This window comes from Dermacentor silvarum, chromosome 4 (genome assembly GCF_013339745.2).
Source record: "Dermacentor silvarum isolate Dsil-2018 chromosome 4, BIME_Dsil_1.4, whole genome shotgun sequence".
Classification (NCBI taxonomy): Eukaryota; Metazoa; Arthropoda; class Arachnida; order Ixodida; family Ixodidae; genus Dermacentor; species Dermacentor silvarum.
Window position 1 is genome coordinate 94,959,633 of NC_051157.2, and position 72,089 is coordinate 95,031,721.

Genomic DNA, 72,089 nt, shown 5'->3' on the forward strand with positions numbered 1-72,089 from the left:
TTTCAAGAGTAAACTTTAATAAAAAATTATCCTTCCTTGTTTTACCGTAGAAAGGCAGATGGTTCTCGTCGGTGTCGAAATGCGCTTGCGTCGCCATCGATGTCTCTATAGATTGCAAAAATTCTGTGAGCACGAACAGAGGTTAAGAGAATTATTAATGCTTCTTACTGAGGTTTGTGTGCTAAGAAAACTGGAATGTCTGCTAGCGATAATAAAGTCTGAAAAAGACCAATGCACCACAAGAGCAATGATGACTTTGTCTCTATGATGTTCAAAAAAGAACGGAAGAGAAATTGCAACAGTGGTTGACATAATGATGCATTGTCCAGAAAGTGATGTATGGCCTAAGCACGGCGTCGTTTTCTACAGAAAACTGAAGTTCGCGCACGAGTTTCCGAAACCTGAAAGCAATGCGAAACCAGCTAGATTCCGGACGGCGCGGCGATCGAACGACTCTTCGACCGCTTCGACGAGGCCGCCTTTTAAGCTCCAAACATTGTTGGTCATCGTTCTATGGTGTCACACTAGTGATCAGTGTGCAATGACGCTTCTGGTGTCTTGGTGACCGGAGATAGCTTTCTCGATCGCCTTGTTCACCTCCCGCCTCCCCCTCTATTCTGCGTTCCCATTGCATGGGCCATCTATCTCAACTCTTCCGACGCGAATGGTAGCGGTCGCCACTTTTTGACGGGACGACTTCGCCGCCTTCTTTCGCCCTGCTCATTGTCTTCTAATTCAACTAGAGTGATGCAAACACTAACTCGAGGACACTGCCATAGTGAAATGAACCAGAATTCTCAAAAAAAATCTGTCGAAGTTCAATGGTCCCTCACGGTTACCCGCATTGCCATCCTTACATTTGTTGACTAAGCGCCCCGGGTGCAGTATTAGACCACTGCTGTGGATATCAGAATGTAACATGAAAAGCGCAACATATATATCGCAAGTTATTACCGAATTGCTTTTTCTTTTTATCGACCTACACTTTCAAAACACTCGCGTCCTTCTTTCCTGGGCTCTGGCGCTGAATTTTCGACCTTGTTGCTGTGAGGAGATCGCTTCAGTGTCGGACATTCTAGAAAAATGCCACCACGTCATGATCCTTCACAAAAATATTTTATCAATGTTTCTATTACTTTACTTTTTTTCCGCTAAATCATATCATGTCATCCCGAATAAGAACTCAACGATCATGCTTATCCTTCTTACATTGACAAACCGCTTCATCTTGTTCAACTGTAAGGGCCAGAAATTATGCTACATCTCGAAAGGCTGCAATTGTTTCACCTGATTTGTTTTCCCATTCTTATCCCCAGTTCTGTTTCATCGTCGTCTTTGGTTAGATGAGAATATATGGCTTTAACTAGGGCAGGTATCCTTCTTTTACGCAGTGCTGTTTGACGGGGTACATTCGTAGTCGGAGTGTTCAAGCTCATTCTGCCACTTTGTGCAATCGGAATGGAACCATATTTATTTATTTAGATTGACAGCATGAAGCAATAAATAGATTAGTCCAATAAATAGATTAGTCTGTTCATGCGTATGCATGAACAGGCAATGGGATAGGTGATATGAAGCGTATGTAATGGTTCCGTATGGCAGTTTTTATGGGAGAGGTGGTGGCTTTTGAAGCGACAAACTTGGGGTAACAGAGGAAAACGGTAGTTTTGGGGGCGATAAAGAAATATTGCAAAATGGTGCAGCTGTTTGAAACTATTACATTGGGCTGGAGATGGCTGCATTAGTAAATGAATCATAGCTGGAGGATTATGTACGCAGGAAGGACAAAGGCAGCCTTGCAGTTATACTCTTTTTCCGTGCGCACTGGAAGTACTCGAAGACACTAACAGGGACGAAACGAACATTGGTTGTAAAAAGGACACGAATTTGCACCGCGGAGTCTTTACAACCAGTGTTCGTTTTGTCCTTGTTCGTGTCTTCCAGTACATCGCACAAGGAAAATGAATGCACGTCAACTATCTAGCCGAATTCATCGCTCTTCTTATTGAAGGGATACATTTTCCAAAACAGGCAAATACTATAGAGGCACGATGAAATTATGAAGCGTCATGTGTAGATATAAACCTAAATTCATTTAGGTTGTGTATGAAAACGCATAGGACGAAACGCACGCATTGATGGCCGGAGGCCCTCATGACCTAAGAGAGAGTGATCGGTTTGCCTTCATTAGCATTTTAATTCGTTAACGAGCGATCACACCGAGAGGAAATGTTAGGATCACACTGACGAATGTAATGATCAATATAAGTATTTTGTTATAGGAAAGCGGTCTTCAGCAAAAATTTCCTGTATAAAATGGTATCAGGAAATTCACAAAATGTAGCAAGCGAAATGTGCTAGCGCTGAAGTTTCCAAGGACTGGGAATGGATTTTGGAAAGACATATAAAGCAGCTTATTTTACCGTTCCAGAGACAGCTGCGGGTAACGTCATCTTCTGCAGGAGACGATAACCGAAAGTTTTGAAAAAAGAGCTTTTCCGCATGAACTGAAACGGTGATAGCACATCCATTACGAAAATTCCACGAGCTGTAACATTGCAGATTTTAAAAATAACATGACGCTTAGGAGTGCGTGAGGTGAATGTTTAGGCATTAGCTGTAGTTACAGGCCAATGAATATCTCGCCGACATGTTCAGTCTCGCAGTTTCATTTTTTTCATGTCATCAATGCCGGCTTTTTGGTCGCTAAAGTGAGTCGTTATAAGCTGAATGTGTTTGATTAAATGTTTGTTTTGCAAAATGGAGTTTGATACACTTCCTCTAGATATGAACAATATGTATGTTAGTCGACAGGTTCTCCGTCATAATTTAGCATCGAAAAAAAGAACACGATCCACAAGTGCCTGCTAAATTCGAGAAAGAATTTCAACGACAATGCACTTTAGAGAGAGACAGAAGAAAGGGGAAAGGCAAGGAGGTTAACCAGATGGGAAGACCCGGTTTGCTACCCTACGCTGGGGAGAGAGGGGAGGGGGAGGTAAAGTGACAGGAAAGTAGAGATAGAGAAAAAAAGGAGCACAGATACACAATCACAATCGGTCACAGGTGGCACAGCACAGCACAGGTGGCACAATGCACTTTAAGGTATTAAATCACCATGCACAAAGCCACGTTTATTATGAGAACCACTTACGTACTGCATGCGTAACATCTGCCGCTGCACCCAGCGCCCTACAAGGTACGACGGGTATTAAATGGGCAGCTGGAAGCGTTTTGTGGGCAGTGACACGGAATGAAGTTGCACAAAGCGGTGTGTCTTGGACAATGCTGCTCATGTTTAAATTATTAAATCCAAGTCCACAATGACTTCCTTCGCACCATGAGATAACAGCAGCTTTCAACTTAAGATTGCCAATTTTGTATACGTTGAGATCCAAATGCGCTTGACAAGTTCTTAACGCCACGGGAGACGATGCTAGCAAACTGCGCTATATGAAGTTTCCTGGCCCGCGAGTCTAAAGGCTCATGTCCCGGGCTCTTCCCCGCTTTTCCAGGCGTCTGTGGAAACAATTGAACTTCAACAGACAATTCGCGCCTTGTTTTACATAGAGAGCATTACTTAACAGATCTTTGTTCTTTCACTATATTGGCAACTCTTGCTTATGTCCCCATCAGGGCTAGCAGTACTTCCGAAATAAATGAAGTAAATAAATAAATAAATAAATAAATAAATAAATAAATAAATAAATAAATAAATAAATAAATAAATAAATAAATAAATAAATAAATAAATAAATAACACTTCTTGTGCTGCCTAATTCTCTGAGTGAGCCTTGTTCGCTTCTAGTGTGCACAGATACTTGCTTTTTGTTCCGTATAGATATAGGCACCGATTGGCAATGCGTGAAACCCTGCCTCATGAATAGACTGATTTTGAAGATACGTTATCCCTGCATTCCCTCTATCCCTGATACATTTTCGTCGTTTATTTTCCCACAGCTATATTGAAGATTGAAACTGCAGAGATAACCAGGACGTCCGTATACTCCAGAAACAACTATGTAGGTTTTATTTGGTAGAGTGTCATGTATGAAGCGCGCGATGCAGCCGGGTTCCTTTCTCGCGTTTGCCTCTGGACGGGCTATGCTTCTAGGGAGGCCTCTCAGAAGTCCGCGCACGTGGCCTCCCAGAAATGTGGAGTGCCAACGCATATGAACGTTGAGAAGCGTGCCATGTCTGAGGCCTATACTTGAGCCGAGCTGCTCTCTAGCACTTCTTCCTGGACCCGCTACATCATCTAGATGCGCTGTCACAAAGTTCGTGCCTGGCCTCCCACAATTGTGGCGCGCCAACGGGTGCGAACGCTTGGAATTGTTTTCTCGCTGCCCATACACAGCCGTGGCGCAGCGCTTAAGAGGTGGGTAAGGTCGCCAGATAGTGTTCAAGGTAGTGCCATCTTCCTTTTTCCAATTCTCTTCTCGTCTAATTCTACTCCTACATGGAGCTCCACCAGCGCCCCCCAAAAGTTCCAAATTTCTCAACACGCGTGCAAGAACAAATAGCTTCTAGTTTGTATCGTATTTCTATTTATTATCAATACTTCTTTTTAAACAGTATACCATGCAGGAAATCCTCATTCACTGGTATGTTTGCGTAAAACATGCTTTGGGATCTTTTGTGAAGAATAGACTCTACAGCGAACCGGCCGAAATGCTACGTGACCACGCTAAGTTAATCAAGCATGGGCAATGTCGGGAGATCGCGGGTACGAGGAGGACGGTGTCTAAATGACTGATTGGTGCTACCTCGAAACTTATCTAGAGCCTTTAGCGTCAAGCTGCTGTACTTGAGGAACCCCTGTGAAGTGGGTTTGATTCCGCCCGGAGAGGTAAAGTTTTAAAGAACATTACTTTTTTTTTCACCGAAGAGTGGCGTAAGAGAGGTTGGTGCAAAAGTTATTGTGGTACGAGCGCCCCAGAACTATTGAAGCGAAGCTTTCTTTGACTCTGTACATGGCAGGAGCGCCGGAGACCTTTCCAACTAACTTCGGGGGCGTCGCAACAATGTCGTTTGAAACTCCCTGGCCGTCGCCACAATGTTCTCGGGAATTCCCAAGCCCTCGATACAATGGCCTCTGAAAGGCCGTAATTTCGCGTAAGCCTCACGCAAAAGCATTGCACAAGCTGCAGCTCTTACCTTTGCACTCACGCGCAACAGTCCAGAAGAGACGCAGAATGGCAGACGGAGGAGACAGATAATGCGTAAAGCCAAGGTCTTGACGAAACGGGTGAATAAGCACCTTTAGCTCATGGCCGCTTGCGTACATAGGATGATCGCGGGAAAAGAGAAAGGCACCGTCGGAAACCATGCTTCGGTTGGGGTCTAAAAAGAAACTTTACTACTAGACATAGGGACAGTTCCAGTCAAAGTGTAAAAATGTGAATAATAACACTAATAATAATAATAATAATAATAATAATAATAATAATAATAATAATAATAATAATAATAATAATAATAATAATAATAATTCAAGGTATACTAAGGCACGTTTATGCTATTTCTGAAAAGTAAACACCACGAATGTTTGTCCATGCTGACAACTGAAGCAGGGCGCGCCGACGTAAAGTCGCGGTAAAGCACGGCGGCGTCAAAACGGAAATACGCAAGTTGTGGTCCAGCGTAATCAACACTTCAGCCGCAATGTCCCCGCCCTGCAACACTGGGAGGCCGTGCTCCGTGACGGAAGCCCGGTTGGCCAGCGGGCGCTTGTCCATCGGGCACTGGGCGTGGCAACAGCTATTTCTCCTTCGGCTTCATTAAAAAAATTACACCATCTTTCCGTAGGGGAACCCTGAGTAGTATGCGAAGCAGCCGTGGGGTCGACCACGGCGCTGACACTGGCGTTGACGCTGGCGCTGTCCGTGGCACTCATCGCGGTGTTGCGTAGGTAAGATTTCCGACGCTGCTCGACGAGTAATCGCTGATCTCGTCGAAAACCTCCGAGCCGCCCCCAGAAGCGCCGGCAACAGTCACCAACGCCACGCGCGTTCGTTGCGAACGCGGCTAAAACGCCGACGGCGTCGACAACAGTTCTGTAGGGTGCCTCGATGCCAGCGCCGCGGCGCTGGGCATCGAGGCACCCTACAGTTCTGTGCGTTGTGGCGCCCCTCAGCGGAGTATGCAGCGCCTACCGTCGCGCCTCTAACCTAAGCTGCTTCGCATTATCGCGCGGAACCGCAGGTGTTGCCATTCGTTGCGCAATCCGGAGAGGCGAGGATGAATGCCGAGAGGAGAGGAGATGAGACAAAAAGAGGGGGGGGAGGAGGATGCGCATGCGCAGTGCGGGTGTGGACGCCGCACGGCGGATGGAGGGAGGGAGTGACATAGCCACGATCATAAGCTGCTTCGCATTCAATAATTTCTGTATCTCACCCAACATAATATGCGTCGTGTGCAAGGACAGCGCTAACGATCTCGCAGGCTATGGACAATGCCGCATAACAACACCTCGAGCAAACACGCCTCGCTGTGCTCTCTATCCATTACTTATAGAAATGCATGTGGGGCACGCAAGATAACATTTAACACAACTTCATTGCTGTCGTATGCCGTCAAAAGCACCGCAAAATATCGTCAATGAACACAAACAGCACAGAACGATTCGCTTACATCGGTTTCCGCAGTGCATGGGACCTGCATATTTTTGATCGCTCCTGACATTTCTTAAGTACATGTTTACTTTCTTTTTAAACTTTACACTAGTTACTGTTTGTTTCAGCAGGTGGCTATACGCTGGCACTGTCATTCGCGGAACTAAAGCAAACATTCCTCCACAGCTTTCTCTCCCACCCATGTCTCTTTTTTTTTCAAAAATGGAAAAGTTATACACTCTCCTATTCAGCTTGTGTCACCTTCGCTGCACGACAGATACATACATACATACATACATACATACATACATACATATATATATATATATATATATATATAGATTTATACACACACACACACACATATATATATATATATATATATATATATATATATATTACTTTACAAGCTTCCCATGCAAGCAGCAAAATCGACGACCCAGGTCTACGTTGGTGCACCGCATTGAAATTCAGCACCGGTCTCTGCACCTACATATTTTTGAACTCGGATTGAGAGGGCAGGCCATATCGCTTCTATACAGGAATAAAGAATTTTGCGCTAAGGTATTGTATAAAGGTAAACGAATGCGACGTACCGAGAATGCAGAATGAATACAACAGGGCGCACGAAAGCAGCGTTGGCGTCCGTTGAATGTCATGTGCTTACGGTTGCAGTGAACGCATAGAGAACAGGAAGACACAAGAAACTGATCCATCATGTGGCGCGCACTGCTGACTCATCATCCTAGGCTTTGATATAAAAGCAAGATTTTACCCTTTTTTTCTGACTAGAAATATACTGAAGCTGGCAAGATCACGCAAGAAGTATAGACTCACCTTCAGCACTGCACGCTTTGAAAGACGATAAAAGAAGTCGTGCTCCATTCAGCTGCTCCCGGTCACTGAATACCCTACGCTATCGATACGTGCGCGTTTTGTGGCGAAGACAATAGCTGGACAAAATAGCGATCCACACAAAAGGACGCATCATCTGCAAAAGAGACTGCAGGAATAGAAACGACAAAGCACTCGTCAGACAGCGAACAGGTCAATCATCCACAAATTCACTTTCGCCTAAGGTCGACAGCCTTTTAAACTGAAGACAACGGATTCATGGATCTTGAAAACACAGCCAATAAGGATGAAGGTATATTTTTCGCGCAATGAGGAAATATATCGCTATTTCTGTTCAGTTATCCTAAAGGCGCCCGATGTCATGCTCTACGACCTCTAAGCAGAAATTCTAAGGCCTGCATTTCTCTGTGGCCTATTTCAATGCTATAAGCATTCTTTGGAAGAAGAAGAAGAACGTAAACTTTATTATCAAATCGATAAGAGTTGAGCCCGGCGTATTTTTAGTTGGTCTGGGCACCCGCCGCGGACGCGGTTCCGAGACCTTGTCTCGAAGCGGCTTCCTCGGCTCGCTGGACGGCCCAGAGCTGTACTGTCAGGTTCGAGCTGAGCCGTGCGGTCTTCCAACGCGAGCGGAGGCTGGCGCTGGAAGAGACGGAGGTGTCGACACTGCCCGAATTGTTTGTTATGTCCCGACATTCCCATAACATGTGATTAAGTGTGGCAACCTCGCCACAGGATGTGCATCTGTTTGTTGTGTACATGTCTGGATACATGGCGTGCATGAATCTTGGGTTTATGTAAGAATCAGTTTGTAATTGCCTGTAGTGTACTGCTTGCGCCCTGTATAACCTAGCGTGAGGGAATGGGTATACGCGTCTCTGTAACTGGTGGCTTCCTCGAATTTCCTGTAGAGTGGAGGTATGCGTATATGCGCGTATGTATGTAAGTATGTATGTATGTACGTATGTACGTATGTACGTATGTATGCGTATGTATGTATGTATGTAGTTGTATGTATGTATGTATGTATGTATGTATGTATGTATGTATGTATGTATGTACGTATGTATGTACAGCGGCAGCGGAAAAATATTCGCACAAGTGACAGATGACCAGAGCCGGTAAATTGCGGTACGCGGTGATATTGTTCCTGTGCTCACTGGTTTCTAAAGTGCCACATGCTTCATGTTTCAAAGAGGGGGTGCTTGGCACTTTCGTTTTCGGCGTGCTAGGGAACAACAGTGTCGCGTGCCACAATTTATCTGATCGGGTGATCTGTCACTTGCGCTATTTTTTTTGCCGCTGCAGCTGTACGTATGTTCGCACCTATTCCTTTCCCACCAACTTTGGTCAGCGGGTAGTCCTTGGTCAAACTAGTCGAGCATCGGGATGCTGTGCTGAGGGCCGTTGGACCAACTTGTGTCACTGGATATTGGCCACGGCGTACATGCCGCTCATCAATGACCCTCGTTCTCGCTAACTTTGGTCATTTGGTACGTGACTCTGTGTATGTTATGCTCTTTAACTTCTTTGGCAGCCGCTTTGGTCAGTAGCACAGAGTAAGATATACAGGAGCGCCGACTCGGCTCTTCTGGAAGGGACAGATCCTGAAATACCGGCTGCCAGTGCACAACGCGTTCGCCAGACGGTGCTACGCATGGAAAAAAGTAAGCAAGAGATGTTTAGATCATTGGTGGAAAACGAGTAGGGAAGAGATTGACGTGACTGGATCCGTTACAGACATAGCTAGGTGGCGGTACGAAACATATGTTTTGAGGAAGAGAAATAAGATTAAGGAGATGTATACAAAAATGCTATACTGAAAAGCATGCATGGCATACCGGATTAACTCAAGCAGTCTAGGGGACCATTTGCCACCACCACGTTTCTTGGGGATGCCAATAAATCATCTTCATCCTCGTTATCAAATTTGGACGTGGAGAGTGGCTTTTCCAATTATACGATAGATTGAGCATGCGGCTATGCTATCGTGTAATATAGATAGGGGGAGTTGGCCCAGCGCGGGCTCCCTGCTGAGGCGCTTTTTTGTTGAAATCTGGGGGGTGCCACTGTCGCTTTCACTTGAAATAGCGGCTCCGTGCGCCGACCGGACGCGTGTCGCGTCGGAAACCCTACCCGCAGCTGCATGGAGCTTGGACAGGCGTTTCACATGGATGTATATAGTTTTGTTTCTCGGGGGCGGAAGCAGCGATTGTATTCAACTCCGGCATGCTGTAGAGAAAATGGAGAAAGAGCGAAGGAAACGGCGCAAGCGAAGCAAGAACGAGGGTGCGTTGAGCCGACGACAGCGACTCGACCCGTGATCTCGCCGCAGCGTAAACAGTCGAAACTTCAGAATAACACGATGGCAGTGGCACCGCAATTTGAGAGTTTAAAATGTGTAAGCATTTCGATGCCTGCCCAACGAAGTAACCTGTCCGTCCGTATAATAAATTAATGTATAAAACGAAATAAATTTGAAAGGAAAAACTTTGGCGGTGGTGAGTTTCGAACGTATACAACTGCACGCTCAGATGCCGAGTGTCTTACCCACTGGACTAAACACAAACGCTTGCTGAATGTGAACGCATCTGATCCTTATGAATGTACTGTACCGGTGGTACAAAACAAATGTCAAAGGAGAACAGTTTTCATGAAGACTTTGTTGAAAGATTTGGTGATGATGGCATGAAAGCCATCTCTAGGAACACATTTAGAGCTGACATAAGCATTTTAGACTTCAGGAAAATTCCGATTTTGCGAAAATGTAATGCCAAACACGCCACACCCTCGATGTGTTTCGGTGGTCGCGGGATGCGCCTTCTGTTGGGGCGTTTTTTCACCGCCCGAAATGACATAGATCTCGGAGGCCTCATGCGCTTCACGTCGCGCAACACGATAAGCAGTCAATGAGTTGATAACGGCGATAAGGATTGATGAGGGGTTATATATATCTCATCACGGTTGATAATGACTCGGCGCGGATGGATAAGTTGCTAAAGAGCAATAAGGTCTCATAGTAGTCGAAACAATTCTGATAACGTTAGTAAGCACTGATAAGAGTCAGATGAAGTCCCATAAGGTTTATCAGTGCCGATAGCAGTTGATAAGGGACGGATATAGTTCATAAGGTTAATAACGACGGAAAAAGTTTGATAAGGATCGGATCGATTGCGGTAAGGTTGATACCGACCGATAAGGGTTGATAAGGCTTGGATCGAGTTCTATAAGGTTGATAACCGATAAGGGTTAATAAGGGTTGGATCTAGTCCAATAAGGTTGATAATGACTGATAACGGTTGATAAGAATTTATATTCGAGGGATCAAGTTTCAAAAGATTGATAATGATACCGGGCTGGAATGAAAAGCAGTCTGTCGAATGGCGGCAATTACAGACCAGAACTTATCCGAACCCGACGATCTCACATCTCATTTACAAAGACATGTGCAAGACAGATAAATGCAAAAACTGTGGTTCTAGAGCCAATCTGCAACATATGCTATGGGAATGTCGAGGCATAGCAAACAATAATGGGGATGCAGCCTCTCGCGATCGCCTCCGCGTGCGCTGGGAGACTGTGTTGCTCAGCTCTGCCCTTGACGATCAACTTTGGGCTGTCCAGCGGGCCGAGGAAGCCGCCAGGGCTCAAGAGCTCCTGGCCGTCACCTAGGCGGGACCATCTGCCCGTCCCACAAACTCGCAGGGCCTTTAAATAAAGTTATTTGACTGACTGACTGACTGACTGGAATGAGATCAGCGACTGGCACAATGCTTACGCATCCTTCGACATCTCCCAGTGGAGTTTCTGCGTCAATTGTTTTGCATCACCCTCGGCGCTTGCAGCGGCGTCCACTTTATGTCCACTGGACCTCCTCCCCAATTCTAGTACACTCAAGCTGCGCCCAGCTCGGCTCTCTCTACCGATGCAATTGCGACGGCGCACGGCCATGATCAGCAATGACACCGCAACCTCCTTGCATTTTCGTTGTGCCGTCTACTTGGTGCATGCCCTGAAGCTAGTAGCGCGGAAAGGTATTTCGGTTCGCGAAGAGACGTTAACAGACGAAACATGTCTTCATTTTATTTTGATTCATTTACTCGTACTATACCTCACAGGCTCCATGCGGGGCCTTTATTAAGAGAGAATACATAGAAACTTGCTAGACATAAAAAAATCATGAGCCATTCCACTCTGCAAAGGTGAATGACCAGCGAAGCTGTTTATCAGACGACGCAGAGCACACTACTTGCGTCGTCTTGCATGGCGAGCCGCTTGCGGCTGTCATCTCGGGAATCATCTTCATCGGGGTTGGGCGCCCACCACCGCCGATTATATTCTCGCATTTGTTCTTGCCGTCACTCTTCGTAGGCACGCTGCTCCTCGGGAGTGCGTACTACACGCCGCCTCCCCAATACGACGAGAGAAGTGAAACTCAAAATAGAGAGCGGCAGCTTTTCTTGCCGACAACACACGATGGTGTCGCCACCCTGGGAGAGCGGAAGGAAACTAGGACGCACGAGCTTGGAGCAGCGTCAAAGAGTTGTTGTTGTTAGAACGTTTATTAAAATATTCATAAAAAGTTTCCGCCCCCGGGAAGTGAATCCATCAGGGCGAAAGAGGAGTAAAAGAGGAGGTTCAAATATTATTCATAATTTTTTACTCTTGTAAAAATTGAAATAATGACTGGAATATGAGCCGCCGTCTCTCGGGGGACGAGTGGGAAGGCACCAGGCGTCCAAATCCTGAGGCCTCATAGTAGGGGGCAGGGTGGCTATCGCTCTTCTCCGGTGCTCGGCGAGATCCGAGCAGCCCTAGAGTATATGATTCTGATCCAGCAACTGATTCCTTGGACAGGAGCGGCAAGTGGCTGATTTCCAGGTCTGGAGGCGCATCATGGCGCGGCGGGCTGGTGTCACTGCTGTCTCCGTGACGATGCGTCGCAGGCGTGTGGCTTCAGCACGGGTAAACCTCCCCGGCAGAGGCGTAGGATTTAAGGGGAGGATGTTCCGGAGCGCGGCCCTTCGAGCCGCCTTCGCCTCTGCCAGAACTGTGTCCGGGTCGATGGGGCATGGGTCGTCAGGCACTTGTGGAGGCGTCTGTGAGGGGCAGGAAAGAAGCTCCCTTGCCAGAGAGTCGGCCATTCGGTTGCCAGCGACCCCAGCGTGACGTGGTACGCATGCGAGGCTTGCAGTGTGGCCAGGCTCGTCGGCGATTCGGATCGCCCGGTGTATTAAGTGAACAGCACCATTGCACGAGTTCAGCCGGGCGCAGGTCTTTATGGAGGCCTGCGAGTCTGTGTACAAAGTGTGATCAGTGAAGGCTGCAAAAGGAGGTTTGAGGACGCCGTCGCATACAGCGGATATCGCAGCCAGTTCAGTCGTTAATGGGTCGTTGCAGGCAGGACGACAGGAGGAGTAGGCCGTGGCGGTGCGTGGGCAATAGTAGGCTATAGCTGAAGCTTCGTCACTGAGGGCGGCGTAGGTGTAGACAGTGTGGTGATAGGGAGGAGCGTCGCGAACTTTCGCCTCATGCCGCCCTGCGTAAGACAACTGCCTCTCTGCGTGATCGGCATTCAGGTTTTGGGGCATCGGTGCAAATTCCCCGGTCAGAGAGAAGGTGGTGTGAACGTCGACGAGGCCATCGCGGGTCGCACAGCGGTAAATCTTTCAGAAACCTTTATTATCTACCAGAGAGCCTAGTGATATAGAAAATAGAGCCTATCGATAACTAATTTACTCAAAGTGCATGTCCAAGTGATCAGACGTATAAGGTATTGCTTAGAATAAAGTCATCTTACATCAAACTGTAAAAATGGAACATAAACGAACAACATCAACAAAGTATTTTTCAACTATGAGGCTTTTCTTACGAGGAAGCCGTGTGAGTTTGCTTTGTAGCAATGGCTACGATTGGGTGGATGTCTCATTTTCCATTTAATTACTTCTCCCCACTTCGCAGGCTTCCGCTGAACTATTACGCCAAACACTTTCTTTTGCTTCGAGTTGTTGATAAATTCGACTTCGCCCTGCCATCTGCTAGCCGCCTGGTTAGCTCAGATGGTAGAGCGGCTGCCCCAGAAACGCGGTGGCTACGGACTCGAGTCGCGGGCCAGGACGAGTTTTTCTTCAACTATGAGGCTTTTCTTTCGAAGAACCCGCATGGGTTCCCTTTGTAGCAATTGCTACGATTTAGGTGGATGTCTCATTTTCATTTAATAAACAAAGTACGAAAAAATTTCTAGGGAATAGGGAACAGAGATTACACGAAGAAGAGGTGCTCCTTAGTTTGACGACCAACATACCGAGAAAGCAAAAGGGTGGCGAGTGAGCTCGTGCAAGAGAAAATTAAATGCGCAAGTGAACGTTGGGTGCATAACATTCACAAAAATGTGGTTGATCCCTCTTATATAGGAATCGTTATAGAACACGAAAGTGAAACGTGTCTTCACAGAAGTAGTGTAATGTTTATTGCACATTGATATATAATGTCTATTGGTGTTTTGTGGCTAAAGCGCCCTTAGGCGTTGATGCACCCACGCTGACGCCTGGTGGCACGTCTCCTCCATCACGACTACCAACGTCGATGACCATGAGCAACCGTCGTGCATATGGAAGCTGCACTACGCTGCACACGCTAGCACAACGCGAAAGACGAAGCACGTAACTGACACACTAATACAACGCGCAAGACAAAGCACGTAACTGAATCGTCACCGAGTCAAATCAGCGCGTACAGCGCGTCGTAATTGCAGCCTCCGCGATCAACTTCAGAAACATTTTCAGAGCTAATTGCGGAGGCCACGCTCCGCTGTGCTGAGTACGGTGAACGCCACCTAGGTGGCGTTGGTAGTGCTTCTTGATGCCAGCGTCCCTTCGAATGCTGGCATCGAGGCGTCGAAGTGCTGAGACCACCGAAGCGTTCACTGTCAGTGCGCGTTAGTGTCATAATGCAGTACTTCTCTTTTCTGCTCGTAGGCGGCGGCACCGCCCCGAGCAAGAGCGCGGGTACACGGAGGAGTGTTAGATATATAAGGCGCGTCTGTGTAGCTCTCTGCAAATGCGTTTGTGGCGCAATGGGTTAAACGCTCGGCGATCTATCGTCGCGGACCGAGAGGTCGTGGGTTCGATTCCCAAATTTTGCATGTTTGTGGAACTTTTTCTTCTGGTTTCTTTCTTTGTATTATGTTCTATGACGTATTTCCGTGACGGAAATACGTCAGTGAAGTCTTGGTGGACCCCGGCATAAAACACTTTCGTGTTAAAAAGTTCCACAAACATGCAAAATTTGGAAATCGAACCCACGACCTCTCGGTCCGCGACGATAGATCGCCGAGCGTTTAACCCATTGCGCCACAAACGCATTTGCAGAGAGCTACACAGACGCGCCTTATATATCTAACACTCCTCCGTGTACCCGCGCTCTTGCTCGGGGCGGTGCCGCCGCCTACGAGCAGAAAAGAGAAGTACTGCATTATGACACTGACGCGCACCGACAGTGAACGCTTCGGTGGTCTCAGCACTACGACGCCTCGATGCCAGCATTCGAAGGGACGCTGGCATCAAGAAGCACTACCAACGCCACCTAGGTGGCGTTGGTAGTGGCGTTCACCGTACTCGGCACAGCGGAGCGTGGCCTCCGCAATTAGCTCTGAAAATGTTTCTGAAGTTGATCGCGGAGGCTGCAATTACGACGCGCTGGACGCGCTGATTTGACTCGGTGACGATTCAGTTACGTGCTTTGTCTTGCGCGTTGTATTAGTGTGTCAGTTACGTGCTTCGTCTTTCGCGTTGTGCTAGCGTGTGCAGCGTAGTGCAGCTTCCATATGCACGACGGTTGCTCATGGTCATCGACGTTGGTAGTCGTGATGGAGGAGACGTGCCACCAGGCGTCAGCGTGGGTGCATCAACGCCTAAGGGCGCTTTAGCCACAAAACACCAATAGACATTATATATCAATGTGCAATAAACATTACACTACTTCTGTGAAGACACGTTTCACTTTCGTGTTCTATTCCGATTCCTATATAAGAGGGATCAACCACGTGGTTTCCGAAGAAGTGTAACTTTTCTTCTGGTTTCTTTCTTTGTATTATGTTCTATGACGTATTTCCGTGACGGAAATACGTCAGTGAAGTCTTGGTGGACCCCGGCATAAAACACTTTCGTGTTAAAAGAGACAAAGGCGCCCCAGAAAGATTCTGGAACCATATAAAAGCGCTCGGAGCTTCAACTAAAAACTCACAAACGGCTATAAGCATGGAGGAAGGAAACCCAGGAGAGGCCCCGGCCAGCACGGACGTATTGGAGAAGGTGTGGCGGAAGTCACGTGCTGTTTTTCGAAAAGGAGCACTGGGACGGATACCCCAAATGTCAAAGTTGCCATAGCAACCGCGCTCCTGAAGCTTTCGCTGCTGCTCTCGGTCTCTGAAAAGTGAGATAAGATTTTTCCGCCGGTGTCTTTCTCGCAGCACCTTTTGTTCGCGAGAAATGCTGACTTTGCGGTGCGATGCCTAAGCTTGAAAGTTGGGTTTTGGGTTTGTGAGTGTGAGTGTCAGCCAGCAACCGATACACTCAAGCAATCACGGAGCGGGTCTTCGTCGTCTTCTTCAACGTACCACGGAAAAGCACAGGAGCGCGTCTGCTTCACGAAAACTGCAGAAGTTTCGTAGGCTTTGTTTTGACGCGCGTCGGCAGCACACACTTCCGGCCGCTCGTAACAATGCAAGTTCAGAATTCGCGCCCATCTGCTCCGGCGAGCTGCAGAACCCCTGATTGGAGGTGCAAAGGGAGATGTCACACCAACATGTCTGCACTTCCGGCTTCAAAAACGTGACGTCAGGGCCTCTCCTGTTTTGTTTTTTTCCTCCATGGCTATAAGGGATGAAGACGGTAACATCTACGAAGGAGACGATGCGCTGCGGTACATCACAGACGTTATTAGGGATAACTTTCGGCACGAGAAAAAGCGTAGTTGAGACCGCAGATCCAGCAACAACAGAGAGGCCTGAGCGATCAAAATTTAGCATAGAAATATTTTATTGGAAAAAGGCAGCAGAAAATGCCCCTAATAACATTGCAGCAGGACCGATGAAATCTCAATACATCTAATCAAAAGCCTCGGTCCAAAGAGCAAGGTACTGCTGACTAATGCCATAGAGCAAGTGATGAGAACAAAGAAAATTCCCGTTGGATGGCGTGAAAGCAATATGAACCTCATTTAAAAAGGCAAAGGAAATAAGGATAAGACGAGCTCGTACAGGCCAGTTACAGTAACATCGGTGATATATAGAATGGCAATGCAAGCCACAAAATTAGAACTGTCGAAGTGGGTGGAGAAAAACGATGTATTGGGGGAGCTACAGAATGGGTTCAGGCCAGGCAGACACTTAGAGGATAATATGTTTGCACTAACTCAGTGCATAGAGATTTCAGTAGCTCAGAAAAGACCTTTATCGATAGCATTTCTAGATATTAAAGGAGCTTATTACAACGTAGACAGGGAATTGTTATGGGATATTCTTAAACACGAAGGCACAGATGACGATTTCGTGGAGCTGTTGAGCGAGATATATAGGGACAACCAAGTACACGTTGTATGGGAAGGTCGAAAAGTTAATGAAATGGTGGGAATTCACCAAGGATTGAAGCAATGATGTATTATGTCTCCATTTTTCTTCACGCTTTAGGTTAAGGGTATAGAAAGAGGACTGGACAACAGCGAATTAGGTTTTGATTTATCCTACATGCGTAATGGACAAATGGTGCAACACAAGGTCCCTCGACTGATGTACGCAGACGACATTGTGCTACTAGCGGACAATAAAAAATGTGGTTGATCCCTCTTATATAGGAATCGGTATAGAACACGAAAGTGAAACGTGTCTTCACAGAAGTAGTGTAATGTTTATTGCACATTGATATATAATGTCTATTGGTGTTTTGTGGCTAAAGCGCCCTTAGGCGTTGATGCACCCACGCTGACGCCTGGTGGCACGTCTCCTCCATCACGACTACCAACGTCGATGACCATGAGCAACCGTCGTGCATATGGAAGCTGCACTACGCTGCACACGCTAGCACAACGCGAAAGACGAAGCACGTAACTGACACACTAATACAACGCGCAAGACAAAGCACGTAACTGAATCGTCACCGAGTCAAATCAGCGCGTACAGCGCGTCGTAATTGCAGCCTCCGCGATCAACTTCAGAAACATTTTCAGAGCTAATTGCGGAGGCCACGCTCCGCTGTGCTGAGTACGGTGAACGCCACCTAGGTGGCATTGGTAGTGCTTCTTGATGCCAGCGTCCCTTCGAATGCTGGCATCGAGGCGTCGTAGTGCTGAGACCACCGAAGCGTTCACTGTCAGTGCGCGTTAGTGTCATAATGCAGTACTTCTCTTTTCTGCTCGTAGGCGGCGGCACCGCCCCGAGCAAGAGCGCGGGTACACGGAGGAGTGTTAGATATATAAGGCGCGTCTGTGTAGCTCTCTGCAAATGCGTTTGTGGCGCAATGGGTTAAACGCTCGGCGATCTATCGTCGCGGACCGAGAGGTCGTGGGTTCGATTTCCAAATTTTGCATGTTTGTGGAACTTTTTCTTCTGGTTTCTTTCTTTGTATTATGTTCTATGACGTATTTCCGTGACGGAAATACGTCAGTGAAGTCTTGGTGGACCCCGGCATAAAACACTTTCGTGTTAAAAAATTTACAGATACTTGCGAATATCTGTGGCAACGCAGCGACAAATCTAGGCCTTAAGTTTAGCACACAGAAGTCAGGAATTATGATCTTTAATGAAGCGACGAGTAACTTCGTGGTATCAATTCAACAGCATTGAATTAAATTATAGGGTTTTACGTGCCAAAACCACGATCTGATTATGAGGCACGCGTTAGGGGGGGACTCCGGAAATTTGGACCACCTGGGGTTCTTTAACGTCCACCTAAATCTAAGTACACGGGTGTTTTCGCATTTCGCCCCCATCGAAATGCGGTCAATTCAACAGCAAGTAATACCCATAGTGAAGCAATATAAGTACCTCGGCGTACACATAAACGAAGGAAAGAATTACTCAAGCAACCACCAAGATAATCTGAAAATAAAGGGGAAGCGGAATGCAGCAATAATGAAGCACAGAACACTGTGGGGCCACAATTAGTATGAGGTGGTGCGTGGAATCTGGAAAGGAGTAATGGTGCCAGCGCTAACGTTCGCAAATGCCGTTCTATGCATAAAATCAGATATCTTGTCGGGGTTGGACTTTAACCAAAGATCAGTAGGCCGGTTGGCTTTGAGAGCCCATGGTAATACCACAAATGAGGCAGTGCAGGGTGACATGGGTTGGGCGTCTTTTGAAGTCAGAGAAGCACAGAGCTAAATTAGGTTTGAAGAGAGGCTCAGGAACATGGATAAAAAATAAATGGGCAGCTAAAGTGCACAAGTATCTTGGAGAATGGAGGAAGAGGTCAGGGAAGTTGGCAACAAAGTACAGGATAATCGAAACTGTAAATAGACAACCAGGAGTCATCAGAAAGAAAGTGAGAGAAACAGAGACAGTGAATTGGATGCAAAGAATGGAAACAAAAAGGTCCATGCAGATTTACAAGAAAGAATGAGAAGAAAGAAATTAGAAGGGAAAATCTGTACGATAACCCAAAGGGCCTTGCTATTTGAAGATCGAGCTGGTTGCCTAAGGATGAAAACATACCGGAACAAATATTCGGAACTAGACGGGGCATGTATATGCTGCAGAAAAGATCCAGAGACCACTCAGCACATTCTAATGGAATGCGACGGGATTTACCCAGCAAGAACCGTGGGTAACGTACAACTTCCACAAGCGCTTGGGTATCAAGTGGATGGAAACATCAACAGATCAGCTGTAGAGATAAGTAAGAGACGATTAGAGTACTGGTCGAAAAAAAAGCAGGGAAAAGATTGATACGACCTGATCTCTTAAAATTGGCACACGGTAAATTTTGAAAAAAAGAAAAAGATATTAGAGCTATACAAAAATAGTGGACAAAGAACATGTACAGTATACCTGATTAAATCAAGCAGGCTAGGTCACTATTTGTCGCCGCCCCGTTTCAAAGCGGGATGCCATTAAATCATCATCATCATCATTGGTGGGACTCGGAATGAGAGGGCAAAGCACGCATGAATGCTCGAATGTGGAGGGGACGGAGAAAGCAAACAAGTGAACTAGACGCTCGGCCTCCGCGTTTCGCGATGTGTCCCGAGCGAAAGCGTTGCATAGCGGTGGAGTCGGCGCTCCTGTCTATCTTACCCTGTGGTATATGTGTCACAGGGCATGTGTCGCTCTTCAATAAACATTTTTCACGCCGATTTGGGTCACATGTTATTTGCCAATAGGCATTCCTCACACTTCAATAAACTTCTTTGATGCCAACTTATGTCAAAGGGTATGTGATCTGGGTATGTGCCGCCTTCCATAATAATCACTATATCAAACAAATCATCCAAGATTGCGCACTAACCATGAAAGCTATTGCGAATAGCTATGAAGTCGCCAATCATGTTGAAATAATGAATGCAGCGCCAATGTTTTGAGTTGTGAGAGCGCGAGCGTCGAGAACAGTGCCAAAAGAACAATATGAAACCTGGTTTTGATAATTCGCACAGTGACATTTCCAGGTATACACAGCACGTAACAAACGATTTTAACTTGTGCTCCATGCAGTTGCCGCGTTAAAACACATCACCTATGGAGTGATGTAGCCTCTTATTGATGCTCTTGGCCTGGCTGCAGCATCTGGTGATAAAAGTACTAATTATGCATCACTGCAGATTTGATAAATAATCGATTTCCGAATTGATTTCCGACTTTTGAACGCTGAGAGTGCTGTGGAAGCTTTTCACGAATCAAGCATCAATTATTGAATGGCACCAAAGACGAAAAACTGAACAGCAATAAATGTAGTAGCTTTAATGATACTTTTATAAAGCATAATACAGGAGGGGAGGGGGGGATTCTTTCGGCACAATTCAATGTAATCACAAGTAATTTAATAACGTAAATTACGTAGTACTGTTGCTGCTGTAAAACATTCTGCGCGTCGTTACTTCCTCTTTTTTTTCAAAACACTAAAGCCAATGTCTCGGAGAAGGTATCGACAAATGCGACCTAAGAATAGAACTTGTACGTCTATTGATTTCACCTTGTGGAATAATTAACTACTTGCGAGCACTAATGATTTCTGCTCGGTCGAGCTTCGATCCTCTGAGGGAAAATATTGCTTTGTTCACGTCGATTCTTCTTAAAGTTGTAAAGGGTATCTTTAAGAAACAGCGTACGCCACTGTACAGCCGCCTAAAAGCATTGCGAATGTACAAACGATGAAAGAAAGAAACCGTTTCTAACATAATGCGCAACAATGAAGAGCGCAACAGCACACTGACAAAAGGACCTGCGAATATGCCGTGTATGGGTCTTTCTGATGAACATGGCAGCGCACGACCCGACAACGCATTAACTAAATGGTGCACGGCGCACGCAGGTTGTTGATATGAATAAAAAGACAGGACGCTGTGTGCCTTTACACGATAATATAAAGCAGAAGTGACTGGCTGGCATGCAAGCATCAAGTCTCCCTAATAACCTTAGAGACATAAACAATCACGGAATCTATATCGGATTTCGCTATCAGCCATAACGGATGAAATATCACCTCGAGTGGATAGTTGACCAAGATAAACAGTGCGTCTGCTCGAGAGCACTCACCAGAGTGTAGACAAAACGCATAAAACTTTATCTAAGAGCACTTTTACCTGCGAAAGGCAACCTCTAGAAAACATGTTATTTAAAAATGCAGCGCGAAATATCCTACATCCCAACTCAATTGAGGTTTGTCTTTCTGAAGGTTGCACTAATTCCCAAAGAAAAATGCCCTGAAGGCAACTAATACGCGAAGGAAATCAAGCCGGAAAGTAGCTGCTCCGTCTATACTCTTTCAGACGCTGTGTACACAATTGTGTACACCTAGATAGTGCATCAACAGCAAAAGCACAGATGAAAGTAATAATATTTAAATGTGTCGCTTATTTATATTAGATAACATGTGCAAAATGTTTTAGTAAAATGAGCGGGAAGGTAGATGGCTGGGTGTGCTTGCTCGGTTTCAGCATGTTGTTGTATGTAGCAGGTTCACTTCTTCATTCTTTTTGACTTCATTCACTAGGCATAATTTCCAAGCGGCTGGACAAGTGTTTTTCAAGCTTTTCAATACACGAAATAGTTGATCTCATATTTCATGTTCCTGTAGTGAGTTCTCGCGTGGAGTCCACATTGTGTAAACTTCACAAAACTCACTAAAGAATTCAAATTTCTTAACCTTTTCTGCAGCTGTAAACTTTCTCTGACTCCGAAGATGCAATAAATGTGGTGAAAGTAGGTTTTCATTCAACAGGATAAAGCGGCGCCTGAAAGGTATAACATTGAAAACATTGGCGTTGAGCCAAGGATTATTACTTGTTGCTTTGTGGCTTGAAGGGTAGTCGAGGCCTTACGGACACTTCTAAAGAATGACCTGGGAGCAGTCCATATCCCTGTTATTTGGTCATGAGTGCAAATACGAAGAACTGGCAAGTTGCTGCATACACTTGTCAAGCTGTAATCTTAATCTGGAAAAAAGAGTGGGTCAGTATTAAGTGGTCAGTATGATTGATGCACATTGCAATCTGATCGTAATAAATTATCCTTCGCAACCTTAATATAAATTTGAACACACCAGATTCCTCCTAATATGTTTTAGTAATTGATCAACAGCTTTTATTTTGTGTTTCATACTAAGCGATGTTGTTTAGTAGTCATTATGATAAACGCTTATAGAACATTCAATACACCACCAAAACGCTACAAATTTGCAAATAATCTTAGAGAATGCCAATTTTTCGATGTCAGAAATTGAGCGATAGCCCCTTACAACACTTACACAACTTGGAGACTAATTACCTGGCTTTGTCCTGTCTGCACTCGCTAATGAGTTATAGTTCGGTAAAGTAATTTGGCATAAGGAACCAGTGTACCACTTGTCAGAGTGTCTCGAACAGCCCTATTTGATTAATAACCTTTGCCATCTGTTCACAGTAATCTCTCCACAACGCTGTCGCTTTAGACTATGTAGATCATGATTAATCGGCTCGAACTTTCATGAGGAAACACATAACAGGGAAAATGTGAAACACAAATATAATTGCAGCAGTTTACTTTCATTTCCATTGACGAAAGGTGTTTGTGACTAGAGGAGTGTTACTGTTCTTTAGTTGCTGAAATGTGCTTTCTTGTGCGAAGCTACTCTTATATGAAGTCTTAGCTTTTACCATATGGAATATATAGATACCGGATAAAAAACTATTGCGAACGCGTGTTACTCTATTATAGGGGAAAAATTAAGGCTTCTCGTTAATGTGGCGCTTCAAAGATTAGAAACTGCCTGCCAAACATACATTCCTCTTCCCTCACCCGGCAATAATATATCGAGTTATTTTCGGCACAATTACGTTGAAGCCTGCAGTAATACTTCTGAGTTTAATATCCTCATTCATTATCTTTATCAGCCTATTATTATGCTTACTGCAGGACGAAGGTCTCTCCCCGCGACCTCCAATTACTCCTCTCTTGCGCTAATTCCAACTTGCGCCTGAAAATTGGCTAACTTCTAACCCCACCTAATTTCCTGTCATCCTCGACTGCGCTTTCCCTTCCTTGACACCCGTTCTGTAACCATAGTGCTCTACCGGTTATCTGCCCTACCCATTACGTGGCTTGCAATTCTCCATGTGTTTCTCTTAACGTCTACTACAATATCGGCTATCGCCCTTTTCTCGGTGATCCAGACCGCTGTCTTCCTGACAGTTCAGGTGAGGCCTAAAATTTTTCCTTCCATCGCCCCTTTGCGCGGTCCCTAACTTGCTCTCGAGCTTCATTGTTCATCCCAAAACTTATGCTAGCACCGGTACAATGCAACAGTTGTACACTTATATTTTTGACGACAGTGGTAAGTTCCCAGTCTGAATTTGGTAACGCTTGTCGTAGGCACTCACACCCCTGCTTATTATTCTCTGGCACATATACGCAGTGCAATTGTGGCGCAGCCTGCTAATCGTCAGAGTTGCGGTCCTTGAGGAACCCTTGTGACGTCAGTTCTATTCCGCTCAGCATCGGATACAATTAAGCAATATTTCTCGTCATGTTAGAGCGGCACATTCCCAGTGGCACATACCTATAGTTACCCAAGTTGGCGTCAAAGGCGTTCATTGAAGAGCGGCACACACCTACTGACAAATGCTCAATGTGACCCAAGTTAGAATCAAAGAGGTTCATTGGAGACCAGCACAGACCGAATGGCACATACCCAATACTCCAAGTCAGCGTCAGAGAGTGTTTTCGAAGAGTGGTATCTACCCATTCCCGCATCTACATTAACCAATTTTCGACGTGAAAGAGGTTCGTTCAAGAGTAGCATGTATGTACACATTGCCGCATACTCGGTGACCCAAGTTGGTCCGATGTTTGGTCTTGAACCCTGTTACCTCAATACAGCAGCCCAATGCACTACCCATTCGACAACGGAATACCCAGTGACCTAGGTAGATGGCGAGATAGTTGGCTACAAACAAACATACATAGGACACATACATAGCTATACAACCCACGGAAACTACGTGAAGTACTCTAAATATGCTAGCGCATTAAAAGCAGCCCTAAACTTATCCTATGCTTATAATATGGGTCAAACTCACGCCACAAGTGTTCCTCAAGTACAGCAAGGTACGCTTCACTAGGCTGCGCCACAAATGCACTGGGTATGTGCCGCTTTTCAATAAACGTCTTTCACGCCAACGCTTTAGCGAGTTGCGCACTGAATGCACTGGATATCTCTCGCTTTGCGATAAACCTCTAGCGAACACTGGATAACTGAGTATGGGTCACTGAGTGTGCGACAAGTGAGGTAAGAATTTGGTCCACCTGGGTTCTTTAACGTGCACCTAAATCTAAGTACACGGGTGTTTTCGCATTTCGCCCCCATCGAAATGCGGCCGCCGTGGCCGGGATTCGGTCCCGCGACCTCGTGCTCAGCAGCCCAACGCCATAGCCACTGAGCAACCACGGCGGGTTCGCAGGCACCAGCGCTCCTCGTTTTCCGCCTCAGACGCCACGAGCGAACATCTCGGTAGCGCCACCAGAGGGCGCCGCATGTCCAGAAGAAAGGGCGCAAGCGGACCTCGGCTGCCGCTTGACGCCTTTCTCAGCGTTAAGCGTTCGCACGCACCGCCGCGCCTGCGTTTTCGAAGCCGCGCGCAGGCTTCGCTGTTGCAGCACTAGATGGCGCCGAGTTGTCTTAAGGAAGCGCGAAAGACTAACCCCGCTGCAGTCAACGCCTCATACATATCTCATTTAGACAATGGCCATACATTGTCACTATGTCGACTTAATGCTAAACGCATTACTGTCGCCCGTCATCGTGAGTTTGATTCTGCTGCATCTTTAGTAACGCGCGAAGGACGGGTCCCGTTGCAACACACGCGTCATACATAGCTCCTTTCGATGGTAGCAATACGTTGTGACGCTATATTTATTCAATGCTAAATGCAATACCACTTTTGGCATCCTTGTCTGGGGTTCGTTGTTCACACTCGCGCGTCACACACAGTCGCTGGCCTACGCCGCCGAAGTGCCTAAAACGTGGTAGATGGCCTGCGCTATAGCGGGGCGTTGCACGAGGCTGGTCAAGTGGAGCCATGCCATCGTCCGTCTCTATTGCTGAGAATTGCTTGTTGAAGAGGAGCTGAGGTCGGGAGGTTCAAAGAAATGCACAGGTTTGTCTTAGATATTTAGAACTCACAGTTGAGGGAGTTCTACACATGGAGTTTGCTCCTATAAGCATTGGGATCAATGGAAAAAGGAGCACACTCCATGTCGGAGCAGACTACTGTCTGATCACACTACATCCGTGAGCACAGACAGCGCACAGCAGCCATGTTTTTTACGTTTTTTTCAGCCGCAGTTTTCCCTGCCACTATAGACGAGGGAATTCGATTACTCTCTGTCCAAGCCAATCAGATGGGTCGAAGTGTTCGCAGCACTCCGTCTACAATGTCGCAAGTACTTGCTGCGCTATGGCCCGGATGTTGCGCAATTGCCGCCACCTATAATGCAATGACGAGGTAGCCGGGAAGCCGGTGTAAACGATGTTCCCCCGTGAGTCCTCGTCGTTCGCTTCTTGCATCAATTTGTGGGCTCTTCGTGAGGGTCAGCTTGTAGTGATTTGCGGAGCCTGGTCCTGACGGTCGTAACCGCTTTCAGAGAATGCGGCAGTTGCTGTCTCCCCGAAGGTAACGTCTTTGTTTGCCCTTCAATAGTCAGCGCCGGGCGCCGTCGTCGTCTAGGCGGGCGCTGTGAAGTGGTCGTTTCGTGGTAAGCGCACCAAGAGCGCATTTGCTGTTTTGAGACGCCACACCGTCGACAGCCATCGTGAGATGGGTTCTGCCGAATGCGTTTTCCGTAAGCATTACAAACACTTCCTGCAGAGTTGGTGCCACCTGTTCCCTTTCATTATGAAAAGTCAACATGGCCACCGCTGCCACTGGTAAAATTCATGGTGCGGAAAGCGCGGATATGACCACCCTGGAAAGGCGTTGGTTCCTAGTTCTATCCCCGGACCAGGACAAACTTTTCTGCAGCTACGGGTTATTTTATGCTCTTAGATATTTGGATGTGGTTTTTTTGTAGCTTCTTGTTTCATTCGGGTGCATGACATCTTGTTTTTCATTGCATAAGAACAAGTAGAGTATTGAGAGGTAATGGCACCGTATGATGAGGCACCGTCTGAGAATGATCTACGAGCTGCCGCTGCGTCTTTCTGTGTCCGGAGAAAACAAATTCGGAAGGAGATTTACAAAAAAGAGGAAGTGCTGTGATGTGGCGTGACAAAGGACAGTGCGACGATCGACCTGCGAGAATTCGACCACCCTAAGACAGATGCCGTTGGAGTTCTGAACGTCGATCGAAGATGTCCGGCCCAGCGTGTCATTCGACGACAATCAATCGTGGTATGCGGGTGTAGTTGAGAAAGGAGGTGAGCCCGGGGGAGGGGGTGGCGCTTCTCCCGATTCAAGTGGCTTTGCAGCGTTAGGCGCAGCACGCTGGTCGCTCATCTATTTGGATCTCGCAGCCATGTGTGATTGAACTCGGTGCTTTTCGCGGCGGCGACTGAACCACGTTCGGATGTCGTGGCTTCATTACTCTTTTCTCTTATCGAGATGTCCGAGGCCTGCATACTACGTCATCACCACTATAGCAAAAATACCTCACACTATTCGCTTCTTTCTTCCTCCCCACGTGGACAGTTACGCTCATCCATGGTACTCAATATGCACCCTGTTTAAGCAACACTAAAATTGTGCAGATACAACGCGCATATTGGAATGCATGTGAAGCGAAGGTTTAGTGAGGCAGTTGACGAAATGCTAATCAGCTAAATGCGATGCGTACAACTCTGCTTAACGTTGACACAGCGAGGTCATGAGGTCTCAGGTGATGTATGATGTATGTGGATAGAAGGACGGTGATAAGAGGCGCATGCTTCTTATCACCGTCCTTCTTCCCGCTTCCATTGTTTCACTCGTAAATATGCACGAATTCAAACAAGCCCTTGTTAACCACTTTTTGTAACCTCACTACGCTGCTAAAATGTGTTTATTTTGTGTGTGTGTTTATACTACCCACTCCTCTCTGTAATGCCTCGGCCTTGAGAGAAAATAAATGAAATGAAATGAAATGCCCAGAGAACGAGGCCTCTTCAAATACATTTAAACATTCGATAAGGCTTTTGTGACAGTGGCGAGCGCCCATTACTGAGCACCGGTCGTGAATGGGTGCTTACCCAGTGGCACAAACTCAGTGAACCTAGACTGAGTAATCTAAATATAAAAAATGAACAAAATCAAGCGCGCATTTGAACATTATGCACAATGCCATTATCAAATGCTAATACAGTATCCCTGCTTTAGAATTACCTTTCAGCCTAAACAATGTGTGCAGATTTTTTGAACTGATTTGTTTTATAATTCAGATTATAAGTTCGTACGCGCACTGACATTATTTTGTCCATCAAGATTTAGTGATACACAAGCCAGAGCATATCGTGGCACACTTTGAACATACCAGTAGTGGTGTTGGCCAAATATGAGAAACTTGAGAAAAATACAGGACTCGTTAAATATTTAGCGCTCAAGCGTTAAGAATCTGCGGACATACGTGTGCTGTAGATAACTGAATAAGCTTAGGCTATATAAACAGGATTTTTGTTGTGATTGAAATTTACATTACGCAAAACACAGGTGCACTCATTTTGCCGGTCCGCGAGCAATGCTATATGCGTTGGCTGAATCGGCGAGACAGCACTGAAAAGTGTGATACCATGGGATAGTAGGTAAATAGAGCTTCGCTGTAAAACAATACATAAGCGAATATAGCCAGATGATATATACGAGCAACAGTCCTAATTACACTTATCTATCCCGAGCAATACTCTGAATATCATGGCATCCACCGACACACATTTCTTTCGCAACGTGACGCAACCCTTGTACAAAATGACATGCCTACCCTTTTGTAATTTACTAGGAATACGTTGATATACAGTTGGTTGACAAATAGCCATGGGCTCTAACCACTCGAAGAAACTAAACTATTGTTCCATTCGGACTGCGGTTATTGCGTGTTCAATATTCCGGCTAATTATCCATTGATAAAATAGTGTTCCTATCGATATTGAGAAATTCCCGCCTTGCACATCTTTTTTACCTGCACTTAAACGCTGCTTGTGTTCGGCACGGTAAACTTTTCAGGTGCTATAATCATTTTCACAGCCTACTGTTGTTTTTCAAGTTTTTATTTGTGTTTTCTGTTGTAAAACAGGTATATGTTATCTATGGAGTTTTGATTGAATGATAGCATGTTGGGCTCTCTGCGAAGCACCAGTTGGTGTTAAATCAAACCGGATCCAGGTTTTCTCCACGGTGCAGACACGCGAGATCTTCGCCGCCTTTGCCCGATGCTTATGCGCAAGTGCGAGTCGTGAGAGAGCCATCTGAGGACTGCGCTTAGGTACTACGGAGGATTAAGCGCTTTGTTCCGTTCGTCCCTAGCTGATGCCAATTTGCACTACGCGAGAACCGACGCTTACCTTCTGCTGAAACTGGATTACAGCAGCCGATACAGAGTCCGTAACAGGAAAGTATACAAAACAGCAAATTCGCTGTAACAACGCGCCATTATTCATTGTTCTGCGGCCGGTAAATCGGCATCTACCTAAACCCCCACACTAACGCATAGCTTAGCAGGAAGCATAAGCGTAAAGGCAGCTCATAAAGCATGCATAAAAAAAACTACCACAGAAGTGAACATGGAGTAATGGTATAATAATGCAAATTAAACAAAAGCATTTTAACACCCATTCAAACGACTGCCCTCTACATCACGAGCGTGTGAGGCTGTGACCGCTACGCCACGAAAGACGAACGGAGATAGAGCTTATTCTGCAGTATTTATTCGCTGTCGCGTTGCGCAGCTTGGCTAGGGACAAAGGGGGCGAGAGCGTGTCAGGCGTCCGTAGTATCTAGGCTCACTCCCCACATTTAATTGCGATAGCAATTAATGGACACTCTACGCAAATTTCCGTCGTCGACGTAGTCTCCGTCGCCGTGATGTTCCGTCTAAAGTCCACGGACTTTATCGGACTTTAGACAGCATATCGTCTCCGCGCGCCGTATGCTGTATGTGCGAGTGAAAGCATGCGACGCTGAGCCGGCAATCGCGGCTCACGCACGCAAGGGCGGGAAGCGGGAAGGGAGCACAGTCTTCCAGTCGCGCACAGCGCTCCGGAGGGAGGGTAGGGAGGTGGAGGGGCGGCGCCTAACTGCGGCCGCGCGCTCCCGCTGCGCCGGAAGTGCTCCAGGGGAATTGTGGTCTCGGGGAGGGGCCACGCTTTACTACGGCCACGCGCTCCCGCAGGGCCGGGAGGCTTCGGGGGGAGCGTGGTGGGGGGCATGGGAGCCCGAGGCGTTTGGCGCCGCGAGTGCCATGCCCGCGCTGCTGTACCTTGAAAGCAATCTGCGGCGGGGACAGAGTCCGCCCTGCTCCAGGGCGGACTCTGTCCCCGCCGCAGCTAAGATCGCAGCTAAGATAGCAGCTAAGATCGCAGCTAAGATCGCAGCTAAGATCGCGTTGATGCGAGCGCAGTGTTGCCAGGTTTGGTTATATATAGCAAAATCGGGCTACAGAAAAAAATTTGGCTACTGAAAATATGCGACTTGGCTTTGTTTGGGCCATAAGTGGCGCCCTAATCCATGCTCCAGAGGTGGCTCTGATCGAGTAGAAAGAAATCTCGAAGGCTACGGTTTAGCTGGCAGAGCCGGCAGCGCGGCTGTGCCTGTGTGCGAGCGCGAGATGCACGCCGTCCCCCCCCCCCCCCCCCCCGTTCTCGGCGCCGTAGTCCGAGCCGGTGGCTTTGACATTTGATGCACTTACACTTACGCCGCGCTACATCGTCAGACACCCGATCCCCATGCATCGGGATGAGCCTGGGAGTTGCGGATTTTTCACAGTGCACTGTACTAACATGGCTATGCTTAGAAAGGCAGATCAACAAAATAGGGTCGGGCCACCGTGGCGCCTGCATGAAAGCAGGGAAGCACGGGTAAAACACATGCTCCAGTGTGTCCACGTTTGTCCACGGGCCTCTGCTCCACGTTTTTCACGCTCAGCTTTACTGCCATTTTCTTTCTGCTGCGAGATGATTATTTGTTCGTGCTTACATTCGAAATTCATTTCGAAAGGTTGGACTTAAGATCGGATCCTTCTCGGAGAGGAGAATCGAACAATGGGGAAGTCGGTCAAGTATGCGAGAAACTATAAAGAAGAATGGGAGCAAGACCCCGAGCTCAAAGGTGGGTCCTGGCGCTTTTACTTATAGATTGCTTGGCCGTAACGTCACAGACTCATTGCAGGTACTCATTGTGCTAATATCAAAACATGTTTGCCACGATGACATCAGTGCACCACGTCACGTGAACATCACCCACCATGTTATCTTAGCAGGTGGTGTGTCACGCTGCTGGCTCGAAGACGGGGGTTTGATTCCCGGCTGCGGCGGCCGCATTACGATCGAGGCGTAATGGAGGAACACCCGTGTACTTAGATTTAGGTGGACGTTAAAGAACCCCAGATTGTCAAAATTAATTCGGAGTCCCCCAATGCGTCATGCTTCCCAATCTTATCATGGTTTTGGAACGTAAAACCCCAGCACTTATTATTAGCACATCAGTATCGTTTGCTTTTTGACAGTAACCGATTTTCATCGGATTACCCCTGTTATCAATTTGTCGTTTACCTTTGCTCTTTGTGCCCCGTCGCGCCTCTTATCATTTCGAGCGAGTTACGTTCGGGACGTGCTCGTCTCCGAGAACGACTGCCTGCTTCTTAGACTGGTGTGCCGTTTTGCGCAGTAATCTTCTCAAGCTTCGCTTAAACCGATTCAGACAGCGAGTGGCATCTGCTGACTGACACTTGTCTTTAACGCATGTTCTAGACATGCTACAGACCTAAAATGGCGGCTAGGTTGATGTAAATGGACACTATACAGAGTGTTCCAGCTAACCTGGGCCAAGCTAACTAAAAAGAAAAAAAAGTATACGAGCAAACAAGATCGGACTATCAGACACAAAACGCGAGATATTGATACGGAACAGCCGCGAATATCATAGCGCGAAAGACTCGTTTTGGCTCATAAAAAAGAAGCCATGGGCGCGTCGCCGTCGCAGACTGCTGGACAGCTGAGCTTTTTCTACGGCTTAGGCAGAGGTCACTTGACAAATGCTTGACAAGAGTTCGATGATGCTGAACATGATTTTGCGTTCAGGACAGCTATAGTAGGATACAACTTAAATAAACAGCAGTTGGCAACAAATGCACACGTACCGCGCAGGGTTGTTACTCCACCAGCCAATCACAGAAGCAAACAAAATCGTCGTCATGCAACCTTTTCAAATTGGCGTCGTACTTGATATGACGGTACTTGTCGTACTTGTATGTTGCACTATAATAGACGGATGAAAACGTATAAAATTACGTGCTTATAATTTTATTTTTGTGGTTACCGCCTTATTTAGGTGACACGGAAAGTTTGAAGTACGAACTATTTGCAGCCTTGCGGAGGAACAGTGGCTGGCGGTTATGAGGGCATGGGCGGGGCTTCACTGCTGACTTAAGTTGTATGCGACTATAAACGCAGAATTCGTAGGTAATATTACTCTATATAACTCAAAATAATAAGTTCGTACTATCTGTCATAAAATAAAATCACTGATTTCGCCCTCTGGAGCTATTCGCTTGAACTTGAGAGCTTCCGGGGACAACCAAAATGTGCTCTGTGTGCCCACATGATGTCACTGTTGTTGAGGTCAAGAGTCGATCACCACGGCAGCACGGAGATTTTGTTGCGACGGGTTGTGCAAAAAAGGACTGCCCTAGTCGAATGTGAAAATGTTTACACCGACAAAACTGCAAATAAAAAATGGTTAAGCAATTTTTTGCCCTTTTTTTGTGTTTGGCTCCATTTGGGCTACAATATATCTAGCGGCGTCGGTGCTTCGCCTTTCGGGTGAAACTGCGACTTTTTCTCCCAACTCACGCATGCGTACGAGCGTTAGGAAAACGTGGCCTTATCGCCCTCATGTCTGCACCGCCTCGTCGGACCTGCCAACACTGTGCGAGTGCCAGCACGAAGCTCAATTCGGTAGCTGCTGCAGCTGCGCCGATTCACTCCAGCGTTACGACAGGGAGTTCCCGCGGTCATCGAGTGAGATGCGTTCATCTTTGCTTATGCGTGCGTGACACCATGCTTGTCAATTTTGTTAGCATGCCTGTGTTTACAAGCTTACACAGTCGATGAAACACTATTCTTCCTTTGTATAGCTGTCCACTAATTTCATATCGCAATCGGTGCTTCGCCTTTCGGATGAAACTGCGACTTTTTTCTCCCAACTCACGCATGCGTACGAGCGTTAGGAAAACGTGGCCTTATCGCCCTCATGTCTGCACCATTAACGAAAAGGAAACACCCATTTATGACTTCTGTTGATAGCGCTGTCTAAGGGTAGCCATATTGTACAATTAAATAAGTAAATATAGCACGTATATAGATAACGAGTGCAGCACTCCACCCAGTTCAAGAGGCTGCATGCTCATGCCCGAGGAAAATTGTTTATGACTTTTAAATAAAATTGTTATGACTGTTTAAAATTGAATTTCAATGCGAAGTGTTACCGACTGTTTCTGCGAACACTTTCAAAAATTGTAATGTTGCCTGTGGCACATAGCACAATTCTTGTTCATGAGCTGGTCTACTCGGACAGGCTTGCACAAAAAATTGAAATGCATAATCGACTAAGCAACAAATAATAAATAATTCAGTTTTTAACTAAAAACCTTATGGCCCACAATGCTATTTACAAATTCTAGCCGTCGAGTTCACAAGGCACACATATCCACATTCTCAGGATGACACCAGTTTCGTGATATTAATTCCCGAACTGTGCGGCGAAATGCATTGGCGTTCCTGTTACTTTTGTGTTTCAATGTATAAAACGACCTTTTATGGCGATAGCGTTAAACGTCCGTGTCGCAGAAAATCTGGCGTCGGTGCGGCGTCAACGTTGGTGTCGGCGTCCGGGGCCGAGAAAATCGTCCCGAACGACCCCGACCACGCAGGCCCTCCGCGTGGCGTAGAGGCTTTAGTGAATTAATTGAATTTTCAAAGTAAAATGCGTCAGGAAAATCGTAAAGTAAGACTTAACCACAACCTACAGACGTGATAGCGTCGGATTGTAATTTCAATAAAGGAAAATACATAATTCTCTTAAGAGGAAAACTCGAACACAAACCCCTTTTCCAGCATTTCTACAATTCCCACAGCAGCGCGCCCCGGTTGGTTCCTGCAATAAACACCATTCAGATGGCTCTCGACTCCTCGGCAGCCGCATGCGGAGGCGTGCTTGAGGAAAAAAGTTCAGAGCCCTTCTGCTACTGTGAAGATGGAATCCAGCGAAGCTGTGACTATGGTGGGTGTGCTATAGTGAATATTGCTATTGTGAATTTATATGTTATCTTTATTGACTATATTGAGCGTCTTCCGCATGTTCGTCAAAGAGCAAGGACAGCGGCGTCTTGTTCATTTCGTGATTAGTGTGAATAGCCAATCTGTATAATCTGTGTATAAGTAGGTTTCATTTAGGGCAAATCACGTGACCATGCGATAGCTTGAGGGACAGGTGTTTCTTGGGCGTGAAGGCCACTTAAGCCGCAACAAAGTTGCTAAGCTCCGCCCCCTTCACGTGGCAGAGGCGCATCTACCGTACAACAGGTGCGCACCTGTACGTCACCGAGGCGCGCGCTCATTGTTGCAACAATCGGAGCCCGGGCCCAGCTCACCACACTCCACGGATACTTCTGCTCTCGCGAAGACTCCAAACGTGGCTCGACCAAACAAGGCGAGCGTTGCCTGTACGTCATGCGACAGAACATCCAGGGATATTCATTGTTACCCTAATATGACTAAATAACAGAAGCAAGAACGTATAGCTCGCAAACGAGCCAATAAAGGCCTACTATGTAATCCTTCGCGGTAATTCACGTTAAGTAAGTTTCGGTCGTATTTTATGCTTACCACAAGCCAAATTCTGCACAGAAATTATAAAGGTAGAGAATCGTTACTTTACTACGTGGCACTTTGAGAGGGTAAAACTTTTCTTAGCCGTCTTACATGAACGTGGATATCGAGGAGTAAAGCTCCACGATTTACCTCTAATACGAGAAACCGTTTCCGTCCCTTAATTATATGTCCGTAGTTTTCGTAAGATTCGGATGTAATTCAACGTAACGCAATTCCCTTCACCTGATGAAGCGATTCGTAACGGAGGAATATAATAAACAGAGTACATTTTGCAATAACTGATCATGCGACATCCTACTGCTCACCAAACGGGAACACATACTCCGGTAATTGGGACAGCTTCGTCATGAATACAGCCTGCTTCTATGCAGAGCTGAATGTGATGTTGTCAAATAATCACAAGAGGCTCACTTATTCCTGTGGAACTTGCTGGACTAGACCTATGGACATTTCTTTTGGCTCACGATTACGATAATGCATCAAAAGTTTGTGAAACTGGTTTCATGAGGATATTTAACTTTGCTCATACGTGGAAAGAAACTGAAATCCACCACTCCTGCGCTTGCAAGGCAGGTGATTTACTTCAGACAAATATTTGCGCATCGTGCGGTCACCCTTGAGCTACAAACGTGAAGCTATAGTGAAAAAAAGAAAACACCGCTAAAAACGCTCTTCGAAGTCGTCACATTGCAACTCAGGCCCTGAAGTCCAATGAGCATGTGGTCTGCACACAAGCTTAGTATTTCGTGGCGTGGCTGCGGATGGCATTCATCGGGTGGCCCGGTTCCTTTTTTGAGGGATTTGCCGGTCACCGTCACTTGTGCGTTGCCGCACCACACACAGCCGTTCGCGACACCTTTGCTTCAGCACCGATCAGCAAAGGGCAGCAGCCCAGGTGTCTCAGCCGTGGGAGGACTGAGAAATGCTTGCTGCCCTTACTTCGGCCCGCCTCATCCACCCTTGCTCGGGGCACCACCGTCATCATCTGCAGAAAAATCAAGCCAGATTTTAGATTCAATTACCAGAGTACACGTATCATTTTGCAGCATGTTTGCTCGAGAAAAGACAAACACATTCACTGCAAATTCATTAGTAACATGCATAAGAAATATTTTGTAGTATAAAGTGTGTTAGAAATCCAACAAATAAACTAACTGCGGATATCCTTTAACAGTGACTCTCACTATCAGCGCATATTCAAGATACTGCATTTACAAGATAAATTTCCAACGACCACAATATTACAATCCTGAGAAACACAACGCTATGTACATAAAAAAATATTGCGCCTATTTTATTTCTGCACCATACGGGGTGAAGATTCTTCCGGACGTCAATGAATCTTACTACCGACCTCCCTACCAAACTGTGTGACCACAAAAGCTACGGCTCGTGAGTGCTACATGTACAATGAAGATATATCCCTAAATATGAAATAAAAACGCCGACGCTTGTCAGCTAGTACATATTGGAGTCGAAACATCGTGAAAGAACCGGACAAGGCAAGATGACTGCAAAAAAAGTGCTGATATCCTATTAATCATTAACCTTATTAATGATTAATCCTATTAATATTAATCCTATTAATCATATTCACCGGCTGATTTTCCACGGTATATCCATATACTAGCACTGGGACATTACAATGGGAAGGTAATCTCGACAATATGATTACTTAAGGTTTCGCGTCGCGTGCCCCATAAACAATCGCACATGTGAACAAACATGCAAAACATCGACTAATATATTATAAAAATAATGAAGGTGTGTTAATGCACGCCATGCCTTTCTTTGCTATCCTATATACAATTCGAAAAGTTCACCTGTCCTCCCCATTTTACAAATTGTGCTGCCGTTGGCAGGTGGTCGCCCATGGCTCTAACCTCATCGACAAGTCCAGCCACAGCGTTCTCCGATCGTTTCGAAGGCTTTAAGAGAATGTGTGCAGGACGCTTTCCCTGACAATCACACCGATATCTCTGTCCGTGAAATGTTTTACTGTTTACGCAGAATTTTTTCCTGACGTTGTTGTGCCATGTAGCCTCTAAACACCAATTAAGCTTCGTCAGAAAACTCCGAAGTGCCGTAACCCATCTCCTTCCAGTCGGCGCAGACATTCCTCCCCTTGGTCAAGCACCAAATGACCCCGTGAAACACCACTAAATTTTTGCCAGGAAACTCTCCCGTGCTTTCATGCAGCGGTTACTCCATGTGAAACTATAACACGACATCAAGCACGCCACAAGAGCACTGGCTGAAATTAAGCCAACGCGACACTAACAAAATTCTTGCAGGCAGCATGCTCTACCGTTTAGATATATGAAATGTGAGTGTTTTTAAATGCGAAGCACTTTAGTGGGGCCCGGGCGTTCGTCGGCGTCCGTCGCGTGTGATCTGTCGTGATCACACTCAAAAACAAGTGCCTAAAACAGGGTCAAACCAAGTGCAGAATTGATCATAATCACCTCAAAATACACTAACATGATGCAGAATAATTTAAAATACAGGAATAATCAAGCATTAAGCGCATTAATTAACAGAGATTCGTTAAAATCAGTTCAATCATCAGGAAATGCTCCATGTGTGTGGCGGTTTCCCGCCAGTTATGGCTTAGCACAGGTGTCAAAATGGATGATGGATTGCTAAACACAAGATAAACACAAATTAAAGCAAGTAAACACAAGGAAAACACAAGAGAAACACCGGAGCATCACTGCTTCGCACTTCCCCAGTTTTCACGTTAGTGGAGCAGCATTGGCGCTGGATTTGAACTACACAAGCGCATGATGCACAATTTTTTCTACAAGGTGCTGCCCTTGCACTTGCAAGACTGGGGCGCCTTTCTGCAAGTCGCTCAGATGGGGGCTGCGTCTGCACAGAACCACCTGCAAGTAACCTGAAACGCAAAACCTCTCATCCCCACAGTGCGCTAAGTGTGGATTCCGCTCGCTTGCCCTTCAGAATGGCGTCCGTAGGAACCAAATAAGCTTTGATAAAATCTTAAGCCCTCTCGTCATGTATTCATTGTGCCCTGTAATACTTCTATGAGCCTCTCTTGGTACTAAGCTAGTTCACACCAAGTCAATACAGGACCAGTACTTTACACGCCCACGGCTTTCAACAGAATCCGCGAACTGCATCCAAACCTACTGGGATTGTCTGCGACATATGACGCCGCCACCAAGCTGGTGCGTTTTCTCACCTCAATAAGTCTTAAAGCCCTTTCTATAAATTGGAGTTGACCTACTATGCCCTTTATTAGAGTTATGCCTCCAAAAAAAAGGGAAATGCAATGATCACCGAGCTGAGGTCTTCATCTGAAGCTAGAGTAGCTGAGCAGTACTAGTGAATTTCTTCTTCGAGGGCTTTGTCTCGGGACATGACGCTGTGGAAATATTCAACTCTGGGAGACAACATTGACAGAGCGACTAACATAAAATTTGACGCCTCATTCACACAAGCCGTTGCCACAAACAATCACCTATACCATCAACATGTGGACGGCTGCATGGCAAGTTTGAACAAGCGTGTCGCCCTCACGCTTCCCGTATATGTATCCGACGAACGTGTACTTTCACAAGAAATTCTCCCCTACATCAACTTCTGGTTTGACAAACTTAATTTCTCACGACAACCATGAAGCTTCTGACAGGCTTTGTATTCTTTGTGTACGAGTATACCTCGCACATAGATTGGCTTCAATTGCTCAATAACAACTTGAGCCCTTACGTGGCCATTTCCAAAAAAGTAATTATTAATAATTTGTTAAAGATTGGCATGTGTGACTACAGCGTTTTGTGATTCTAGCACGTGCGAGTAGAGTGCCTTTCAGAAGAATTTATACATTATTTATGTTTTTCGGAATTACTGGACTTGTTCTCAACTTTCACTTATACAGTGCAGTTATGTTTCCCAATTTTAAAGAGGAAACAGATTTTACACGTACGACCAACGACATAACTATAATTATTTCTTCTTGGTACTTGGTATAACTTTCTCCCCTAACAGTCATGAACCGACCGGCTGATATTCAAACTTTTGTGCTTTCCCTATGACACCGGATCACGTAAAACGGTTCCATAGAATATGTTTTAGTGTGGAATATGGGATACAAGCATCTATTCTCATTACACTCACTGACTACAGTACTCGCAGTGGTAAGATCGCTGATGAATGACCAAGATACGGGCCGTCTCAGCTAGCATCACTCAAGCTGTAAAAGAAGAATAAAAAAGAAACAGGCGTATTGCGATATACAAGGATGGGACCTACGCTGTCTCGTATGCATTTGCCACAACTTTCAACATTCCGAAAAAAAAAATGAGGCCAACTGGAAACAATTTCGCATCGAACTTCTACAATTACAGCATTGATATATTAGTTGGGTAACACATTTCGACAATTGAGTCTAAGTGAAAAAATACCGAATTTTGCAGAACACCATTAGTCCCAATCATTTTTTAGCTTGCCCCATGTTAGCTCGAACACACACTGTGCAGAAATAGGAATATGCTGGTGGAATGTTTTCATGTCAGCATTAGAGGCAGGTTAATTGATTATTCAAACTTCATTCGGGGTCGAGGCACTGTGCTTATACCTGCTTCTGAATAGCACAGCTTAAACAGATTGAAGAGGATATGCGACCAACGAGATAGCACTGTATTGTCTCGTTTGTCTAAGTCAGTCTGTTTCTGCTATTCTATGGGGTCTAAATTTCCCACATGCCCACTCGTATACTCTGACAGTGCTCACCTTTGCTGACAAATTTGATGGACTCCGATGTGATTCAAAAGCGCGATTTGCCCTTAGGACCCTCGCCCAGGAACTCGTGGCCCAACCTCGTGTCACATTGGCCGCAGTACACCTGCGCATTCGAAGGCAACAAGTGGAGTCCAAAACCACGAACCATCGGCTGGCGCACTCTAGATTTAAGGTGCGGGTCTTAAAGGCTGTGCTTTACCCAGCCAGCAGGAAATGAAGCAAAGGAAACCATAGGGGTAATTAGCTGTCATTTAAATTTAAATGTCGAAAACAATGAAGGAAAGGGGCAAATAAAAGTGGACGAAAAGGTAATTCGTCGCCGGTAGGGACGGAACCCACGCGAAGGTTGTCGAGCCCCTTTGTTTCCCGTCTCCTTGTTTATTGCAAAGCGAGGGTCTTGAATCTGGCAGCCTTGATGCCATTAGGCAGCGTGCGAGGTTTTTCTAGCCACGTACCTGCTCTCCTAAGTTACATCTTACATGAAGCCATCGGGCAAAACAGGGTGTCCCACAACCGCCTGCCATGGCTCTGACTGACGCTGGCTCACACTCTCAGGGCTAGATCTAGTACACATAAATACCCAAGCTAGTGGGCGGACTGATGGCCGTCGCTGTAGCACAAATGGTAGTGCAACGCGCGCGTAATTCGAAAGCTGTGACTTTGGTCCCCACCAGCGACTAGTTGTCTTTTCGTCCACTTTAATTTCCGATTTCCTAAAGTTCAATTTCAACCACAGCTAATTACCCCTATGCTTTCCCTAGATTCACTATCTACTGGATTTATACGGTCGCGATCAGAAAAAGCCGGCAGATCCCACGCCCTGTGGGAATCGATCTTATGCGCAGCAGTGTGCGGGGGAGCCTGCCAAGTTAACGAAACGACGATGAGAGCACCAAGACGTGGGTGGCTCTTTCATGTCCTACATGACACGCTTGTCATTACATTCATGTCATTAGTCCTCGGGAGTCCCTTTAGCAATGCCTACGAGACCTTAAGGCGAAAAAAGCCTTTGTCATTCTCATGACTAAGATTTCAACCATTGATTTCCTTCACTTAGTACCACATCGGAACCCATTCCATTGGTTTTTGAGTGTTAATCTGTTTTCGCTGAGTCATTGTCATTTTTTCTGAGTCATAATCATGACTTGTTTCTACCACCATCCTTTAGTGTTTCCTTCACTTAGTACCGACGTCCGAACCCATTTCAGTGGTTTTTGAGTGTTAATCTTTTTCGATGGGTCATTGTCACTTTTGCTGAGTCATGCTCATGACTGACTTCTAGCATCATCCTTTACCGTTGCCTTAACTCAGCACCCACATCTGAACTCATTTCAGTGGTTTTTGAGTGTTGATGTTTTTCGCTGGGTGATTGTCATTGTTGCTAAGTCCTGCTCATGACTATGACTTCTACCATTATCCTTTAGTGTTTCTTTCACGTAGTGCGCACGTCAGAACCCATTTGAGTGATTTTTGAGTGTTAATCTGTTTTCGCTGAGTCATTGCCATTTTCGCTGTGTCATGCTCATGACTATGACTTCTAGCATCATACATGCTATGACTTCTAGCATCATCCTTTAGTGTTGCCTTAAAGGGACACTAAAGTCAAATAAAAGGTAACGTTAAAGTGATAGAGCAATGCTCTAGAATGTCTAAGGCGTCAATATAATCGCGAACAGTGCTTTAGTAATCGAGAAATTCAGGTAAAAGCAGGACACGATAAGAGACTCCCCAGGGACATTGCGGTACTTAGCCGATGATGAAAGCACTCCTAAAAAAATTATGTCACTAGTACTCAACCATTCATATTGAAAAGATTGCTTCGTTGGATTATAAGACGGAAGAAAATGCTATTTGTCTACTTCTATTAGATTCTTTGAAAAATACCTTTTTGGAGTTACACTTGATAACGACGCGGGTGGTCAAAAGGTTTCGTTTTCGCTCGACTCTGCGCCTCGCGCGCTTTCGAGTTTCAGAAGTTTCGTTATCCCGTAGTGCTGCGCTGGTGTTACTGGCTCGCTAAACTCGCACTTGAATTTGCTAGCACCTTGAGAGTCGCGACGGCACGTACAGACGGTGGCCAGATTCGTCGCCCGACGTCGCATTGCTGGAGTCCTCGCTGCTTTCACGCTCGGAAGAGACGGTGTCGAGGCCGCCGTCGTAGTACGCAACGACGCCGGCAGCGCAATCGCTCAGCAGCATGTCACGCTCATCGGAGCTTCAATCGCTAAAATCGAGCCCAGCATCGCGAGGCAATGTGTCGTTGTCAGGTCGTCAACAAGTTGGTCCATTGCGACGAGCGTCGACGATCACCGTGTTCACAATTCGGCGCGCGCTTTACCTTTCTCGATGGTGGCTAGCCACCATACTTCCGTTTTCGCACTGCCGTCGGCTCTGTCCTGGCTCTGTTGCTGTTACAGCTACCGAGGCTCTCCGGAGCCATAAAGCGACGTCTAACGCTAGCTGCTGGGTTCAACGTCTAATGGTAGGTGCTGGGCACGTTTCGGCCCAGCAACTACCGTTAGACGTCCCTGGCTGGCTCCCGAGAGCCCAGGAAGCTATCGTTCCCGCGTTCTAGACAAGGCTGCTCACCTCCGTATGCTCTGATTGGTTTCACAGGCCAGGCCGCAGGCAACATTCATATATATTGTCCAAATTATGTTGCACTATATAGCACGCTTACGCAAACAAAAGCGTGTTTATGCTTTACCAAACGCAAAAGAATTTCTATTTTGAATATCATAAATTGGAAATAATTGCAGCTTGAACTGGGCGTACTGTGGAACGGGGTGCACCTGAGAACTTTGCAACGGCATGGCACTGGGTATCGCCGTAAGGCGCTCGGGACTGTTTGGGAATTGCGTGCGAACCCACGCACAAACGCATTGTAGACGCTGCCGCATGTGCTTTTGTACTCCCGCGCCATATTCAAGATAGAGGTTCGCTGTAACCAGGGTAACATTCCCGTCGAAAAGATAGGTGTGTTAAGGCCACAATGAAGCAATACTCTAGGTATAGCTTTATAAGAGACGCGCAATCAGTGGAACCAACCAGTCATGTTAACTAGGAGAGTTAAATGTGACAGAGAAGGCTTTCCTTCGTCGTCTCCTCGGATTTAGAAATTTACCGGGGAATAACTACAGTTCCCGTGCGCCAATTTTTATAATTAGTTTGGCATTCATCTTAGTAATGTACAATAAATACATTACAGTGCTACAGAAGTTGGGCGAAGAAATGTTGCAGGGCCACATTAACACAATATACCAAGGGGTTGCTCATTCGCTGACTTCCTGCGTGTTAGGTTTGTCAGATTACTTATTCATAAAAGAGGTAAATCGCGACACGCTGTCCTTTCAGTGCTTTCAAAGCGTTCCAGTGCTTCCAAAGTCATACAGTAGTTACCTTAAGGCACGCGCAATGTGGAACGTGTGACCGTATCTGCTTTGCATTGTGGCGCGTGTGCTCTCTAGTGCTTGTCTTACCCAACCCTAGAATGCTGAGAAGGATGCTAAAGTGGCGCAACTGTTTGTTTCAGCGCCTTGGAACTTTATAAACTGCAACAACTATTTCATCACTTCGCCGAAAGGCCAAGTGATGAAATAGTTGTTTTCGTTTCGCCGAAAAGTGAGAAAGAACATCTGGCTCTCAAACGGAAATGTCCCGGATTCGAATCCGGGCGAGTGGCAAATTTAGTTTTTCTCATATTAGCATTTTTTTATAGGATGGGGAATCAGCGAGCCCCAAACCCACGGACCAGCCTAGCTTGCAGCTTTGATACCCCCGCTGTCCCTTTTTGGCAAGGGAGGCGCCGCCAATGTAAACCAAAAAATGAGAAGTTGTATACATTTAGTACTTGCACAAGTTCTCACTTCTCTTCATCGCCATGCACTGGGTATGTTGCACTGCATTAATATAGTGCATCATGGTGAAGCCATTTTAAAACACATATAAGATTCTTGTTGTATTTCCTAAGACATGCTCTCTCTCATGATTAGCTCTCTCTTCCGAACTGTTCTACGCACTATTTCCAGCGTTCGCAGAAAGAAAGTTTGAACTCACCCTTAACGCTTTTGGCTTATTCGGTTCGGGCACTTTCTTCACGCTGTTCTTGTGTATGGTATTGCTGAAGGATGGCCAGGGTGACTTGTGGGCGAACTTCGAGCCGCTCGCGAACAGCTTGTTTCCGCAGCTAGAGCACACGTAGATGCCTGCATGATTAATTACCTCCTGCCTCAAACTCGAAGCTGACAGCCCCTACTGCACTTAACGAGTGACTTGCGACGCTTTGATGACACGCGGACAATACAAGTTGGCAGCGATTTGTTGAAATTTAACAATGACAACATACGTATGAAGCGCGTGATGATACACCAGTCGTGCCAGGGAGCAGTTGGTACGTGGCGTCGAAACACGCCACTAATATGCGTGAGATAGTGGTACTGACAGAGTTCGTCCCCTGATATTCTATCAATACTAATGGAGCTACGGCGGCAATCGATAATTACCGCCGTAATTCCTAACTGAATCGTCCATTGTCAAAAAATCGCATGAGTCATGCGGAAGCAGTTGGTTCTGCTCCTTCTGGCAGTAAGTTTCCTTTCTATCTACATTCATTTGTATTTTCCTGAATATTTCTACGCATTACTGCCTTGATTTCCCTTATGCTTTTCTTTACTTAAATGCCTGTTGGCCTCCCATGGTTGATAACATCAATTGGAGCCCCAGCATTTGCCCTGATCCTTCTCGCTCATAAAAACACTGTATATTTAGTGGCTCAGGAACTCAGCGGGAACAAAATGTCCTTCAAAGCAATTTGATTCAATGTCCTTGAAAGCTATATTTTCAAGACAGGTGGTAATTCACAGATCTTCGATAAGGGTAGCTTCCAAGCAATATTTGCGTTTCCTCTTATACCGTCCACGAGTGTTCCTGTAGGACTGAGGTGAGAGCTTTGTAAGCGAATAAGAGCAGTGGGCGTTTTTTGAGCACTACAAATAGTGCGCGCATTTTTTCAAATAAGTGGCATAGACGCTGTTCATTGTCTCAAATTAGGAAGCCTTTATTAAAGGCGTCCTTATGCAACAAGCAAGTTCTTAGCTAGTATGCACTTTATGCACGTAAAGGGAGGTTGGGGGGGGGGGGGGGTGCTAGATATATTTCTTACAACGGGCATGGCAACCATTCGCATTGAAGAGGGGCATCCACCCCTTTGAAACAGGCAGCAATCTCGTGCTATGAAGTAGACCAGCATAGTCACTTACGAGGGCGAAACTGGAGTACATATAAGTCAAGCATCAATATAGCGGGAAAACAAACGCAGCACTGGCTATATGCTGACAGAAATACGGATAGCGCCGGCGCTATGCGTTATCATTGTCTCTGTAGTCCTATGGCCAGTTCGGTCCTTTCAGAATGTTCACAATGCGCATCGGCAAGTCATTGCCAGCGGCGCTGCAAACAAGAATATATATTCTGACGACGTGTAGGCAATTGCTTGCGTAAAATGTAATTTATGTCGACTTAGCAATCAACACTCAACAGCAGCACGGCAAATGAAAGACTACCGTTTGATGCCGAGGCACGACCGCTGCTCTCAACATTTATGACCTTTGTCGTTCGCTTGTCGCAACGTTTTTCATTCGCAAATCAAAAATTTCAGCAAAGTAGCACAGCCTTCTTTCGTGACAGGCTTCTCGGTCTCGAAATGGTGGCACCTATATGTGGAAACACAGTGACACGACTGATTGAAATATCTTGTTTTTGAAAGTATGAACCTTTACCCTAATAGAGTTGAGCGCCTCTACAACGAACGACTACCCGCCGTGGTGGCTTAGCGACTACGGTGTGACGCTGCTAAGCACGAAGTCGGAAGATCAAATCCCAGTCGGGGTGGCCGCATTTCGATGGGGGCGAAAATGCAAAAAGGACGGTGTCCAGTGCGTTGGGGGCACGTTAAAATACCCCAGGTGGTCAAAATTAATCCGGAGTCCCCCACTACGGTGTGCCTCATAATCAGATCGGGTTCTTGGCACGTGAAACCCCGGAATTTTCTTTTTGCCAACGAATGACTCTAAAATGAACTGACCTGCATAAGGAATGGAAAATTTTGTCGCAATTTCATTGTGAACGGCGTGGGGCGCGACCTTTACAACGAAGTGGCCTATATAACAAACTATTTCGGAGGTTCTAAGCACTTCGTTATAAAGGCATTCGACTAAGGAAACGAAGAAACCATGTCAGAAGTGCAAGCCCTACTAGTAGCATGATCTAAAACCGGTGTAATAGCCTGGATTTCCTGGCAAAAATCAGGAGAAACGCCATGGCTACGTCACGGTCCTCTAGGCCTCCCGCCTTTCGCAGCCAGCGCTGCGCCTGTTCCTGAAGGAAGTATTTGCTTCGCGCTGCTTCATGTGCCGAGCAGTCCTGCTTCAGGTGTTTCGCCGTGGGTCGTACGGATTACTGGCTTTTTTGTTGCAAGTGCATGTAGAACAAAGTGACAACAGTATACCAGACAGGGACGACCGCCACCGCCGTAGCGCTCATCCTTGACTTGTGTCGTCCTCTTGTTACCGCTTCGCGTTATTTGTTCTTGCAAAAAAAATTGTGAAAAACCAACTGGCCAAACCGCCCGCTCTTCTATGGGCAGGTGTGGTTGCAGCTAGGGTCCCCACGTCTTCCCACACCTGCTCGGACTGAAAGCCGACACAATTCTATTGGCATGTCCTAACTCGTGCAGCTTACACTCACCCGCCTCGAAGTGGTCCCGGTATACCTCGTCGTCCTTCCAGCTGTCGTGCGACATGGTGGTGCCGCACGTTCACCCTCGGCGGCGGCGATCCAACGCCCAGCCGTCGAGGAACCGGTGTGGCGGGCACGGACGATTGCAGGCGGCGAGCCTCGGACCCGGTATGGCTCGCGGCACGAGACGCTGATGATGATGATGTCCTCAGTACATGGCTCGTACCCACTTCGGGGGATTGGCCAAGAATTGGGCACCTGAACTTTCAGATACGGTTTCTGAAACTACAGTTACTGTGCGATTTAGTAATCGGAGCAGACAGAATAATTTTTGCTAAACTGCACAATTTATAATATTAATGCCATGCATTAAAACTGAAAGATCTGTCAGAGAATTGTAAAAGTAGGGATTTAAAATTTTATTCGTTTTGTTGACTGAATGAAACCACAAACGGCAGAACGTTTCGTTTCGTTTTCCTTCTATGGTGGCGCATACCTACTGCAGGGTATTGGCCAAGATACGGAGGGTATTAGGCAATTGCAGTTACTACTGAAATTAGTAAACATTTTCAGGAAGAAAGTAATGAAAAATAACGTATGAAGAGCTCTAGAAAGTTGTCCTGAAAAAACTAAAAACGTCTCCACGGCTGAGCCTACGCTACAATTTCTTCCTCCTCGCCATTTACTACCCTTGCGCTGGAATATTCCAGCGCGTAGTATAAGCTAGATTAATCGTCAAGCTTTTCCGAACATAGTCATGTTTGGCTTGGCCAAAATAAATTTTATAGGTATTTGTAATCATAAATATTAGGCACCACACAAAGCAGCAATAGCTCATCAAAACTTCACAATTGCTTCTTTTCCGAACCCAAGTGACAGTGACAGTGACAAGAACTTTTATTGGTCCTGAGAAACTGGCCAGGGGGATCCGAAGGCTCCCTCAGGTCAAGTCGGTGGCTCCGCCCACGATGGCACCGGGAGGCGAAATCCCGTTGCGATGTCGTGGGCCCTCTGGACTGCCTGGAGTTGGATGTGAGGGTGGTCGCTTCATAGGAACTCCTCCCACTGCTTCTTTGTGGCAAGTATAGAGTTTTCTATGGTAGGGCACAGCCAGAGCATGTTATCGAAAGAACATGAGTCGGCTCCGCATTTGGGGCACGACTGTGGGAAGTGCGGGTCTATCCTGCTAAGGGACCGCGGAGTGGGGTTCGTGCGGGTTGTAACTTTCTGAGCGTGCTAGCGTGTGGTTTATTTAGTTTTGGGTGAGGAGGAGAGAACCACCTCCTTTCCAAGCGGTAGTGTGAGACGATCTCGTGAAAGGTGCACAATGGGTCTTTCTGGATGCTAGCCTCGTTACGAGGAGGGCCGTTGACGGCTGCGCGGGTCGTGAAATCGCACGCCAGCCGGTGAGCCCTTTCGTTGGGGTTGCAGCCGTGCGGTTGGATTGAGTCTCCCAGGTGGGCCGGGAACCACGAAATGTGGAAATATGCTTCCGTGCCAATTTGACCGAAATTAGTGAGCTTGTTGATCGCAATTCTGTTTGCCCGTTTCGATACGCGCGCCAGCGAAAAGGACCTACGGGAATCCGAGAAGACGAAGAGGGGAGACTGTGCGCTGTGTATGGCCAGGGCGATAGCCGCCTCCTCTGCCTAGTGAGCAGAACTGGTGCGCACAGGGGCCGCATTCACCAGATTGCCTTTCGCATCCACTACCGATAGGGCGAAGGTGTCTTCACTGCCGTATCTAGCGGCGTCTACGAATAGAGCGTGTAGTCCCTGTCGAGTGATCTGTTTGAGGATTGCCTGAGCTCTCGCGCGTCTTCTACCCTCATTGTGTACTGGGTGAATGTTGCGCGGAATCGGATCTACCTTGATTAGGGAACTAACGTTTATTGCGATAGCAATTATATGGACACTTCAACCGGATTTCTGCCGTCGGCGTCGTCGTCGCCGTTGTCGTCGCCGTCGCCGTCAGGTTCCCTATAGATAAAATCTTCACCGCGCGCCGTATGCTCGAGCGGAAGCGTGGGGGACGCGCGCTATCACGGAGAGCGAACGCACTCATCTCCCACGCGCAAGCAAGGAAGCAGGAAGCCAGCGCCGGAGGGAGCGGGGGGGGGGGGGGGGGGGGCGCACTTCTACTCTGCCAACAACCGCGCTCGTCGCTCGTCCGCACCGTCTCTTATCTCCACACGGCTCTGACCTTTATGCGCCGTGCATTCGCCGCTCAGTTTCCGTTGAAGCGATAGACCGCACGTACCTTCGCCCGCTGCTGCGGCGTATATATCCGCTCGCTGCCAGCGTTTTGACGGTCGTTGTCTGCAGTCATTCAATGTGATATATTCATGTTTGCTTTGTGCGCGCTCACACCACGCTTGTTCAATCAGTTAGTAATAGTCGGGCCACATTTTACAACGCACGCTACACATGCAATGCTGCCCGGGTCATCAGTGCAGCGCTACAGGTGTGTCCCTTAGCACTTCTCATCAGCGCTTCTCATCAACACCACCGTTTCACACGCGCCTTCTCATGGTCATCGAGTCTCTCTTCATGTCGGTCTACTTACGCCGCAGAACATCTGCTTACTTAATCAGCTCATGTTTACTACAATTTATATTGCTACCAAAGCCGCTCACCTTACTTCGTATGGCATTGCCGTGTTGCTATCGCATTCATTGCTTCGCCCTTAGGGCGAAACTGTGACATTTTTTTAGGTAGACAGACTTTATCCTCCGGGTCGTGTCTGGGCCGAATGCCTGCCTCGTTTAGTATTCTAACTCCTGCCTTGCTGGGCGATAGTCTATAAACCTGCGCCGCCGAGTGGGCTTCTATAAATTCGTCTATCGTGTTATGGAGTCCTAGCTTCAGTAGTCGTTCCGTGCTCGTGGACTGGGGAAGTCGCAGCACACGTTTGAGGCCCAGTCTTATAAGCGCGTCTAATTTGGCCTTCTCTGCCCTGCTCCAATTAAGGTAGGGGGTTATATAGGTAATGTGGCTTAGGAAGAAGGCCTGGAAAGCTTTGATAAGATTGTCCTCCTTTAGCTCGCCTCTTCGATTGGAGATGCGGGTGATCATTCTGATGATGTTTCCAGCCTGACCAGAGAGCTTATTGAGAGCCGTCGCGTTGCAACCCTTGGCGTCGATGAGCAGACCTAGAATTTTGACCGAGTCTACCCTCGGTAGTGGCTGTCTGTTTTTGGCTTTGATAACTATCGGAGAATTTCCAGAGGCTCGAGGTTTCTGACTCCCTGCCTAGATTGTCTGTACGCAAGAGTTCCGATTTGGACGGGGAGAGATCGAGCCCCGTGCCGGAGAGGAATCCCTCGATGGTTTCTAGCGCGTTCTGTAATGAGTGTTCAAATCGTGGCCATTGATCCTCCCGGCACCCAGATCGAAATGTCATCCGCGTAAATGGCGTGTCCCACGTTCTGAATCTCGGCGAGGCGAGTGGAAAGCCTGTGCATGGCTATGTTGAACAGTAGCGGGGAGAGGAGCGAGCCCTGCGGGGGCCACGGTTTCCCAGCTCGTATGGACCTCCCGAAACCGTTCCTAGCCTGATGTCCTTGCGGTTTGCCAGAAAGGATTTGGTGCCCAAGTGCCCTGACACCGAAACCAATGAACAAATCATCCGTGTCGTCGTCTTACGCTTGCGTAAAATTGTATTGCATTAACGTCATTTTTGGCAAATACTTATGTCGTTATAGCATTATTGTTTGCATGACATTCGCTTAATCCTCTGTTGTTCGGGAGGACTTAAGAGGAACCTTTAGCTATGAACTGTTTTAATGGAATTTTCGAAAATTGATGTTTGAAAAAACAAACAGAAGCAGGAAGTTTACAATTTTGTAGCTCTGCACGTAGAAGATATATCGAAGGTCTGTAAACTGCATCCATTAGAGCATCCAAAGTGAACAAATTTGATTTGTGAATTTCCTACATATTTTACATGAAATTGTTACATTGTTTACAATCGTTTTGCAAAAGTTATACTCACAAAACACTGCTTTATTTGAGAGCCATGTATAATATATAAATTTTGTCCTCTTGATATGTACAATTAGGTGCTATTCACCGGATTGCGCTATCATTCTTCATTGCTGAGATACAGAGTTGTAAACGTGATAGTTTCGTTTTCTGAAAGTCTACGATTTTGGTCACTTTTTATTAAAAAAATGGACGACCTAAATAAAAATTCGCAATTCACTAGATGTTAATTTCTTCTGTTACATGCAACAAAGCTCGCCAAATTTGCTGCAGTGGTTGCCTAGAAAAACAATATCTCCTTTCTCATGCATTTAGATAGGAGGCCCTGAGCTAAAGCTTCTTCATAACTCTGTTACCTCGGAATTCGACGTTAACCTGCAGATTTGCAAAACGTATCCCCCGTACGTTATAATTACACGTCAACTTTGCTGCGAGTCATAGAAAAAAAAGGTATTGTTGAAGCGTTACGTGTCTTTCATTGATCGGAAAACGCAAAACGAGACTCTCCATACATCAAATTAACCTAAAAAAACCATTTTCGCTTATTGTGTAAGAGACTGCTAAGGAAATTGGTCGGGAAATTACGGGGGCCGCAGACTACCTGTGAGCATTTTCCCCTAGAGTTTTGTTACGTGACTTGCCCTTTCGGGTCGCCAAGTGTTCTCTCGTTCTACTGAGTTCCAAAAATGTTTATTTTATTGTTTACAAATTCTTCAGTTTTCATACACAAAAACCGAAAGGGTCAGAACTAAAGGCGCTAACAAGAACCTGATTCATGCCCTCACTTCTGTACAACCTGTGCTCCAGCCAAGCAGCTATAGGCGCCCGAATAACGTGAAACTATTCCAATCACTTTTATTGCAATAGCACTTATATGGACACTCCAAGCACATTCCATTCCTGTCGTCGCTGTTGCCGTCGTCATCGCCGTCGCCATCGTTGTCGCCGTGAGGTTCCGTTTGAAGTCCAACGGCGACAAACTCGTCGTCGCGCGCCGTATGCTGCATGTATGCCGCATGAAAAGCGCGCGAGGGACGCGCGCTTTCACAGACAGCGAACGCACGGCGGAGAGCAAACACGACGTCTGCCGTCGTGCGAAAGGCGGCGGGGGGATGGGAGGGAGGAGGGGCGGCGACGTTTAGTTGCGGCACTAAATGCGTTTCTTGCGACCGAGCGCAAGGGGAACTGGCGAGTCTATCTCCCACGCGAAAGGAGGAAAGCGGGAAGGCAGCGCGGGAGGGATGTTGCGCGGCTTCTCTGCCAGGAACTGCGTACTTTGCGCGGCTGAGGGCTGTCGCGCGCACAGTCTCTTAAAAGCGGTCTCCACACGGCTCTGACCTTTGTATGCGCTGAGCATAGGAAGAGCATGAGCACACTCTTCAGCAGCAATGTTTGGGCGCGTAATAAATATCCGTAATAAACCACATTTGTAGTGCTGCTATTTTAGGTTTTAACGGGAAGTTTTGCAACAGTATGCATTCGAAAACAAATAGGAGTCAAGAAGGAAAAGCAGACGCAGTTTATCCCCATGGCTTACATATAAGGCCCGCCAAAGTATTGAACGTGTTCAAACTGGCATGAATGAATATTTTCAACATAAAAACACACTCAATTTGCATAGAAACTGCACATCACACCAAAAAAATCGCGGTAGCTTGCACTAGTGGCGCAAGGCTAAAGACACTGCGGAGCTGATCGGTTCCTAGCTGGTCCTGGCTATACGAAGTGATGCTAAGTTATAGGAAGTAATACCAAGTGATGCTAAGTTATACGAAGTGTATAAACATTTCCTCGTGGTCCGTGGTATCGGGCAACGCCTCGCGCAGCACTTGCAGTCCGAGCACACGTAGGGGAAGTGGGGCGAAAGCTATGCACAGTGCACGGGCGGCGCGCCGCAGACGATACGCCGGGAAGACGTCACGGCGCATGTGCGGTTGCGCGCAGCTGGTGGGAGCTCGGCCGAGTCGCCGTCAGAGGCGCCTGCTGCAGTAACGGACACTGCGAGCGTTCTGCACTAATGCGGGTAAACGGTGAAGCGCGGATGGCGTCGGCAGCCCCTCTGCGCGTTGCCTCCTTGGTGCTGCTGCAATTTCTTTCTCTCTCTCGCTCTCTCATTTTCTCTCTCCCAAGCATAGCGCGCGACGCGCGCATTCTCTCTCGCTCTCATTTTCTCTTTCTCTCCCGAGCATAGCGCGCGACACTCCGCGAGGTGGTTGCTAGGCAACACAGTGGCAGGCGGCACACATTGCAGAGAGAGAGAGACTTTTTAATGGCAGAAAGGTGGAGAGGTCGGCATGAGTAAAGAGCCTCTAGCCTGCTGCTCCACGCAGGGGAAGAGGTTTGGGCGAATAACAGGGATAGGATGAGAAGAGGAAGGAGGGTGGTTGTATGTGGAAGACGATCATGAGGTCTGCATAGCATACTATTTTTGTGCACCGCGTACGTGGACACTTCATAGAACGACACAGTCATCTTTGCAGGTAGAGGTAGAGGTTACTGCAGTGTAACTAGAAGACTGTCTATAGCTTGCATAATTTTTGCAGCTGTTAGCGCCACTGGCGTATTTAAACCAGTCAGAAGCAGCTGCAGGGCGTCCATTATTTGTCGCAGCATCGCTTTGATGACAGAGTCCAATGTTGACTTTTCTGTGCACTGTCCTTGTTCGCGCGCACAGTCTAAGGCCCGTGTGTGCGTCGGTAAGCGTGGCCATACGTGCGATTCCGGGCTTGCGAGGCTCGCTTTAAGCAATGGCTCGAGAGATGTATCGATGGTGATTGAACTATCTTCTGCTGGACCTGCGGAATTGGAGCCAGAGAGCTCTCGTTTGCACCTACAACTTGTCCACGTCGACGACGCGATCGTCTCCTCCGGTGTTGCACTCACGCTGTTGCCTTTTATTGCGATAGCAATTATATGGACTCTCAAAAGCAGATTTCTGCCGTAGCCGTCGCCGTCGCCGTGAGGTTCCGTATGACGTCATTTGGAGAAGAAATCGTCGCCTCGCGCCGAACGCTGTATGTGCGAGTGAAAGGGCGCGAGGGGCGCGTCTTTCACGGGGAGTGAACGCACGGCGGCTGGCGCTGAGCCGTGCTCCCTCAAGGGCTGCAGAAGATAGCGCCAACCTTTCCCTTTCCCTCAAGAACCACTTATCATCAACGCACGGCGGAGAACAAACGCGCGTTCTGCGCCGTGCTCGCTTAAGGGCTGCAGAAGTAGGCGTCTCTGTTCTCCTTTACATCACCATATATGTAGAGCAAACGCGCCTTCTTCCGACGCGCGAGAGGCCGTGGGGGAGGGGGAGGGAAGGGAGGCGACGTTTAGCTGCGGCACGCAGTGCCTATTTATATCAGAGGCTCCGGCAACAGTCACCAACGCCGCACGCATTTTGAGCGAACGCGGGCAAAACGCCGATGGCGTCGACAACAGTTCTGCGTGTTGCCGATGCTGCTGCATGTCCAAGTTTATACAGCTGATAAAGCTAATATCATTACTCCGTATAGCTCTCTACAAGTTTGCTATCGCAATTGATGCTTCGCCTTTTAGGTGAAACTGCGACAACCTTTTTGTGGGATATACTTGTCTTGCTCATTTGGTTCAGTATTTTTATCTCCTTGTTTAGTTTAGGACAATCCTTGGAATTGGCCTTGTAGGATCGACCGCAATTCAAGCACATCATTTCTTTTACTGTGCATGAAGATACGTCATGGCTGCCACCACAGCGGAGGCATGCCGTCTGGCCTGTGCAGACAGCGCTGACATGGCCTAGCTTTAGACACTTGTGACATTGCATTGGTTGGGGCACATAAGGACGCACTGGATGCCTCACGTAGCCCACCTTGACATGGTCAGATAGCCTGTCTCCCTCGAAAAGAAGCTTGACGCTCGTCCAGCGACCAAAGTGATGAAAGTCGAGGACCTTCACTGTTGTAGACAGTGAACTCTTCGTCGGTGATGTCAATCACGACATAGGAAATAACGCCTGCCCTAGTGTGACCACTGTGCTGAATGAGCGACCCGACTTCTGTGTGTCGTAGTATGCGCACGGTTTTCAATTTTTCTAGGGCGGCTTGCGTCGCTACTTCTACTGTTACTATGTTTTTCTTGATGTTGAAACGCACTTTGTTAATACCTTTCGGAGCCACATTAATAAGGTGGGTGTTTAGAATCTGTCGGTGTACGGTATTTAAATTCTTAGACACGCCGAGAGTTAGAAAAGCAATCCTGTAAGTCGGAGTACCCGGTGCATTTGGGCCCTGATCACACATCTTTGGTTGTCCTGTGGTATTTCCTCTTCAGTCGCTTACCCTCCACGATGGTGTAGTCGTTGTCGGAGTCCACTAGGTTGCTGTTAGAGGCACTGGGCCTCATTCACACAGCTGTCAAACGCTGCAGAAACAGGAACCGGACATCTTCATGTCGACGTGGCGAGCCTTACACTATATCACTAGGAGACAAAATTTTAAGAGGCATCCTCGATGCAAACAATGGCGTGCCGTCTGTCATCCCCTTAGGTGGCGTCTCGTCTAAGAAGCACAATAAGGCCTCCACTGGCAAAATTCTATTGCGTCAAGGCAAGAAGCTACGCTTTATGATGATGATGATGATGATGATGATGATGGCCTCACACTTTGGCTCGCACCCACACTGGGGAATTGGCCAAGAATTCGCTGTCTGAACTTTTATGTATTGTTTAGAAGATTTACATATGCAATAAAAAAGGAAAAAAAATGAAAAAAAGAAGAGAAAACAAATCAATATAAAAGTAGTCATTTAAAAATTCATTCGTTTAGTTGATTGCGTGAAAGCGCAAACGGCATCAAAGACATCCTTGTGGCTGAAGCACAGAACTGACGCACCGAACGTTAGTATTATTTCTGATGTTAAGATTAGCCCTAGTTTAGCAAGTGGAATTTCTAGAAGCCTTTTTTCTTAAGACTGTATAGCGGCGATATATCAAAAAATAGTGATCTAGGAATTCTGTTTCCTGGCAGAATTGACACAGGGGTCATATCGCCAGACCAGTCCTGTGTAAATATAGATTTAAGGGGGGAACAGGGCAGCGCAATCTGGTGATCACCACTTCCGATTGCCTTGATTGACACAACTGGATTTTCCACGGAAACTTGAGATGCTCAGTTCACTTCGTCTTCCTCTCATGTAAAAGTCCGGCACACATTACGGCCAGCTTAAACAGCTACGCTGTTAAAAACTATCTTGAATTGCGCATTGCGCGCTTATACAAGTTTATTGAATGTGGTTGTTTCATTAAGTCTAACAGTTCCTTCTTTTAAGAGCTTAGGAATTCTATACGTAAGGCTTCGCATCCCATAATTAGTTCTAATCATAAGTAGTTTAAAGTTATTCCCGCGAAAGTATCGGTCTGTGGTAGTTTGAAGATAGATGGAGTAAAAGTTTGACCGATTTTTTTAAATTTGTGTAAACATGTCAAGTGATATCCTCTCTGCACAGGAAGATCTGGTGGAACTTATTTATACTCTATTTTATACGTAATCTTGCGTAATAAACATAGTGATCTTAGTTTAAGTGTTAGTCTTGGTTACAGTGGTGCGTCGCGGCGGTATTGCACACAAAAAAGAAAAGAACAATCAAACGTAAGAACAACGCCAAGTATTTGTTGGGTATTCACAGTAGCAAAAAGCAAGAAAGGAAGAATCCACAAACACTATGGTAATTTCAATATACTATGAACATCAAGAAAGAAATAACACGATTACACGAATGAATAAAAAAGTAAATAATAAAGGACTTGCAAAATGACGAGAATTGAACAGATGGAAACATATACAAATGCATACCAGCGAAGACTACCGCTTACAAAATAAATAGCCGTATCAGCGACAAGCAGCCAGCAGGATAAATAACAATTGTTTTTGGATCATTTCACGCCAAACTCACTAGATTTTGAGCTCGACCATTTCTTTTTTTTTCTAAAAAATACAGACGATTTCATTCTTCTAACAAGTCTGATAGCAAAGGCCTTCAGCTGGAAAGCTTTTGTTCGGATATTGACCACGATTTTGTTTTCATAAAGTAGTGAAAATGGTACATATATAAAAAAACTCTAAATATAATTTTTTTGCTGGCGTATTCGTTTAAACCTTTCCAGGCTGTATGATAAAGCGTTGCTTGTTCAGGTGACGGAGTTTTGTATTGCATTGTTCTTATTTTAGATGTGTCTTCATTGGCATGAAAAGGGAAATCTATCTATATAAGGTTCTAAAAATAAAAGTATGCGTTGTCTACAGACTTCCTTTCAACACATTTTCTGTCTCAGTAGAATCCAGACAAGCGATAAAAAATTGGGCAGCCCAAAAAAAAGACGAGAAAATCACACAAAAAGATCGTCAGCCCTTCCACTCCGTGAAGATGGTTAACCAGCGAAGGGTATATGAGGTTACACACACGTTCGGCAGTGACGGAGAGAATGAGGGTCCGCCGTTGTCGTTTGCATTCGATGTTTCGAGTTTGTTCGCCGGCGTGGTTAGCTGCATTCGGCCTCTATTTCGGCTTGCGATTCTTTGAAATTAAATTGCTTCAAAATTAAATCTCTCCGTTACGTAATACAATGAATGGCTCATACCCCCTTCAGCAATGGCTTATACCCACGTAAACGCGGCCTCCCCATTACGACGACAGCAGAGAAGTGAATTTCTACGCTGGAAGGATCAGTGGAGATGCATTCAGCTGTGGAAGCAGACGGCGACGACGACGAACGCTGGAGCAGTGGCACGAGCGTGTGCCGAGCACGAGCACGAGCCAACGAGCCAGCTGCGGAAGAAGACGACGACGCTCGAGCCAATGCTAATGATGATAACTTTCTGCACAGAGGCGATTGTGCCTATAGCTATATACGATTTCGCCTAGCCATATATTTTGCCTAGACATAGAAAGCTTCGCGCAAAAAATTCAGTAACATTCCACTCTGTGAAGGTGGTGACCAGCAAAGCTGTGTATGTGGTGATTGACCGTTGCTCCAGTGAAACGGTCCAAGCTTGCGGGATCGGGGCCACATGGACGGTTCGCATTTCTTTCCGCCTCGCCGTCCTGACGGGAAGCACGCTTACGCTTGGCATTCGCAGCCCGCTTATAGTCGGTGATCTCCTTCCGCCGCCGCTGCGCTCATTACCTTTTATGTTCACGCCGTCGTTCTTGGTAGGCACACTGTCCTTCTTCAGACCGTACAACATGTGGCCTACCCATTGTTCAGTTAGAGCAGAATTGTAGAAAGGAGTTGACGTAGAGCATCACGTTAGCAGACAGAAGACACTCAGATTGAATACGTGGGACGGCGTACACGTGTATTTTTGCAATTTGGTCGAGTGCTTGAAGCCTGCTTCACCTCCGCCGCGGGTCAGCCCAGTATTGCATTATCTTCGCGATCGGCCCACATTTTTGTTCTATGGACATCGATCCGCTTGAAACTAGCCATATAAAGCTTCGTTGTAAAATTCTTAAAATAGCAGAGAGTACCATAGTACCATATTTTACCACGAATTACAGCTGCCCCGAGTAAAAATATAAAATTCAACGCAGTATTAAACCAAGACAGTCGTCATTGATTTCTGAGCGGTTATTTAAAGGACCATTTCTTCAAGGACAGAAAATGAGTTGTGTTTCTAGTCGCTTTAGAATCGCGTACCTATATGTAATGCCGCGAAATTTCAATAAACATCGGTTGTTGTGCGCTCTTGTATGTGTCTTTGTGTGCCTAACTCAATCCTTTGTTTTAATTGCATGGTTTGCAATACGATATAATCATCTTCAATGAATGCAAGCAGTCCTTCTTCGAGAAGAAGCAGCACAGGCGACCTGTGGAATTTACGGTCCATACACACCTGATCGTATTCTGTGATCTGGTCCTTAACCATCGCTGCAGCTTCAGCAGCTTTTCTATTGTAGCCTTTCTCCCCGCACAAAGCCGCAGGTGATGTGGATCATCCGCTGCAGATAACGTACAGTGCGCTTTGAGCCCTTTAAAGGGTCTTCAGGTGATGGATTCCAGGCCCATGTTACGGAAGGCGTAAGGACCACCTCACTCGATGTACCAGTTCCACCATCCGAGACTTCTAGTGGACCCCCTGTACAGTAACATATAGGTTATAATAAAATGTCCACGATGCGACATGCTGCAAATATTTGTGTCAATCAAATTTCTTATGATTAACGAACCATAACGATTAAAGTGCCAAAGAGAGAGCAAAGACATTCTAGATTTTTAATGGTAATAGTTTTCTTAGATCTTTCGCCTGGTTGCTTGATTGTCAGCATCCGGACTACCCCCGCTGAACTCGCGTGCTCTCGCGCAACAAAGCTTGTAAGGGGCGACCTGCGCTCAAGTCGCATAAACGCATGCCGAATATTGCATCTGCGTGAGACACGTTCAGTTTTCAAGGCGCGTCCGCACGCGCATGGTAGGCGTGCCCAAGGTCGTGCGGACTCAGCGTAAGTCGCTCCTAACCGAGTTGCGCGATGTGTTTGTAACGAAACACTGACTAGATCTTAGAGAGCGACATGATGTCTTGCGAGAGGTTTGTTTCGTGTGAAAGTTTAGCTGTTGTGGTCTGTTGGCGCGGTGAGTCACGTTTCTTCGCAACCTTGGGTGACGGTGGCTGGGGGCGTCCTTCATCGATGTCCGCTGAGCATCTCCTGAAGAGATGCGCTTTTTTTTTTCGTTTTGGCGACCCACGTACATTAGCTTCGCTTAGACTGTCACAGTGCTTGGTATCTGCACTATCTCAAACGCCAATCGCTAGAGGAGTTCCTGGAATCCGTGGAGAAAGCGAGCGGAGGAGTGAACGCGGTTCCGCAACCGTTCTCAAGCCATCGTTGTTACTCCGTCGTTACCACAAAGCCAAGATTTTTTTCTCATCATGCCGCCTTGGTCACGCTGCCTCTGTCACGCCGTCATCATATCTATCGTCGTCACGTCACTGTCATTGTCATTTTCACGCTGTCATGCTGTCTGCCAAAACATGTTGACAATTGACCCCTCTATTAAGCACATTTATTGACAGCAGCAATATACTTCGCGGAAGTACTGCTAGCGTGTGCATTTCACTTCGGCGGTCCACATCGGCTTATTCGCTTACTTTGAAAATTCTCTTCCATGGTTTCTGCAACAGTTTTATTATAGTGATTACTTTCGGTGGAAGAACTCGGGTATTTGTTCAATTTGTTCCACAAAATGTACATATGTTTCACAATATGTACCTGAAACTGTTTCCTCGCCTTCGCTGCCAGCGCTAATTGCATGCCGCTGTAAGCACTTTTCAAGTGCCCAGCTCCCCACCAGCTTCACGGACGATCGAAATTTATTACGCTGACATCGCAACTCTAAGTTGTGGCCGTTATCAACTTACTGGGCGAGATCTGCTGTCGGTGCAGAAAAAGGTATTAGCTACCGTAGGCTGGGAAAGCACTGAAGTCCTTCAGAAACCGAATGCGCGGTGCCTAACGCATTCTGGCCGTGGCTTCTGCGAAATTCCCATGATGAAAGTTCAGATCAGCCAACATCGTATATATCTGTACATTTGGCTATATCATAAACTTGATGGCACTGCGTAGTTGAAATTTCCAATTTCGTACGATAATAAATATTAAGAAATTATATAGTTTAGGACTAGACCGTTGTGCTAGCTGGTGTAGCACATTGATTATTGTGCTCAAGGGTAAAATTGTCAGGGAAGGAGAAACCAGGCAGACAGAACAGGTGATTTTTGCCGTGTCCGCTAGGCCTCTCTTTTCCCGACAATTGTACCGCTCAGCCCGATGATGATATTTTTTGTTGTCATTCTCGAATCTTGCCTTCTAGGGAACAAATAATGACTAGACGATGCCAACCCTAGAGGCAAACCAAAATCAAGTTAACAAGACACGACTAAGTCGTTTATTAGTTTTCTAAGAATTTTTCTCTTATTTATTTATTTTATTGCCCTATTTAATAAGTACGCCCACCACACTAACAAACGCTTCCCTTACGCCTCAAAACTTCATCGCACACACCCAACAGATTACACAGTCTTTCACGCGCATCTAATGTAAAACTGAAGCATTCAATTCGTCTGCCATTCCACATACGATTCGTCTCTGGAACAGCCTCCCCGATAACATAGATTCAGAAACTGGCCTTGGTAAATTCAGGCACTCACTCAACTTTCTTATCCCTTCACGCACTCACTATTTGGTTTTAATTTTCAACTTTTCTCTTGCGCTATTGTAAATTTCTTTACAAACTTTGTGTTCAAATACACAGCTGCATGTCATTAATATATTTCTGTAATTTTTAAGCTGTGCACCTGGCTGGTGGTGTTTCTTCGACCTTGATGTCGGGAGTTTGCCAATTTTTCTTTTTTGTTTACTTGGTTCTATGCCGCCCTACCTCAATGCCCCATCTTGAGGCCTTGTAAAGTATTTTACAAATAAATAAAATAAATAAATAACATGGAGAAAAAAGTCGCCGAGGTACGCTTAAGTTCATTCTTAATTGCAACCCATGTATAGTAGAACAGAACTTCACCGTTTTAACAGCGTGCGTGGAAGAACGACACGAGACCGTTAGCGAGAAAGATAAATAATCAAAAGTAGTGTTTCTAAACGGGGTTCCCGACTCAGTCAAGCATAGACATTGATTTTAGCATGCACCCTGCAGCATGACCCTTCTGTTATCAGCGGTACTGACATGAAGTAGCTTGATGTGACTTGATTTTGGGCATTGATTGACGTGGCTATCATTGACAATGAGTATACAATTTGGGAAGTCGCTTTAATTTATTATCACTAAGAGTTTCCAGACTACCAGCTGTATGTTACCGCTGCTCGTCTTCGCAAAATGGTTTTAAATGTTAGCGGCTCATTGCATTTTTTTCAAAGGTAAGTGTAGATTTGGGACAGCGCTCTGCGCGAGACGCATTGATGTTTAGTAAAGATAATTATTTTGCTTCAATGGCTTAGAAGAAAACGTCGAATTAGAACAATTCCAAAAAATGCAATAAAGAAGTTTTGCTTTGCTTGCAGTGTGGTACACGTTTGCTTTATCTTTAAAAGTATCTATACGGTGAACTTTTACTATGTGAGCGCAATTTTACTATGCGGTCACAAATTTCGACTTGCCGTTATGGACATAGGTATCAAACCCAAAAAAAGTTTGTTCTTTTCGCAAATTTCACTTTCTCGCTCTTTCTACCGGCTTTTCTCCTGTTATTTTTTCTATTTTTCGAGGGTCGTCAACATGCAGTGGTGGAGAAATATTATTGTCATTCGTCATGTAAGAATAAACCACTTAATCATACCACTAATTCCAACCCGTACTCACTGAGAATTTCGTACGATGGAATTTCTCGTGTGAACAGGCAGAGCAGTTAATTTGAGTGGCCAATCAGTGTTCTTGCGAACAAAAGGCTTTCTTAATTCTATCTTTTCTTCCGCTTGCCTCCAGAGGAACTGTGCGGAGAATTTATCGTCTACAGTTGTCATTTGTGCGGTATACATTCCGCGCTTTTTCGTGCATGACAACATTCATTTTGTCGTTAATTCCCACAAAAGCTGGCTTACACAGACTCTCCTTGTACGACTATTTCTTAGGGTTTTTGTCGTGAACTATCTGCATTGATTGTGAATCAATACAATATTTTCTTTTCAGATTCGCCCTGTTTTTGTTTGGTTCTGAAGTACGGGCAAATCGATTAAGCTAATTAACGTTTTGAATGACTCTTTGCCGATCATATCTTACGGCTGCACGATGTGAATTACTTTCTCAAACAGTTCAGAGATCCTTTTCTTCTTTTCTTGAGTCACTGAGTTCTTTGAAGTTTCCTTGTCACGGTCGCATGAGAAGAACGACGTTATTGTGGATGCCCGCTTAATCCTTGATCGAATTCTGTCGTCCCTGCAGAGTACCCTTCAGATATTTACTTTTCGACGACCGCATTTACCGATCAATAACAGCTTTGCCTTCATATGTAGTATGAGACGCATCGTCAAGTGCTTAGGTCACTCGTTCAAGTTAAGAGAGCCGAAGTAACTTGCTATGACTGGGTCTTCTTTTGCGCTATCACTTATCTGGCGTCGTGTTTTTTTTATGTTCATTTGCATTTTCTCCCTCAGAAGTGCCCCTCGGTGCCGTAAACTTTGATAATTCTGACTTTTCCTGATATTTCGCGTGCTTAAAAATGAATATTGCTAAGTTGGGAGATTTTGTGAGAGAGCGGGAAGAAAATGAACGGGATCAGGTACGTAATACGTATCACCGGAGGCGGTCATATAAGCCGTGCGTATCAGTGTAGAGTTCAATACGATTTAAGAAACCAAAATGTACAATTAGAAATATACCAAAGGCCATTTCGTCTTATTGACGTATTTGCGTTTAATTAATTTACTGTAGTCTGATCGCAGGGGTACAAGTGGACCAGTGGTGATGCAAACAATACTATGAAGGTAATTTTCTTGTAGGCTCAGACTCTCATATCGGTTATGTACTCTTCGCTAGGAAAGAATAGAATACAGATACGTCGAACAAGCAACTCCTTACAGCTGCTCAAAGATACTGTCAAAGTTCCCTCGAACGCGAGCAGCTTTGTTAAAATTTGTTCACTACGACGGCAGACGTAAAGACAGGGCAGAGGCATTATAAACTAGGTATACTGGTCGACAGGACGTCCTATATACGGACGCTGCAGAATATGACAGCAAAGCGGCATATGCGGCCGTGGCGGTTAGAGAAGACGGAACACCGATGGCGTGCTGCACAGTCAGTGGCGTCGAGACGGTTGAAGCTGAGGAAGTGGCCATAGCCTTGGAAGTCAGCCAAAGGGGGGCAAAGGTGGTCATCAGCGACTCCAAGAACGCCGTGAGAAATTACGAATCGGGGAGGGTGACGGAGACTGCCATCCGTATATTAAACAGGGACGGGGGACCCAGACAGCTTGTTCTGCTCGTTTGGGCACCAGCTCACCAGGGACTTAGAGGGAACGAGGAGGCTCATTCGGTCGCCCGAGGTCTCACTTACCGGTCGACCCCCGGAACCACCCAAGTCACCGAAACTATAAACAGAAGAGAGGATATGCGCGCATACCAGGAAATCACAGTATGCTACAGACTAAATCGATAAATTTACCCGGCAGCGGACAGAACACTCAGTAAGAAAGATGAGGTTATGTGTAGGAAATTACAGACGGGGGTTTTTCCATACCCCGTACTCTACAGCAAGTGGCATCCAAGAGTATTTGATTCAAAGTGCAAATTCTGTGATGAGGCAGCAAATCTGGTTCACATGGTGTGGACATGTCCGTCTAAGCATGATAGCTCGCGCACTCTAGAATCCTGGGAGGCTTTGCTCCGCTAGCCCAGACCCCAACGTCCAGCAGGACATCATCGGTCAAGCCCTTGCTGCTACTGTGTCTCAAGGTATTCCAGCCGACGGCTAGGGGCGACGGTTGAGAATGATTTCTCTCCCGACGTTGACTGGTGTTTGTTTAATAAAGTTGTTCCTCCTCCTCCTCCTCCCGGAGCCAAACGGCGCTCCCTCCCCTCCTTCCCACGCTGCCTCCCTCCCTGCGCGCGCGAGATTGAGCCGCGATCGGCGGATTGCGCGAAATGCGCAGTTGCTGCAGGAGTTGCTGTCGGAGAACAACACCGCCCCCCCCCTTCCCTCCCATCCCTCCACGGCCTTTCGCGCGACGGAAGACTGCGCGTTTCCTGTCAGCTTCTCTCTCTTGCGCGCGCCAGTATGAGCCGCGACCGCCAGCTCCCCTCGCGCACTTTCATTCGCACATACAGCATAGGGCGCACGGCGACGGTGTTATCGCCCTTGGACGTTATACAGAACACCACAGCGACAGCGACGGCAGAAATGAGCAAGGAGTATCCATATAACCGCTATCGCAATAATAAATAAATAAATCCCTACAGCCCTTTGTTTCGAAGAGTGGTCAGTTGTCCTTACGAATTACCTTAAATTGCTTTCATGACATCCTCCCCTGCAACAGCAACATGTAACGTTACGTGCCTTCTTATTCATTTCAGATCAATCGAGAAAAAGACTTTCTTATGTATAATTACGGTGCCTCCGAGAACCAAGACCGCTATGGTCAGGTAAGGAATCAGTAGTTTTATTTCGGCTGGTTGGTCGTTTACGTTGAAAGGTTACAATAGGCGCAAAACGTTGAGGACAGAGTAACAGGACATGGACGAACTACCAACTGGAGTTTATTCACAAAGAGCACTCGCCTTTAGGTGCAACCACGCCTCGCTTAAAGGTCACACATGCAAGAAAAAAAAAGAAAACAAGAAGATGCAGCATATCTCATCACAGCCACGGGGCGTTATGAATGATGCGATGAGCGTTAATCGCGGCAGTCATCTAAAAACAATAATTCCTTCTCTAAAAGAGCAATGAGTCATAAGAGAAATACAGTGAGGTTAATCAGGCTGAGCGTGGTAATCTGACCAGCACTGGAGAAGAGTGAAGGGATTGAAAGAGGAGAAAGAAGAGAGAAGTTAACATTTTACACTGCTACACGCACAATTAAGCGTTCATCGCCGTGTCAATCACAAGCTGTCATGTAGGCTGGTGCATTTCAAGAAACGCAGCAGTGCTTTTGTGGCTTTGTAGATAGCAGACGCACGACGCCACGGTCCCAAGATCTTATCTCCTGTGAAAGGCCTGTCACTAAGTGCCCTAAAGCTCTCCGAAGGCCCATTCTCTGATCTTCGTACGTTGGGAAGTCACCTAGGAGATGTTTGATCGTTTCTTCAACACCACATATGCTGCAATTGGCACTGTCCGTCCTTCCAATCAGGAATCAGTAGGCCTTCATGAAAGAAACTCCTAGTGGTACGCGGCGCAGTAACGTTCTTCTCGTCGAGTAAAACCGGGCAAAAGTTGTAATCTAATATGTGGGTCCATGGCATTTATGCGCCGCTTGGTGAACTCTGGTTTATTCCATTGTCTTAGACTAATAATATTGCCACCTGTAGTAGTGGGGACAGGGAAAGAGCAGAGGCACAAGAAGAAAGACGAGTGCGTGCTAACCACCCACGCTCGATAGTTAGGTCTCGCCGCTGTTTTCTCCAGAAGCCAGCTGCTCTCAATACACGTCGTCAGCCCCCTTTGAATACACGTGGTAAAGTGGTGGTGTGATTGAGGACCTTAATCGAGAAAGTGTAAGAATTGGGTTGAAGATGAATATGCAGAAGACAAAGATAATGTTCAATAGCCTGGCAAGGGAACAAGAATTCAGGATCGCCAGTCAGCCTCTAGAGTCTGTAAAGGAGTACGCTTATCTAGGTCAATTACTCACAGGGGACCCTGATCACGAGAAAGAAATTTACAGAAGAATAAAATTGGGTTGGAGTGCATACGGCAGGCATTACCAAATCCTGACTGGGAGCTTACCACTGTCGTTGAAGAGAAAAGTGTACAATCATTGCATTCTACCGGTGCTAACATATGGGGCAGAAACTTGGAGGTTAACAAAGAAGCTCGAGAACAAGTTAAGGACCACACAAGGAGCGATGGAACGAAAAATCTTAGGACTAACGTTAAGAGACAGGAAGAGAGCGGTGTGGATCAGAGAACAAACGGGGATAGCCGATATTCTAGTTGACATTAAGCGGAAGAAATGGAGCTGGGCAGGTCATGTAATGCGTAGGATGGATAACCGGTGGACCATTAGGGTTACAGAATGGATACCAAGAGAAGGGAAGCGCAGTCGAGGTCGGCAGAAAACCAGATGGAATGATGAAGTTAGGAAATTTGCAGGCGCAAGTTGGAGTAGGCTAGCGCAAGACAGGTGTAATTGGAGATCGCAAGGAGAGGCCTTCGTCCTGTAGTGGACATAAAATATAGATGATGATGGTAAAGTGGTGGAGGTGCGGGGTGAATATATGGGTGAACAGTATGGGCAAGACAGCTGAGGTGCCACGCTGCGTCCATTCTCGACAATGGTATCAAGGTGCTTTCACATTCTTCATGTGCCTCACGGGCTTCATTACCAGTAATGTCAGTGTCCAGGTAGCCACTGAAATAATATTCGTGATCTCTGTTCACCGCTTTATGGTAGTGTATCTCGGCCACCAATTGTTCATGCGGGCCACCGCGCAGTGCTGATCAGATTGATTGCAGGGCTGCCTTCGATTCACAGAATATAGCTCAGTAGTTTGGTGACTGTTAATTCACATAAAGCACTGCGCTACGGAAGGCGGCAAGTTCGAACTCTGCCGATATTGTGACGTGGCTGATCTTGAACATCTTGCCGATTGACGTCGACGGAATAAGCACCGCACCAGTAGAGCTGGTTTGAGTCGAAGTGACATCTGTGTAAATGTGAGCACCATTGGAGTAAAATCATACAGTAGATGCAGAGCGGCTTGATCCAGGGCAAATTTATCAAGTCGGACTGCTTACCAGCACCTGTAATGGAAATCCGCATTTCTGGTTGCTGGAGACACCACAAGGAATACCATAATCTAGCTGCAGACGTGAAAGTTAATGGAAAAGAGGATAAATAGGAGGCCACAATGTTCGAAAAAATTATCTGTGGTATACTTTCCGAAATAGAAGCAAGGCGTGAAGACTGGAGTCGGCAAAGGTGTCGAATATTAGTTATAAGGCTGTTTGTGGCGATAACGTACTGATGGGATCTTGCTTGGCAATGCCAGTGTTGCGGCGGTTGAAGCGCAACGTCGTAGACCGAGACAGGTTCTAAGAGCTTAGGCTTGCATGCTCTCAAGTACTGTGATATTTGTCTTCCGGGTGCTGCACAGTACCGGAGTGCTGTAACGCAACGAACCCATGATGAGCACCTTGTACTATATTGAAGCATAGAAGACACCGACGCTCCCCTTGTTTTTCTGCGTTGGCTTTTGATAGGTGACTGATCGACAGGAGGCTCTAACCCAGACAACACACTGACATCCTTTGGATGTCCTTGGGATCTCCTGCTCAGGATGTATGGGATGTCCCTGGGATGTCCCATACAAATCCCCAAATCCTCCTAAATGAGACAAAAAACGACATCCACAGGATGTCCGTGAAATGTCCCCTCCAGGACATTCTGGGAGCATATTTTGATGTCCGCAGGATGTCCATTAAATGCCCCTTCCAGGACATTCTGACATCGTATCTGGATGTTACATATTCCAGTTTCCAGAAATTACCAGTGCATGCAGCATTTAAAGGGCACATACCCACAAATAGAGAGAATTTTTTTTTAAGTTGTACATTTATTGAAACATTTCTTGACTTTAATCGCCTTCAACGTACTCTCCTCGAGATGCAATGCACTTGTTTTTCTGCTTTTTTCCACGGCTGCAGGCTTCAGTGGATCTGTTTCGTCTTTGTATATTTACCAGATCTTGAAAACACAAGAAACAGAGCTGCGAGCACAGCAGAACACACATCTACCTACACAGCATCGAGCGTGTGGAAGTTCCCAACATCAAATGGGCCAACAATGAATCTTGCCCCCCCATGTTTCAATTTCAAGCCTGAAACAAGAGCTTGAATATGCTTTCATGACGAACAACTTACAAAATAACTGAAGGCTATCATCCTGTAACGCTCCTATAACAGAATTGAGTAATGTAGAAAAAGCAATGACACAAGTGCAGCGCATCTTAAGTTTTCTGAAGACGGCTAAAGTTTATAAATGTTCAGACAGAAAAATTAATTTTTGAAACATTCTTAGTATTTTTGGATTTCTTGCTGTAAGTGTATGACTAATTTCATGTGAACAATGCAAAATAAGTTAGACAATATTTCACAACAGTTAAACTTTGGAGATGTATTTTTATTGCACACATCCCATGTATAAAATGAACACATATAATTAAAACATTCTCCTCACAGGAACTATTTATACAAAGTTTAAAATAATCATTTTATTTCTGCTCTGTTGTTTCCTGTGCTTAACTGAAATTTTGATTTCCTGAAACCTAATTTCTTTATTGGCGCACACAGCCTGCACAGCCTGCTTAACTCCCATCTAATAGTGCAGAATCAAAGTTGTATTTACTTGCTAAGGTGCTTCTGTGTATGTTGCTGTGCACTTTTTAAACATTGTACAATAGTGTGCCCAGTTGCACCAATAGTTAATTACTGTTAATTGTGCTCTCTTAGCTCTTAATTCCACACTACTATAGAAGAGTGTTAAGCAGGCAGCACAGGCTGTGTGTAACAGTAAAGAAATTCAGTTTCAGGAAATAAGAATTTCAGTTAGGCACAGGAAACAACACATAAAAAATGATGGCACTGAAAGTGGCGAACATAAATATTAAAAAACAAAGAACCAAACACTGGTGAAAAAACAAAAATGTTCATACAAGCAATGCAGAAAATCTGCAACCAGAAACTGACTTTAAGCAGGATCATACTTGACGTTGAAAACAATTATGTTTGTTGCGCAGCAAGCCGCTCAGCAGCATGGCGGAACCACGTCATGGCGGCCCTCTCGACATCCTTTAGCGTGGCATCTGGGTGTCTTGCGTCATTAGTCAATGTGCCTGCATGCATAAGCAAAATTATCCTTTCTATAAGTTTTGTACACCACACAGAACTTGGACCAATGTGATACTACACTAAAAAGACAAAACTAAATACACCACTAAACTCGGCAAAACATTATTAATAGGTGTATAAGCCATTTATATATTTTGCCAAAGAAAATCCATCTCGCTAGGCAATAAGGGGTCTATTCTGCCAAAGCAGCCGAAGTACAGTGGGTATACTGCTTGACATCAAATTAAAAATAACTAAGTGATGTCAATATTGCTGCAGGTAACTCACCACACATAAGCTTGCACAGATGCAGCTCGGAGATTTTTTTCCCCTTCGCACCAAACCAGCTGAAGCTGATTGCAGCATTCCAGCTCAGGAGGGACTGTAGTATGCGTGTTGTTTTCTGTTTTGTTGAGTCCCCTCCTTGGACAGCCATGTGCTTCTTCTGTTAAAAAGAAACAAACATACAGTACACATTGAAAGTTTCGCAACCTAAATGATGCCTTGGTAATAGAGAAGTGCAAACTGGCTTCTAGTATTATACCCCTGTCACACGGCACATGTAATGTCATTTATAGTAAATGACATTCATACCGAATGTCATTGCCGTCTTGGGTTCCCGGTCTACACGGGTAAACAAAATGGCATTCGCAATTGATGGCAATGTTTATCGGCAGGCTGCTATGATAACGAAACCCTACAAATCGTGCTTCTTGTTTACATCTTTTCACTATATTGTTAAGAATACAATGGTAAAAATTGGATGGTTATCTGAAAATATATTACATTTCGTTTTAACTTAGCTATTTTGTAATTTTTTGCCAAGCCACTGTCGTCGAGAGTACACAAGTCGCGCGTGAATGAGTTCGGGAAACTCATTCAACGGGCGAATGCCATTAGCAGTGAATGTCATTCACTATGCCCGTGTAGAAGCAACAAAATGGCATTAACACGTAATCTCATTCGCTGCGAATGCCATTACACGTGCCGTGTGACAGGGGTATTACTTAAATTGTTTAAAATTGTCAAACAGTTGTATGCAAAATTGTAAAGCATGCCATGAACCAGACTTAGTGTCATAAGTAACATCAGCGTCAATCTGTCGTGTAACTACAGCACATTGTAGTTACAAGGCAGGCAACTTCACACTGAGTCTAGGTCATGAAGCAACATGATTAGGGAGTGGTGGCCTAATTAAAATTCGTTTAGCCATAAAATTGGCAAGATTACAAAAATAGACGAGGCGGAGACATTACCATCTGATGTGAGCTTGTTTGTCTGTCTGTAGTTTTTTCTCATAGTCGAGCACGTCTGCCACATCCGAAAAAGGCAACTCTGGGAGGTGACAAGGGTGCGACGGAGCACTGTCTGCATTGCTGAGCAGCTCATTAAGATATTGTGAATGGGCCTGCTGGGTCTGCTTAATACCATTCAGTATTTGTAATATCCTTTCCATGAAGGCTGAAAAAGAAAATTATTGTCTTTAGTATTATGTGAATTTTCAGTTCAGCGCTATTTGCAGGATGAGAAACTACTGCATGTATTCGAATATAGGTAGACCCTTTTTCGAAAATCTTACCCAAAATTAGTCATCAACCATATTTGGGAACAAGGCTAGCCAAGTTTAATGATTTGAAAAAGTAGACAGGTCGGCCGGAAAACAGAACATCTGGCCTGCGACTTTACGTGAGGGAAGGGGAAGAGGGGAAGAAAGAGGGTCACAATGGAGGATGACAATGGGAGGAACGAGGTGAAAGGACACATTGCATAAATATTATCAGAATCGTGAGTCCAGGCCCGTGTCGCCTAAGGCTAGCCAAAGTACCAAGCTAATCGAGTTCCTCAATTGCGCCTACCACATGGCCAGTCTCGAGATTATCCAGACTGGCTTGAAAGAAAGCTGCATGTCCAACACACTCGACGGCACACGAAGGGCGTCATTTGGGGTGCCGAAGATGCCTGTGAAGCGTCCGTCGAGGTTGTCTTCTCTGCCATTTCAGACAGCGAGCTTGTGGCATCAACTAGCGAGATTTAGTAGCCGAGCATAAGGCAAATAATGGTGTGTCATGTTCAAAGTGCTTTGTTTTTCTAGAAAGATATAGCTCGATCTATATTCAACTTGTATTTTAAAATTTTTTCAGTGATTTCATTATACAGGGGTCAACTTTCATTTGTTCTTAACCTATTTTCGTAAATATATACGGTACTTGACGTGGCAATTGGAAAAAATACAGTCATGAGCATTATTAAATGTACTACCAGCCATAGTTGTTGTAACACAAACAGCGAAGCCTCCATGTGCCTTCTTTACGGTTCTGTCATCTAGCACTCGCCTTGTGATAAAAGCGCGAGCGAGGATTCACGATTTGTCCAATGCTGCAGCCATGCCACCTACCACAAATGCCTTTCTCAGTCACCACTTGCACGCTAGCAACCATTGTTGCTCGAATGATGGGGTACACTCATAAAGAAGGAATAAGCGATAAACTGCGGCACTGACTCATGGTGTCACTCCGTCACGACGACATTGAGAAAAGATAGTGCGCCAGTGGCAACACACAAAAGCCTTTCTTGAGTGATGCATGGCTGCGGCATAGGGGTGGGTAATGAATACTCACACTCACGCTATTATCATGAAGCCAGAGCTAGGCGAGAATAGACTGTATAGAAAGTATGTACTCTGCCTTTCGCATTTCAATTTATGCATATACATAGCACAAGTGAAAGGAACGTATTGTTCAATTACCGTCTTGAATGTATTGCTCAAGAGATGGAGCTCTCAGAACTTGCTGCTATCATTTACACTGCAGAATTCAACAGAGAACATAGAGATTCTTCTTTATGCATGCTGAAGAGTAAAACGCAGATATAATATTAATGACTGGACAGCCAGCAAGATTGCAAGAAATTCTGAACCTGTGCTTGTTAGCATGGCTTCATGACAGAAAAACAGAATGACAAACGGGACGAGAAAGAGACAACTGGACTATCAAGAAGAGGGTGCTAAAACCAGGCATGTGTCCTTAAGGAAAACGAAACAAGAGCGTGTAATCTGTCACTCACAGAGATAGCCAATTTCTTTTTCGGTCAAGGCAACTATGCATCACTGTGCATTATAAAGGGATTTCATGTGTCAGCTCGCTTCTTGCTGCAGTGGCTTAGCGGCTATGGTGTTGCGCTGCTAAGCTCGATGTCGCAATTAAGTTCCTGGCCCCCACGGATGAATTCCCATGGGGGACGGAATGCAAAAATGCTTGTGTGCCGTGCGTTGGGTGCACGTTGAAGAAGTCCAGGTGGTCACAATTATTCCGGAGCCCCCCATTACGGTGTGCCTAGCTCCTAATCATATCCTGCTATCGGCGTGTAAAACGGCAGAATGAAAATTTTTAGTCTCAGCTCACCACCAGTTGCACTGAACAACAAAAAAGTGGCTATATCCGTGACTGAATGATGGGACCCTTAATTATAATTGTAATATTGCCGTCGTGATGCCATAATGGTCATTCCCATCTTCGTCCTTCCAACTTCATCATCCCACTCTCGCCATGTTGTCATCACACAGTTCTTGACATACCATTGCCTCCATGCAATCATCATCACACTTGTTTTCCATCATCGCTTCAAACACGTCACCCTATTGTCGTGGACGTGCCATCGTCATCATACGGTTGTTGCTGTACTGTCTTCGTCACACCGCCATCACCATGCACTTGCATCATCCCATTGTCCTCGTGCCATAGTCATCACATTGTGATCATTATACCATAGTGATCATTTCAAAATTGTCATCTCCTTGTCGTCATGCTGTTGTCGTCACAATGCCTTAGTCGTTCCATCGACATCATTCTTTTTTTATCATTACATCATC

The 72,089-nt window shown here is 46.0% G+C and overlaps 1 protein-coding gene and 1 pseudogene across 1 annotated transcript in view; both read right to left on the minus strand.

Moving 5' to 3' along the window:
* Positions 1 to 34,805: 34,805 nt before the first annotated feature.
* LOC125945192 (methionine-R-sulfoxide reductase B1-like) lies at positions 34,806 to 45,872 on the minus strand (annotated as a pseudogene).
* A 23,601-nt stretch (positions 45,873 to 69,473) lies between these two features.
* LOC119450382 (uncharacterized) overlaps positions 69,474 to 72,089 on the minus strand; it is a 10,296-nt gene continuing 7,680 nt past the window's right edge. The window contains exon 7 of the mRNA XM_049666492.1: positions 69,474 to 69,682. Within this exon, the coding sequence (XP_049522449.1) occupies positions 69,474 to 69,682 (209 nt within the window). The remainder of the gene's footprint in view (positions 69,683 to 72,089) is intronic.